Source organism: Balaenoptera borealis (assembly GCF_965194805.1).
Source record: "Balaenoptera borealis genome assembly, chromosome: 12".
In the NCBI taxonomy this organism is placed as follows: Eukaryota; Metazoa; Chordata; class Mammalia; order Artiodactyla; family Balaenopteridae; genus Balaenoptera; species Balaenoptera borealis.
In genome coordinates this window covers 77777294-77847504 of record NC_138869.1, presented here as the reverse complement: position 1 = coordinate 77847504, position 70211 = coordinate 77777294, and the positions used below count along the sequence as shown (strand labels likewise).

General features: G+C 52.8%; 1 protein-coding gene and 1 long non-coding RNA gene across 5 annotated transcripts; one reads left to right on the top strand and one right to left on the bottom strand.

Moving 5' to 3' along the window:
- Positions 1-42756: 42756 nt before the first annotated feature.
- LOC309607426 lies at positions 42757-49110 on the bottom strand. Of its 3 annotated transcripts, none has more exons than XR_014232389.1 (3): positions 48795-49110; positions 47040-47220; positions 42757-45606 (listed from the first exon to the last, which is right to left on the bottom strand). It is a non-coding gene; the product is annotated as an uncharacterized lncRNA (long non-coding RNA). The 3 variants fall into 3 exon arrangements; XR_014232390.1 differs by having other exon boundaries at positions 47051-47220; XR_014232391.1 differs by having other exon boundaries at positions 47105-47220.
- On the top strand, positions 45537-53889 carry LOC309607425 (uncharacterized protein). 2 transcript variants are annotated; one of them, XM_082345902.1, is made up of 4 exons: positions 45537-45597; positions 47000-47136; positions 49166-49300; positions 49646-53889. In XM_082345902.1, the coding sequence occupies exons 1-4, from the start codon at positions 45582-45584 to the stop codon at positions 49658-49660; spliced, it is 303 nt and encodes a 100-aa protein (XP_082202028.1). In that variant the 5' UTR covers positions 45537-45581; the 3' UTR covers positions 49661-53889. The 2 variants fall into 2 exon arrangements, with proteins under 2 accessions (XP_082202028.1, XP_082202027.1); XM_082345901.1 differs by lacking the exon at positions 49166-49300 and adding an exon at positions 47424-47625.
- The last annotated feature ends 16322 nt before the right edge of the window (positions 53890-70211 follow it).

The following is a 70211-nucleotide window of genomic DNA, read 5'->3' as shown; positions in this document are numbered from 1 at the left end:
CTAAAGAAGATGTGGCACATATGTACAATGGAATATTACTCAGCCATAAAAAGAACTGAAATTGAGTTATTTGTAGTGAGGTGGATGGACCTAGAGTCTGTCATACAGAGTGAAGTAAGTCAGAAAGAGAAAAACAAATACCGTATGCTAACACATATATATGGAATCTAAGAAAAAAAAAAAGTCATGAAGAACCTAGGGGCAAGACGGGAATAAAGACTCAGACTTACTATAGAATGGACCTGAGGAAACGGGGAGTGGGAAGGGTAAGCTGGGACAAAGTGAGAGAGTGGCATGGACATATATATACACTACCAAATGTAAAACAGATAGCTAGTGGGAAGTAGCCACATAGCACAGGGAGATCAGCTCAGTGCTTTGTGACCACCTAGAGCGGTGGGAGAAAGGAGATGCAAGAGGGAAGAGATATGGGGATATATGTATATGTATAGCTGATTCACTTTGTCATAAAGCAGAAACTAACACCACTGTAAAGCAATTATACTCCAATAAAGATGTTAAAAAAAAAAAAAAAGAACAGACCCAGGAGTGCAGGGGGTCTTCCCAGGAGAAATGACATTTGAGATGAGCCCAGAAAGGCTCGAAGATGCTGAGAGGAGGCCTGGGTGAGAGACAAGGGTACAAATGAGAAACGCAGAAAGGGATGTGGGTGGAGCAGGGGACGGGACTGGGGATTTCTCAAGGTCCAAGACGCAGCCTCCTCATCCAGACCAGGCTGCTGTTCCTGCGCTGGGCACCTGCATCTGGCCAGTCCTGTAGTTTGCCCCCTGTTCTCCTCAGGCTGTGGCACAGGGTTTACTGTCTCTGCTCACACAGGCTGCCGGGAATGACTCACAGACAAGGAGGAGCTGGGGGAGCCAGGGGCCGCTGCCCAGGATGCAGGCTATGTGGAGGCCTCTCCCCTGGGGCGGTGGCAGCAGAAGAACTAGCCCATGTGGGCAAGGCGGTCCCTATCACCCCACTCTGGGCCTCCAGGCAACAGAGGGAGTCATGGAACCCCCAAGTCCCCTGCCCCCCTCCTCCAGCCCTGCTGTGCTCTGCTTTCTCCCCGAGGCAAGGCTGCCCTCCTTCCCTGCGTCCCACTCCATCCCAATGCCAGCCCTCCCGGCTTGGGTGGCTAAGGATACCCGTGGTGGGGTCATTACAGGACACAGCAGCCCGAGGGTCAGAACGGAGGAGGCCCAGCTGTCAGCTGGAACCCATCAGAGGCCAAACCAAGCCCTGGCAGCAGGCAGGAGTGGGAGGGCGGCTCATGGGAAAGGTGTCCCCGCGAACTTTTCTTAACCCTTCCCAATCCCGTCACCAGGGTGTGTCCTGAGACTTTTCCACCCTAACAGGTGGCTCTAGGTGCCTGGTTCTTCAACCCAGGTTGGTGGGAGTCGGGGAGAGATCCTGCCCCTGCCTCAGGAGCCCCTAGTCTGGAGAGAAAGAAACAACATAGTCCCTGTTTTCAGGGAGATCTTAGTTACATGAGAAAGACGCAACTCAGACCTAGTCTGAGGGGGAGACACAGCCCTGACTCAGGGAGCCCCAGTTTGAGGGGGAAGACACAGCCCTGCCCTCAATTAGCTCAGGGTCAGAGATGAGAGAGGGAAATTTTGTCTTGTTATTAAACTGAGAAATTAATGTAATGGCACCATTTTTGATTTTCTGTGTGATTTTGTGAAGAATTAGCAACTTGAACACACATCCCTGTGCTATAAAAACCCAGGAATGATGTGTCTGCAGATCCAGAGGACTGTCACCAGGGAACAGTTTTGTCTGGTCACCCTCTTGGGGTCAGCTGCCCACATCGGCTGCCCGCTTTTCTGAGACCCCCCCCACCCACCCATCCTGAAAGCCACTCAGCACATGGGTTCTTTTCAAGAGCTTGTTCAACTCCTTCTTTGGTATCCACGGAACTTATATAACTCACAGCTTGCAATTAACAATTAGAGCTGGTGAACAAGAGCACAGAAGGAGACAAGGCTACGTGCAGCTGGCCCCTCTTCAGCTGTGGGGTTTAGATTTCCCTGATTTATTTTCCACAATTAGCGGCTGGCCTTCTCCCAGCGACTCTCCCAGGGTTCTTGTCGGGGCGGCCGCTGGCTGGGCACAGGGACTGGCGAAGCGGACTGCGGGCACCCCTGCCCCTGCTGGGATCACAGGAGAGGTCAGGCCTCTCGGTGACCGGACAGCACGGGGCTAATCATCAAGCTCTTCGGTGGGAGGGAAGCCAGGCCGCACGCAGCTGAGGAGGAAAGGCCCAGAAGGGCCGACGCCTTTGTGAGCCTTTGCTGCACTCCTCAGTTTCAGGCCTCATTCCGGCTCCTGGCACCAGGCGTCAATGTCCTCATCTGTTAAATGCGAGTGAACAGTGAGGTTAGGTGGTCCCTAGGGTTCCTTGTGCTTGGGCTTTGCTGCTCCTGCCTGCTTCCCTCTCCACCCTGATCTGGGCCCTCCCCACACCTTGTCAGGACCACAGTGGGGGGTTCATCACGACCTCGGCAGCCAGAGTGGTCAGCAAACATGCCACTGGGCAACCTTGCGATGCCGGCCAAAGGCCTGGGGCCCACCTCTTCCAGCCCTGGTCGGGCACTGGGACGCCTGAGGACAGTGTGGCTCTACAGGCCAGTGGGGCTGTTTGGCCACCTTCCCTGGGACCCCTCTGAGCTGGCCTCTGGGCCTCGCTCTGGAGGGGCCCCCAGCACAGGGAGCTGAGCGCATCTAGGAGGCTTGACTGTGGCAACCATCACACATTTACCGAGCACCTGCTCTGAGCCAGGTCCTGGGCTGGGCAGGGTGGTGACAAAGATGAATGGGCAGACGTGGCTCCATCCCTTGTGGTGCTCAGAGGCACGTGCATGGGCTCCGACTTCGGTCTGCCGGGTTCAAACCTTGGTCTGACACTCACTTGGGCAAGGCACTTAGCATCTTATGCTTTGGTTTCTCCCTCTGTAAAATGGAGGTACTAATAGTACCACAACCATGGGCCGTGGTGAGGAGTAAATGACCCAGTGAATGTAAAGTGTTTAGCACCCAGGGTGTAGTCATTACAACTTTCATTTCATGAGCACCAACTCTGGTGCCAGGAACTGTTGTGGCATTTGGTGTAAACCAGAGCCCTTCCAGGGAGGGAGAGAGGTCACTTCCGGCTTGGCTGAGGAAAGAAGCTTCATGGGAGAGTTGGTATCACAGTTTGGTCTAGAAGGATGGAGCTAAATATGATAGGGAGCAACAGGGAAGGGCATTCTGGGAGGGGGGGAACAGCATGAGCAAAGGCACGGAGGCAGGAGAGCAAAAAGTGTGTTGAGGGAGCTCTGAAAGGACCAGAGGGACTCACGTATATACTGGAGTTAAAATTGGAAAGTGGGCTTAACCCAGATGAACTCCCAGACCATAGAATGTGGCTTTCCTCCTCTAGGCAATGGGGGGCCACGGATGGTTGTTGAACGAGGGCATCCTGCAGGGAGATAAAGCTGTTGTACTTAAACAAGACAGGAGGGTTAGTTTCCCTAGATGATAACAGTAAGAATGTCAGTGGAGAACCTTTCATTCTGTAGTAGATTGTAAAGTGCACTGAGGGTTTTCATGGGTACACCTCGTCCGATCATCACGGCAACCCCGAGAGGTGAGTTGAGCAGGGATTATCACCTCCACTTTAAAGGCAGAAGGAGGAGGCTCAGCCAAGGTCACCCAGCAGGTGATGGCGGAGCCAGGAGGGGTCTAAGTCCCCATCCTGTGGCTGCCCAGGGCAACTGCACCATCTTCTCAAGCCCCATCCTGAAGTCCTCTCTTGCCAGGTGGCTTCTGCCTTGTCTTTAGGGCTTGGCAAGCCCGTAAGTGTGTGTGTGTTATGGGGGGGGGGGGTGATGAAGGTGTTGGTGCAAGAAGCACCACGCCCCGCCCCCTGTCAGGCCAGCACTGGGTCTGCTGCACTTCTGGCCCACTGCCAGGCGTTGGCCCACCTAGCATGCGGGAGGTGGGTGTCTCATCTCTGCAGACTGGTCCTGAGAACATCGGTGACTTGAGTTGGGGGTGACAGCCACTGCCAGGAGTGTAGGGGGCAGGCGGGGCTCCAGGGACGTGGGGTGAGCTCACACAAAGCTCTGCCCTTACCGTAAGGCTTTCGCCTTCCTAGAAGCCCCCCAGCTGAGCAGCAGCCAAGGAGGAGGGGGAGAAGCCTCCGTTTGCTTTTCCTCTCCTGCCAGGCTCCTCCGTGTCTCCTCTGGGTTCCTGCCTCAGGACTGGGAGTCTGGCTTCTGATGCCCCAATCTTAGCTCATTCCTCTCTTGGGATCCCGCCTGCTTGACTGACACCCCCGTCTCCCTCCCACACTGGGAACTTCCTTCTCTGATGTTTATTTTTGAGGTCCTAGAGCAGGGCTTGGGGGTGAGGAAGGAAAGGCTCGAGCCCCTGGCTTCCTGAGCCCTGCTCCCTGCCCCCAAGATCTGGCCAGGCTCGCCCACATTTCTAGGGGACCCAGCCCAGGGCCTGACTCTTGGTGCAGCCCCCGTGGCATTTGTTGGTACTGTCTGCCAGGGCCTGCCTCTTCAGGGGAATCCAGCAGCCCTAGGGGGACTAACAATGAGCGTCCTGAAAAGGGCGCATCATAAGTGGGAGAGCGGCCCTAGCACAGGGCTTTGCAGGGTTTGAAGCAGGTGAGGTCTTGGAGCAGGAGAGGAGGCAGTCAGGGGACTTCCTGGAGTGGGGCTCCTGACTGGAGCTGAGCCTCAAAGGGTGTGGGGCTTGGATAGGGGAAGGGGCTATGCAGGAGGTCCCTCCCAGAGGGTGGGGGGCTGGCCATACTGAGCTGGACGAAACAATGGGTTGAGTGGGGAGAGCAGAGGGGTAAGGGCCCGGCCAGCCCTGGAAGAGGTGTGCATTCGTGGACCTGAAGGCTGGTTAGGTTTAAAGGCCTTAAAGGTGGTTACGGGCGGTTCATTCGTTCATTCACTCATTCGTTCAATCATTTGCATCTATCCAGTACCTCCTCTGCGCCAAGAGCTGTGCTTGAGGCCGAGGACTTACTGATGGGTAGCGTAGATGTGTCCCTTCCCTCCTGGGGCTCCTGGTTTAGCTGGGAAGGCTGAGGAGCAAACAGAGCATCCCAGCACACTGGTTGGTGCCAGGAGAGGAGGGCTGCAGGGGCCGCGAGAGCAGAGAGGAGGGCTTCAGCTTCAGACCCCGGGGGAGGTGAAGAGATACCTGCAGGGTGATGAGTGAGCTGGAAGGAGAGAAGAGCATCTCAGAACCGGAACCGGGGCTGGGGGTGGGGGTTTGGGGGTGGATGTTCCTTTCAGCGGGTGAAGATCATGGCTTGAGGGGCCCATGGAGGCGAGGTACGCTAGTGGCAGGGGCCAGACCCCACGTGTTGAGCTATGTTAAGGAATTATCTGGAGGGCACTGGGAAACCTTTGAAAGGCTTTAAGCAAGGGCTGGATGGGATCCGATTTGTGTTTTGGAAAAATCCCTTTGGCTCAGGCGGAGATCTGGTTGGAGGACACCTGAAGGATGTCCTGTACCAGAATCAGTTCTAGGACAGGGAGGGGCGCCTCCAGGACACCAGCCCTGTGAAGGCAGATGGCGACCTTCTTGCTGGTACTCCACAGAGCCCAGTGGGGAGTGTTGCCCAAATCCCATTAATGGAGGCCACGTGGGGTCCTGGGCGATGGCCGGTCTTCTTGCCCATGGGGTCCCTTCCCCTGGCTGAGGTGCAGCCACTGTGATGTGGCCCAGCTCTCCAGAACCACTGAGGAGAGATAAGGTGAAGGCTGCTAGGAACAGGTGGGGAAACCTTCTGGAGGGGGCAGGGAAGAGCCAGTTCTCAGAGAAGGCGACCACTCCGATTAACCCATTAATACCTGCATCCCCTTCCTGCCAGGTGATTCATTTGGTCTTTAAGAGTAAAACACACGTGGTTCCCTTTGCTTGGGGAGGGGATTGTTGGGTGGGAGAGAGCTGCCCCAGACTAAGCCCAGCCTGTGAGGGGGGCAGATGGGACCCCAGAGATGGGGGTGGAAATGAAGTTCATGGTCAAGGGGACAGGTGGGGGTGGGCTGGACTTCCAAGTCTGCTGCCCTGGGAAGGATGGGGACCTTGTAGAGTCTGGACTTTTGGGGTCATACCCTGCACCTGAGCTCATCTGCAGGCCGCCTGTGTGGGCTGGGGGATGGGATGCCAGTGATTCAGGAAGCTTCCTTCTCTCCCACTTCCCCACACAACCCTCCCTCTCAAGGGAGAAGGGAATGGGAGGGCAGAGGAGGGCTATTTGGCCAGGCCCCCAGTTCAGCTGGGCCTGGGAACCCTGCCCGAGGTGCCCAAGACAATGCTGGGAATGGAGGCCGGCCTGGCCAGAGGCGGGCCCAGGAGGGGCAGGAGCAGGGCCCACTTCACTCACAGTCCTTGCCCTGGAGCTGCACGGTGGCCCAGAGTACCACCCCCAATCTTGGGCTCCCCACTTGGTCCCGGGCTTCTGCCCACCCACCCCTTGGCAGCTACCAGCCATACCATCCTCCCAGAAGGCCTCTTTCCTACCCAGCCCAGTCCTAACCCCCTGAAGCATGAGAGTGCGTGAATGTGTGTGTGTGTGTGTGTGTGTGTGTGTGTGTGTGTATGCCCAGATGAGTGTGCCTCAGTGCCTGAGTGTATATACATGTGGGTGTGTATATATGAGCGTGTGAGTGTATGTGTGTATGAGTGTGGGAGTGTGTACATAAGTATCTGACTGTGTCTTTGTGGATGAGTGTATATATGTGTGTGAGTATATATCAGTGTGTGTGTATGAGTGTGTGAATGTGTGTTTGAGTGCTGGGGAAGCGGTGAGGAGACAGAAGCTGTGCCTACTCTCCCCGACCTGCCCCTCGCCTAGCCGTTCTGCAGTGGGTGCCCTACCTCTCGTCCGGGGATGTATGCCTGGCATTTCTTAGGACAGCCCTCATTCAAACGATCTACCCCACTGCCCCACTAGTGCCATTTATATTGCCAACCCATACAGACTCATATTCAGCGTGGAAGATGCAGCCCCCATTTCTGGAAGTCTCCTTCTTCTCTAGGGCTGGGGAAGGACCCCGTGTTGTCTCTACCTGGCCTCTCTACCTGGACAGGGAGGGGTCGCTGCAGGTGCCAGGGCAGGTGGACCCCACTTCTGGGCCTCTAGGCTGGGGGGTGTTGAGGAGACAGGCTTTCCCTTTCCCAGCCCCAGGCCTGGGCTGGATTTCCCTGGAGGAGACAGCAGGAGGGAGCTCTGGCCCACGGGAGAACTGGGATTTGATTGTTGAACCGAGTTGCAAGTTCAGTCCACTTTCCGGCCAACTTTTCTTCCCGCCGCCCTTTCTCCTCAAGATAATAGAAATACCCCGGGAGGGGTTCCTTTTCTCCTGGGCCAGCTGGGGGAGGCTGGTGCCCTGCCATTGGCCTGGGCTGCAGTCACGGCAGGCACACCCCCTGGGCCTAGGCCAGCTCCCCCCCCCAACAAGGGGGAGCAGTTACATCAGCTGCTCTCTCCTGGCTCCAGCCCTCTGTGGGAGAGGCCTCTGTCTAGTCCCTGAAAGGACCCGCTCTTCCTGGAGGAGGAATGTCATCCTTGGCTAGGCCTCTTGCCTTTTGAGTCTCCCTGACCCGGCCAGGTCTTGAAACTGTGGCGGCAGCAGGGATCAGTTGGGGTGGCATGATGCCTGGATTTGAATCCTGGTTCAGCCACTTTCCAGCTGTGTGATGTTGGGTAAGTCATTTACCCTCGCTGAGCCTCAGTTTCCCCATCTGTAACTGGGATGATCATCGTGCTATATTTATAGGTTTGTTCTGGGGATTCTATGAGTTAATATTTGTAAGAGACATGTGCTTTCTCTTGCACTATGTAAGTGGTTAACTAAATACATCGCTTTCCTAAATGATGGCCAGCTAGGGACTAGGTGGATGGGTGGGTCACTGACCTGCTAGCCTCTAGCTTTGTGCCTCAGCACTTACTCCTGTCCTGGCAGTTAGCTCCTACCCCACGTGGACCCAAGAAGTCTCTGACCTCTGCCCCCTTCCTCTGTGTTGAAGTCTCATCTGCACCATTTCACCCTGACCTCATCACTCCTGGGGCAGGGATGTCACAGCAGAACATGGAGCCCAAAGGGGGCTCAGGAGAAAGTCTCTCTCACCCTGACCTGTCTCCCACTGCTCTTCGAGAGGTGCCCCTGCAACAGGTCTCTCCCCGGCACCTTCTGGGTCTTGGATGTTCTGGAGGAAAGAGGTGGCAGCTTTGCCTGCTGGGCTAGAGATGTAGGTTTCGGTTTGAGGATGGAAAAGATTCACTCATGGAAACTCACCCGCCTTCCCGGGAAAATGATCCTAATCCATTTCCAGATGCTTGTGCTGGGCTGAGGGCAGTAGTAGGGGGGGACTACACGCTGCTTTGCAGGGCTGGTGGAGGGATGCTCTGTCCTCCCAGGCCCCCTCCCCAGCCTCTCCCTCCTTCCCAGGCTAAGATCCCACCAGAGGGGCAGACCTCTGTCTTCCCTGGTCTCCCCTGCACCCCTCCTCCTTGAGGGCCACATGGAATCTTGGGAAGCTGTGAGCCGCAGGCCGGAGCCTCACATTGCCGGCCGCCCCTACCTGGTCCCACTGCAGCCCCTACCCCAGCCCCTTTTATTTATTTATTTATTTGTTTGTTTGTTTGTTTGTTTGTTTATTTATGGCTGTGTTGGGTCTTCGTTACTGCACGCAGGCTTTCTCTAGTTGCGGCGAGTGGGGGCTACTCTTTGTTGCGGTGCACGGGCTTCTCATCGCGGTGGCTTCTCTTGTTGCAGAGCACGGGCTCTAGGCGCGCGGGCTTCAGTAGTTGTTGCGCACGGGCTTAGTTGCTCTGTGGCATGTGGGATCTTCCTAGACCAGGGATCAAACTTGTGTCCCCTGCGTTGGCAGGTGGATTCTTGACCACTGCGCCACCAGGGAAGCCCCTCAGTCCCTTTTTGATGTGCTCGCTCTGGAGCTGGAGACCGAGGCAGGTGCTGAGGCAGCTTTGTCCCTGGGCCTGGGGCCTGCCTGAAGCCTGACTTCTTGGTGATCAGAGTCATCCAGCTCAAGTCAGAGTTCTAACTTGGTAGCAGGGACCCACTCTGTGCCCTTTTGTGCCTGGCACTGGGGGCCAGCGCTGAAAAAAGGCCCAGGTGGTCCTGGTCACCAGGGAGCTCTAACACCAGAGAATAGCCTTCAAAGAGAAGCCAAGGGCCATGAGATTCCTCCCTCCCTCCTACAAATGTTTACTGAGTCCTCCATTGGAGCAGGCCTTGCTAGGCCCTGGCCATCAATGAAGGCTTACCCTGCTCTGAGGTTCAGAGGGAACCTCACTGCAGGACCCACACAGTGCTTTCTTTCCTTTGAGTTCTGCAGCTCTGCTCACTGGGGGTCCCCTCAGTCCTGAGTCTCCACCATCAGACTGTGGGCTCCCTGAGGGTGGTGCCTGAGGTGTCTCCCTCTCACAGGGTCTTCTGCATTCATTCATTCATTCAGTCCCTCAGGGCAGCCCTGCTAGGTGCCGGGCTCTTGTGAATTGGCCAGCCATGCAGATGCTGTCTAAACTGATTCCCAGTGGATGAGAAGAAGCTGGTTCTGGGACGTGGGTTCCAGGCAGACGGAGCAGCACAGGCAAAGCCAGGGCTGAGGTAGGCAGGGAGGAAGCAGAGACTGCCCTGGAGCCAAGGAGAAAGGAAGCCTAGAGAGGGTTGGAGATTTCACCGCCGTGACAGGAGAGAAAACCCAAGAGAGTGTCAAGTATCATTGCCCAAAAGAAGGCAAGAATTCAAAATTTTGCGGAATCCCTGACTCATCTCACTGGGGGTGGAGGGAGATGGGAGAAGGTTGGGCTTCTAGGATGACTGTTAGCCCCTTCCTCACAGACTCCTCCCCCTGCCTGTCCTTGGGGAATGTGCCCTGGGGCCCTAGCTGTCATCAAGCGCTCCCTGTTGTCTAATCACAGCCTCTCCTGCTGCATCCTTGAGTGTCCTTGGTGGACATGCACCACAGTTGGGGCTGGCAGTCTCTCCTCCCCGTCCCCGCAGGCCCTGGTAGAGGCCCTCTCCATCCCTTTCGCACCCCAGGTACTGTCCTGGGCCACCGGGGCTGGGTCCAGGGCCTGGGGTTAGTGCCTGGGAAGCAGCTTCATCCTCTGCCCCGGACCAAGCTTCCACCTTGATCTCTAGGATCGATTGAGGTCTTAGATCTCACCGAGAGGGCTGGAGGGGCCAGGGAAGCTCATGCTCTGTTCCTGTCTCTTTCTTACCTTGGTTCCTTTTTCTTTTTTTTTTAAATTGGAGTAAAATTGCTTTACAATGTTGTGTTAGTCTCTGCTGTACAATGAAGTGAATCAGCTATATTCATACCTATATCCCCTCCCTCTTAGACCTCCCTCCCCGCTTCCCCCTCATCTAGGTCATCACAGAGCACTGAGCTGAGCTCCCTGTGCTATATGGCAGGTTCCCACTAACTATCTATTTTACACATGGTAGTGTATTTATGTCAAAGCTAATCTCCCAATTCGTCCCACCCTCCCCTTCCCCCACTGTGTCCACCTTACCTTGGTTTTTTATTTATTTATTTATTTATTTATTTATTTATTTATTTATGGCTGTGTTGGGTCTTCGTTTCTGTGCGAGGGCTTTCTCTAGTTGCGGCAAGCGGGGGCCACTCTTCATCGCAGTGCGCGGGCCTCTCACTATCGCGGCCTCTCTTGTTGCGGAGCACAGGCTCCAGACGCGCAGGCTCAGTAATTGTGGCTCACGGGCCCAGTTGCTCCGCGGCATGTGGGATCTTCCCAGACCAGGGCTCGAACCCGTGTCCCCTGCATTGGCAGGCGGATTCTCAACCACTGCGCCACCAGGGAAGCCCCCTTACCTTGGTTTTTTTATCTTTATCTTTTTTCCTATCTCTGTCTCTTTCTCCCCCACCCCCGACCTGTCTTTCCTTGGTCCTGTCTCTGCCTTCCGCCTTCCTGGTCTCCTTTTGTCTCTGCCCCCTCCCTCCCTCAAGGCCGCAGTCTCTGTCCCCTTGGTCCCTCTTTCTGACGGTCCCCTGGCCGCGCTGGTGGACACGCTGGAGGAGAAGCTGGAACTATGGGACTGCGGACACACCTGTGCCCAGCAGTGTGCAGGACACCTGACAAGGGGCACCATGCACGGCCACCCTCTTCCTTGCCAAGGTCAGAGGCGATTCAGAGGACAGGGTCTCAGATCAGCAGGTTCCCATACCAGGCCCACTGGAGGAGTTCATAATAAAGGGCCGGGCACTGAAGCCCTGAGTGCTTTGACTTTCTAGAAGAAAAGCAATATGGTTGCTTCTTTAAGAGGGAAACCCTGCCTACCCAGTTCAGGGAAGGAAGAAGGTATAGTAGTTGGACTTTAAGCCTCTCCAACAAAGGTTTCACCTCCAAACTGCTGGTGGGATTGGGGACACTGTTTTGTCATGGAGAGGGGATGGGTTAGGGGCAGGAAACAAAAGAGGAAGGTGACCAGCCTCTTCTCTGCCAGTCAGCAGCTCCCCGGGGCCTCGGAGCTGGGCTGGGTGTGCCCAGGGCCTCTTTCTGGGCATCTGAAGGAGACATGAGATGGAGAGCTCTGCGTTTGTAGAGGAAATTAAGCTCTTGGAGAAGAGACAAACCAAGACGATGGGAACAGATTTCTAGAGGGTTCTGAGTGTTGTGGAGGGCTGGGAGAGCACTGCGGGGATGGGGGCAGTTTTCTCCAGATGTAAGGTGACGCATTTTAGGGGAAGCACGGAGCAATGTTGGCACGATGCTTGGTGCCCTGGGAGGGCTGATGGGCCTGGGCCCTCACAGAAGGTCTGCGCAGACTGAGGGTGGACAAACGTTGTGGACCCTGCAGTCTGCATCTTGAAGGAGAGGAGGTAGAACTTTCCTGGTGACAGGCCAGTGTGGTGACTGAGGGGCCGCGGGAGAGAAAATGAGACCCCCATGCCGCATGGCTGAAGGGGGGAGACAGCCCAACCTCCACTGGAGCCCCACAGGGCCATGTCCTGATCCCTTTCCAAGGTCCTTCCTCTCACGCCTCTGTCTCTGTTGTTCTCTCTCCCACCCCTGCCCCGTTTCTGTCTCTGACCCTTTCTTCTTCCTCTTGTCCTCCTGTCTCTCTCAGGCCCTGCCTCTCCTGTCAGGCCCTCCTGCCTCTCTCTGTGTCTGTTTCTCTCTGGGCCTCTGTGCTGCCTGGTACCAGGAGAACCCCCTTTTTCCATTTCCATTTCCTCCCCGTGGGCACTGGTTGACCCCTGCCTGTGTGTGTGTGTGTGTGTGTGTGTGCGTGCGTGTGTGTGTGAAGGGGCTGCTGGCTGAGTCAGGTGGGGCAGGCTGTAGAGCGTGGGGCGTGAGGGCTGGCACGGGGGCTGCTGTCCCTCTGGGTGGTGGGCAGAGGCAGGCTTTCTAGGCTGAGGCAGCCCCCGCTGCCCCTCCACAGGCCCACACTCATTCTCGGAAAGTCACAAGAGCCCGCCACACCATGGCCAGTGTACACAGAGCACGTTGTGCCACTCCCTAGGTCTCTGCCCCGCCCCTGCCGGCTTCAAAGCCAGGTCCCAGTGGCAAGCTGGCAGCCTCACTCTCTGAGGCTGGGACTGCTCACCTGGCTGGGTGGCGGCTCCTTCCGCTGCTTATCTGATGTCTCCCCTCAGGAGGCAGGGGCAAGAGCCACTCTGGGGCAGGGACAGGCATGCTGAGCCTTAGGCATGGCACTCACGCCCCTCCCTGCCAGCTGCCCACCCGGCATACCTTGCCCCGTTCTAGGAGCTGGCCATCCTGGTCTGCCCTCCTTTCCCACCCCAGCCTGGTTTTTCCCACAGGTCTTTGAAGAAGCCAGGTATACTGAGTGGGAAGCTCACCCTCTCTTTACTCCATTTCTCAGGCTTCGATTCCTGCCTGCAATTCACCTCCTCTGGGAAGCCTTCTTGGATTGCCCACTTTCCATCTCAGATAGCCCATTCCTCCTGGGTGCTGCCAGATGGTTGGGCCCACAGCAGACACACTATGTGATTGATATCCAAGTCTCCTGGCTGAGTGCTGTTCCGAGGAAGAGCCTGGGGCAAGGAGAAGGTGCCAGCACTGACTACCACCCCCCAGCTGCCAGCAATTTCCATGCGTTATTGACTTCATTCCCACAGCAGCCGTTTCAGGTAGCGATTATTATTGCCATTTGACAGATGAGAAAACCAAGACTCTTAGAGATTACCAACTTGCCTGAGGTCACACAGCAACACCCCTAAACTAAGACACTCTCAAAATGATGTGGGAATGACAGAGGCTTCCAGGGTCGGGGGTGGGCAGCCCCTGCCCCCACAAGGACTTGAAGTGCCTTAGCTCCTGGGTCTGTTGGGATGGAAAGTCCAGGTATTGCTACCAGCGTTTGGGATGGAGGCAGGAGGATGGATGAAATGACCCTCTGAATGCTTGCCTGGGTTCAGTCCACTCCCTCTGCCCTCCCTGTGAAGACCTTCCAGCACCACCCTCAGAGGGCTCAGCCCCTGGCTCTCCCATGAGGGCAAAAACTCAGCAGCTCCTGATCCCTGCCCAGTGCCCCCCCCAGGACCCCACCTCTGGCTCCCTTCCTCGGGGCTGGCCTGGGGAGGCGTGGTTCAGAGCAGCCTGCTAGTTCTCTGCTCCAGTCGGCCCCCCACCCGTCTCCCTTGCTCCCCTCCCCAGACCACCTTGGCTGGGATTCGCCCAGGATCTCCATCCAAGGTGTTTCTCCGGCTTTGGGAAGCATCTGGATTCAAGACTTCCCATCCCCGTGACCGGATACGGAGCTCATCCCTCCTCTTCCCACCCTGTCTCTGCGCTTCTTTCTCTCTTCCTCCAGGGTGTGTACTATGTGCAAAGCACTGGACTTGAATGCAGAGTAAGTGGGTCCATCAATAGCCAACTAAACAAAAACATGAACTAATGTAGCAGGAGTCCACACGAGGCACTGTGGGAGCTCAGGGAGGAGCACAGAGGCAGGCGGGTGCCCTCCTGGATGAGCCTTGAAGGACAGGCAGAGAAGGGGGCTCTGTGTGCGGATCTGGTGGAGGGAAGAGCCTCCAGGCCACTCCCCAGAGGAATCTTCCATCTTCCATCCAGCAGACTGTGAGCTGCTGGGCAGGGCCTGTATCCTCTGAAGCAGTGCTTCTCAGACCGCCTGGGGGAAGGATCAGTTGTTTTTCTTTAAATTCCAATTTGTCATAGACCATTAAATTATAAAATATAATACAAAGGAACTGCTAGAAAAATAAAACAAGACACACAAAGTACAAGCCCCAACATTTTATTGTTGGATACAACAGACATAAAATCACTTCGTCAAATAGCTATCAAGAGTCTAAGTGCCTGTACTTGGTCTGCACTGCCCGGTCCCTGGCAGCCGTGGTTGAGCCTGGCGGGTGGATCGCTCCTGGAGTGTCACTGCCTTGGAGCAGAGTGTTCATGCTGCAGGTCATGACCTGCTAGTGGGGTGGGAAATTAATTCAATAGGTTGTGACCGCATTTTCAAAACATGAAATAGAACAGAATAGGAAATACAGCGCCTTACCTGTAGTAGCGGAGGTGTGGTTTTATGAAGTGTTTATTTCAGGCAACTGCACACACGCACTTGCACACACACACACACGTGCTTGTCCTGGATTGCGAGGTGAGACGTCTGCCTGGGCCTGTGGCCGGGTGCCCCTCCCCACAGTGCTGTATGGACAGAAATCTGCTCTCTGACGTCACCGTCCTCGCCCAAGCCCCTTGTTTCCCTCCCTTTAGAGTCTATTTCTTTCATCTCCTCCTCTGGCCACCTCTGGGCTCTGGAGTCTTTGGTCCTTCCACTTGCCTGTTTCTTTTTTGTGGACTCCTCCCTCACCTTCCCCAGGTGCTCCTTTCCTCCTGGGCTCCCTGGAATTAGGCCCCAAATGCTGCACTGGGTCCAGGGCAACCACCAGACACAGAACAGGGGTCCCTGCTCTCAGGAAGGGAGTAGCTGTCCTAGGGAGTCAGAGCTGGTCTGGGGGGTCAGGGAATGGATTGCATAATATAAAGGAATGTGTGATAGCAACTGAACCCCGAACCCAAGCCCAGCCACGACCTGGTTCTCCCTGGAGGCCCTCGATGGGGAGAAACACATGACCCTACCCAGGGTCCCTGCTGAGCTGCCACCTCCTCTTTTAGGGCTCTGTTGATATGCCTCTCCCATTCTAGGCATAACTTACTCAACCAATTCTCTAGAAATGAACCTCTGGGTTGTTTCCAGTTTTGTTTTGTTTTGTTTTGTTTTTTAAGTATCTGAAGCAATTAGAAATGGTGCTGTAATGAACGTCTTTGTGCCTCTCCCTCACCACATCTGAGCTGCTGACTCCCCGAGGTCCCCTCACTTCACCTCCTGTTTCTCTCGTCTCTAACCACACATGGTCCACATTCTTCCTCAGACCCCAGCTCATGTCCTGGGGCTGAACATGAGCCACAGGTTTGGAAAATGTGATCTTCTTCCCCTACAGGCCACACATCCTCCTTCCTCACAACGACTCATTTGCTGTCTTCAGCCAGGCTTTCTAAACACCCAGCTGTATCATAAGAACCTTTGACTGGAAGTAACAGAAAACCTGACTCAAAATGGTTTCGACTATACAGGAAGTTTTCATTTCATAAGAAAAAATGTCCTGAGGTAAGGTGGCTCCAGGGAGGTTAAGTGAGTGGCTCTACCACTTCATCAAGCATCCTGGTTCTTTCTGGTTTTCTGCTCTGCTCTCCTCAGATTTGGCTTGCTCCTTAAGTGCTATAGTTCTCCTCATGGTTGCAAGATGGCTGCTGAAGATCCAGACATCACATCCAGACATGATATGTCTGGAGGTTGAAGAGGGACAATCTCTTTCTGTGTGTCTATTTTTTAGATCAAGAAAATGTTTCTCTGAAATACCCTTAGCAAAACTTATCCTCGGCTCTCATAGGCCAAGATTAGGGCACATGCGCATTCCTTTAACTCCCTAACTTTGTAGGGAGAATGAGGTTGGTGAGTCCTGGGGCTGTGTGAGCCCCAGGTTGGGTTTTAAAGGAGAAAAGTGGTCTGGGGACAGAAACTGAATAGACAAGCCTGTGGCTCCTGCTCTGCAGACTTAGCTTGAAACTGATTCAATTAGAAAACATTTTTTGAAGGAATGAGATATGGTTTTGCCCTTGAGGGATTTTGTTGCAATGTGGGAGAGGAGAGAGCAGGCCCAGGGTACAGGGCCCGGGAAAGAAGGCTGAATTTGTTGAAACTGGAGACGGGAAGTGCTCTAGCCCTTCTCTCTGAGGGAAGGAGTTGATGAGGATCTCAGTTCCTGCTGGATTGGATGCAGGGGACTGACTGAGATGACCTGGAGCTGGGCTTCCCCTAGAGCTGAGGCCAACTCTCTGTCAGGGATGGGGAGACCAAGGTATAGGAGGTACAGAGGTAAGGGGGGCACTTATCCCAAGCCAGGGTCCCCTTTTTCCTGGCCCTCAGGTGGGTCCTTGTCCTTGCCCCTGAGTCACAGAGGGACAGGAAGGAAAGAAGGAGGGTTGTGAGTCAGGAGTCTACCTGGGGAAACAGAAAAACACAGGAAGTGACTCAAGACTAAAGGGCAGACAGGTGGTCTGTGGTGCCCATGGGACAGACCCTGGGGGTGTTGGCTGAGGGCGAGGGTCCCCTCCCCAGAGGCTGCCGGTGCACACCATCCTGGCTATTTCTGCCAACCATGTTTCCCACAAACCTTCCCCTTCTCACCACAGCAGGCCGCCTGCCCACTCACCCACAAACCCAGCCACCAGCTGTCGCAATTCCTGGCACTGGTCCACCCCCTGCATCCGGGAGGGCTCATCACCTCTGACCCCAGAAGTGGGGTCAACCCCTTTCCCTGCTTCCCCTGAGTCCATCTTCTCTGCCCTCATACCCAGAAGGGAGAGATGCTGGGGCCACTAGAGGGTGCGGGCTCTTTTGAGCAAAGCAGATGCGTCTGTGCACACGTGTATGATGGGGCCATCCTCAGGGTCAGGGACATCAGGGTCACATCTAGGTGGAGTGATGGGTACAAAGGCAGTGGGAGCACAGGCCTTGTGAGCTGCTGGGTCCTCTGCTGTGAGAGAGTCAGAGGGGCCTTTGTCCCACTGATTGGATTTCGGGTTTGAGGTCGGGGTCCCAGCTAGTAATAACATGATATTTTGCTTCCTTTTACCTCTGTTCTTATGCATTAAGCTTCCTTAGGGATCTCTGAAGGAGGAGGTGTGGCGGGACCAAGGCATGATTAAAGCATATTATATTAGGCTTTATTTTACAAATGTTAGGTTATATTATAGGTAAATTTAGCAACTTGTTTTTTCACTTATTATCTTAGACATCTTTCCACAATAGTATATATAGAAAGCTTCCTTATTATTTTTATTTTTTATTATTTTTAAATTTAATCTTTATTTTTATTTTTTTTGGCTGTGCTACGCAGCATGTGAGATCTTAGTTCCCCGACCAGGGATCGAACCCATGACCCCTGCACTGGAAGCATGGAGTCTTAACCACTGGACCGCCCGGGAAGTCCCCCTTATTCTTTTTAATAGCTGCATAGACTTTCACTCTATGGATGTACTATAATTTATTTAACCAATTCTCTATAAATGAACCTCTGGGTTGTTCCCCGAACTGCCCCTTTAAAAAAAATTATAAACAATGCTGCAGTGAACATCTTTGTCCATTTACCCTTGGGCACATGCATAAATGTTTTTACAGGATAAAATCCAAGAAGTTAAACTGCTAGGTCAAATAGTATGAACGTTTAAAATTTAATAGATAATGCCTAATTGCTCTCTAGAATGTACTCATTTTCCTTCCATCAGCATTGTATGAGATGGCCTTGTAATCACATCTTCCACAACCTTGTGTGGTATGAATCTTCTTAATCTTTGCAAATCTGACAAGTGAGAAATTATATCTTGTTTTCATCTGCATTTAAAATTGTTAGTGAGATGGAACATTTTGTATATTTTATTAGCCAGTTGTGTTTTTTGTGAATGACCTATTTATATTCTTTGCCTGTATTCTCCCATTGGATTGTTGTCTTTTCCTTATTGTTTTCCAAAAGACGTCTTTTTTTTTAATTTGGAAAAGGAGCGTCTTGTTATACATCTTGCAGGTATTATTCTCTTATTTCGTCCTCTGATTTTATTTATGGAGTTTTCTCTTTTTATTTCCACGTAGACACATTTATGAATCTTCTCTGTTATGACTTCTGTTTTGTTCTGTGACTAGAAAAGCCTTTGCTACCCCAGGATCATAAAAACATTTACACACGTTTTCTTCTGGCATTTTTATGGCTTTATTTTTCAAATGTTTTATTTTGAAAAATTTTTTTTCTTTAAATCTTTGATCCTGTTAAAATTTATTTCAGTGTTAGGAGTGAGGTAGGGAATACAGATTTATTTATTTTTGTCCTAGTGTCTCAGTTTATTGAATTGAATTCTTATGTTTATTTGAGTCAATATCAAATTTCTGCATTCTTTACTACTGATCTGTCTGCCTGTAGCAGTCCCATACTATTTTAATTGTTATAGTTGTATAATATTTTAAAAAGTATTTTATAGGGCTACCCCCTCCCTTATTAGTTTACTTTTTCCTGTCCAGGGATTTTCTGGCTATTCTTTTCTATTTATTTTTCCAGATGAATTTATTTTTTATTTTTAAAAAATTTATTTATTTATTTATTTATTTATTGGCTGCATTGGGTCTTCGTTGCTGTGTGCGGGCTTTCTCTAGTTGCAGTGAGCGGGGGCTACTCTTTGTTGCGGTGCGCGGGCTTCTCATTGCAGTGGCTTCTCTTGTTGTGGAGCACAGGCTCTACGCGTGTGGGCTTCAGTAGTTGTGGCTTGCGGGCTCTAGAGCGCAGCCTCAGTAGTTGTGGCGCACGGGCTTAGTTGCTCCGCGGCATGTGGGATCTTCCCGGACCAGGGCTCAAACCCGTGTCCCCTGCATTGGCAGGCGGATTCTTAATCACTGCACCACCAGGGAAGTCCCCCAGATGAATTTATAATCACTTTGTCACATTATCTCAAAAAAAATTCTACTGAATTAATGGATTCATTATGGGGACACTGACACGCTTTCAATGTTACGGACTTTTTATCCAAAAGCAAAGTCTCTCTCTCTCTCTCCATTTATTCAAGTTTATGATTTGGGTTTTATAGCTCTTTCCATGTATCCCTGCACATCCTTTTCTATATTTCACGTTATGAGTTTATTGCCTTCATGCATGGGACCTTGATTCTTGTGTTTAGGAAATCTTGTTTTTAAACTAGCCACCTTGCTAAATCCTCTGATTATTATCAGAAGTCCTTTAGCTGATTCTCTTGGAATATCCATGTATAGAATAATATCATCCAATGATAATAATTATGCTTTCTCCTTACAATATTTATAACTCTTATTTTATTCTTTTATCTAATTGCACTGTCAAGTAATTCCAAAACGATGTTAAATACTCTTGGTGGTAGTTGACAGTGACGGCTGACATCTGTCTTTAATATGGGGCTACTTCTAGACTCTCCCCATGAAATATGTTGTTTACATATTAAGATAGTGAGTTATGCTGAGTTTCCCAGTATTTGGCCTTCTTGCTCTTCTGAAAGGAACCACACTTAGTCTTCATGTATTCTGCTTTTTATTAACACAATCCTAAGCAATACATCCTTCCTTAGCTCAGAACTTCCTCTTAGCTGATCATTCCTCCCCTGGAAGCAGAGGCATGAAGATGGGTGGACGTGTGAGATAGGCGAAGAGCTGTGTGGTCCATAATGGGTGCAGGGCATCGAGGTGGCTGAGGGCACCTATGTACATGATGGGCTGAAGCCAGGTAGCCAGAAAGAGATGAAAGTGCCTTTCAGGTGTCTTCTCTGAGCTGGCCTCCCTCTCTTTACATGATCAGCAGCTCCAGGAGCACAGAAGGAGTAAGCCCTTGACCCAGAATCGCTGCGTCTTCCAGACCCACGAACTCCCCTCTGGCCCTTAATTAACCCAGTCATTTAAGAGGAAGGGAGGTGAATTTGTGGCTGTGTTCATATTAACCGAGTGGGTATAGACACAATCCATTCTTTTCTCATGAGAGATCAAGAGCATACAGACGTGTGTGGAGGTAAACTGAGTTTCAGGGAAAGTGAGGAAGAGCATGGTCAGACACTCACTGGAGGCAGGCCTGAGTGAATGGTGGGCACCCTGCCCGGAGGCAGGGGATTGAATGCAATGACCTCTGGATGCCGATGATACTGCGAGCATTCATGAATTCTTGTCTCTTCCTGCTACTTCTGGCGCATCCCAGTAGGGGCAACCGGGGCTAACCCCATTTCCCCGCCATGGGAGGCTGGGAAAAGAGTGGGGGTGTGGTCAGCAGGAAGAGGCTCCTGCCAACAGACTGGGCCTCAGGTTGGAAATCCAGCTTCTGGCAAGACGGCAAGAGCAAGGCCGGCTGTAGCCCTGGGGGCGTCAGGACGCTGGGTGAGCATTCAAGGCAGGGCCTTGGATAGAAAGAGGCAAGATGGGCCCTTGAGTGTGGACCTGAAGTTCCGGAACAAGGAGGGCTGTGTGCAGAATGAGAAACCCTAGGGACATTTGAGTTGGTCCCTACCAGCCACAACCCAAAGGGCTTTCCTTAGAATCGTCTTGCAAAATCATGGTGGGTTCTTGAATGATGCGGCTTTCTGTGGAAAAGTAGGTGCCACGGGGTCTTGTTAAGTGACTTGGCATGAGTCTTACTCATTTCCAGTTCTTCTCATTTTCTGTACCAGGTCCAGGCCCCCCCCCCCCGCCCCCACGGCAGTGGGTGAGCTGCTAGTAAACACATCCCAGATGTGCTGTGTGAGACGAGCCAAGATGGCGGGCGAGATGGATGCTTTTTGGAATAACAAGCAATTTCCTCAGAAAAGCCTTCTCCTTTGGGCAGACACCACCTGACGTCAGCAGCTCAGAGAGACCAGAAGAGCTCTTCCTCCCCTCTCCAGAGCCAGGGACCCTCGGGGTTGGAGGGACCCTTTCCCCGCAAACGGTGCCCCAGGGCGCCTTGGGAGCTGTGTGGAGCTTCCTGAGGGGGTGGACGGCTGAAGAGGAAGGGCTCAGCATCATCCCAACCCTTCCACCCTGAGCTGCAGCCAAAGAGGAGCCTCAGCCTCGATTTGTCGTACTTATCGTGTTCAGAGTAATGTCCTTTATACCGTGAGTTCTGAATCTTAGAATACATCTGAAAGACCCCGGAATAGCCCAGGGGCCCTGCCCTGTGGGCTCTGTGCCTTGGCCATGGATGCCGTGCTCTATCCTGGTTTACAGGCAGGGATCTGCAGCCAGCTGCCCAGAGTCATACTCCTGGGGCTGCCTTTTACCAGCTCTGGGAGCTCAGGCAGGCTACTTAACTCCATCCGGGCCTCAGTTTCCCGAGTTGTAAACTAGGCTGTCGTGACAATTAAGAAAGCACTTAGCACAATACCTGGCATGTAGTATTAGCTGTTACTAATGTCCTTAGCCTACCTGCAAACCCCGAGGAATGGCACTAGCTCACTGTCTCTCCAGGACGCCCGGTCTGTGTTCTGACCATTCTCCCTGGTTAGGCAAGGGCCACTCTGCCCACTCTGTCTCATCAGCTGGAAGGGGATTGTTTTTTCCTGAGTATAAAGGTAATACATGTTTTTTATAGTAAAGAGGGAAAATTCAGAAAATCAAAGACAAGGAATAAAAGAAAGAAAAAATCAAAAAGGAAAGAAAGAAAAAATAAAAATAGAAATGACCACTGTCCAATTACCCAGAGAAAACCAGATGCAGCATCTTGAGGCTGGCATTCGTTTCTCTGCAGCCATAACAAATGACCACAAACTTGGTGGCTTAAAACAATACCCATTTATCATCTCAGTTTCTGTTGATCAGAAGTTCCAGCGTGCTTGACTGGGCTCTTGGCTTAGGGTCTCATGAGACTGACATCAAGGTGTCAGCAGGAATGTTTTCCTTTCTGGAGGTTCTGGGGGATGAATCCACTTCCAGCTCATTCAGGTTACTGGCAGCATCTAGTTCCTTGCAGTGTAGGACTGTTTCCTTGCTGGCTGTCCCCTGGGAGTCCCTAGCCTGTAGAGGCCTCTCTCTGGCCATTGCATGTGGCCCCTACATCTCAGAAGCAGCAATGGCACGAAGTATTCTTTACTCACTTGGACTTTCTCTGACTTCCCTCCCATCATATCTCTCCTGTCTTCCTCTTTTGCCCCATCTTTCTTCTACTTTCAGCCAGAGAATGTTCTCTGCTTTTAAGGGTTTATGTGATTAGATTGAGTCCACCCGGATGATCTAGGAAAACCTCCTTATTTTAGGGTCTGCAGCCTTAATCAAAGAGTCCCTTTTGCCAGGGAACATAATACACTCACAAATTCCAGGCATTAGGGCAGAGACATCTTCTGGGGGGGCATTACTTGGCCCACCATAGTGTTTATGCTTTTAGTCTTTTCTCCGGGCATATTATCTTTGTGAAGAAATATTTGTAAAAGCGTGCAGTAGTCTGCTGGCAACTCAATATCATTTCCTTCCCCCGGTCTATGCTTTCCTCTGCCCAACAGGGGCTGGAAGCCAGGGAGCTACAGTTCTCAGAATCCCCGCCAGCCGCCAGCCGACTAGAGGCACTTGCGTTGAGATCTGGCAGGGAGGGAGAGAAGCATAAATCATAGCATTGTTCTCCCGGCAGCTGCAGGCAGGTGCGTGCACTTCCAGATAGGAGATTTTGAAGCAGCCTTCAGGCATTTCCTCCATGTTTCCACCTGAGGAGGCTCAGGTGTCCTGAGGTTTCAGCAACTTCCTAGCGCCCTAAAAGCTCGTCATGAACCTGACAGCCAGCCCTTCCACAGCTTTGTAAACACCTCATTCTCTGTACTACATCCCTTTCTGCTTGAAATGCCTAGAGCGGTTTCCAGGTTCCTAGCTGACTGATACAGGGATCTTGTTGACCATAGCAATTTATAACCTGCTAGTTTTCACTAAATAACAGATCATGAAGATAAACCTGTCCACAGGTCATTCAGTATTCTGAAAACATTTTTAAAAATCTGGGTTTCCATGGCTGTATGCTAACCTATCATATGGATGTACCATAATTTATGTAACCAACCCTCTTTTCTTAAACAAGTTGTTTCCTGTCTTTCACTTTTGTAATCCACACTGAGAACATCGTTGGCCATGAATCTTTGTGCAAGGCCAAGAGTATTTACTTAGAATATATTCTTGAGGTGCAATATTTAATTAAAGGGTATTAGCTTTTTGAAAGCCTTTATGCATATTTCCAGATAAGTCATCTGTATTTTCTTTCCTTTCTCCTCCCACCTCTCCAGCTGTGCCTTCTCTGTCTCCTTGGTTGCTTCCTTCTCATCTCTCTGACCTCTTGCCAATGGAGAGCTAAGGGACTTAGTCCTTTTTCCTCTTCTCTTTTTTATCTATACTTATTCCCTTGGTAAATTAATTTACTTTCGTTGCTTTAAATACTATTTGTATGCTGATGACCCCTTCGTTTCTATCTTAAGCCCAAGCCTTTCCCTGGAACTCTAAGCCTGTGTATTCAAATTGCCTTCTCAGAATCTCTGTCTGGATGACCGATGGGAACATCAAAATCAGCACTTCTGAAACTAAACTCTGCCCCTGCCTCGCAAACCTGCTTTCCCCACAGTCTCCCCATCCCAGCTAATGACAACTCCTTCCTTCAAGTTTCTCAGACCGAAAAATCTGTAGTTCTCCTTGACGCCTCTCTTTTTCTCATACCCTTTGTCCAATCTGTGAGCAAATCCCGTTGGCTCTAACTTCAAAATGCATCCATAATCTGACCAGTTCTCACCAGCTCCACCATTACCACCTGGTCCAAGCCGCCATCCTCTCTTAGCTGGGTCATCGCAATAGCCCCTCCTACCTGGACTCTCTGCCTCCCCCTGGCTTGGTCTATTCTCAACAGCAGCCAGCGTGATCCTGTTAACACATAAATCAGATCACATTGCTCCATTGCTTAGAACCTTCCAGTGGCTCCCGGTCCCCTCAACATCCTTATAGTGGCCTGCAAAACCTTGACCAATGCCTCCCCATTGCCTCTCGGACCTCCTCTCCCCACCACTCTGCTTCTTTAATCTATTTGAGCCACTTGAGCTTTCTTGTTTCTCAAACATTCCAGGAAACAGCCCACCCCGAGTCATTGCACCAGCCTTCCCCTCTGCCTGGAACACCTTCCCCAGGCATCACGTGACAGGCTTCCTCGCCTCCTCAGGTCTTAGGTCAAATGTCTCCTCGTGATGCCTTGTCTGACCCCACTCTGACAACCCCCGCTTCTACCTTACTTTTCTCCAGAGCTCTTATCACCATCTATCAAATATATATAAATATAAAACTCATTTTATTATCTGTCTCCTCCCATTAAAATGTGTGCTCTCTGAGAATGGGAAACTTCGTCTGTTTGGTTCACTGATGCATCCCCTAAAAGAATCCTGAGAACAGCAGGCACTGGATAAATATTTGTGGAATGAGTAAATGGATTTGGTAGTTTTCTTTTAGTGGACTCTTTGAGAAGCTCATTACGGTTTACAATGTAGGTCTCACTTTACCTCGAAGACTCTGACAAGTAGGGATGGTACAGGGGTAAAGAGCATCGCCTCACTGTGAACCCTTTGGTGCTGTAGTTTCTCATCTGCAGTAATAACCATCTCACAGGCTTGTTGTCAAAACTAAATAAGATAATTCAAGCAAATAATTTGCACCTATTAATCACGAAATAATTACAAGTTTGTTTATTGCCATTTTATAGTAGACAAATCTGAGGCTCAGAACATTTAGGAATTTGCTAAAGGTCACATGGTAAGGGGAAGAGTGAGGTTTGAATCTAGGACTTTTGATTCATGATACTTTCTGCATCAAACCAAACTTATGTAAAACTTAAGGGCATAGGACTCTCCCCCAAAGCCCTAAGGCTAGAGAGATCTGGGGAGTCTCTTGATTTCTTTCTGTTGTTTGAATCCTCTCCAGGGTGTTGTGGCCAAGTCATCACTTCTGTTTGAGTCTCTCTGGGCCTGGGAGACTCACTGCCTCCAGGCTGCATGTTCGAGGGCAAAGCATTCAGGCATCTGTACAGTTTGTCATGTTAGGTGGGCAAGATGGCAGGCAGTGTTAGGTACCCACCAAATAGCTGTCCTCCCCATTCTCCTTACTCATACAAGTCCAATTCTCTCCAGGGCAGCAATGTGCCCAGCAAAAGCTATACTCTCTCTATTTCTTCACAACAAGGGTGGGCCTTGTGACGTAGTTGTGGCCAATGAGATGTGACTGGAGATGACTGGATGGTTTTCCTGATTAAAAGGGGGTAGGGATTTTCAGCAGGCAGCATGCCCTGCCCTTCCCTCTTCCCCCTTTTCCTGCCTGGAATATGGATGTGATGGCTAGAGGTCCAGCAGCCATCTTTTGAGCATGAGGAGGAAAGCCATATGCTCAGACTGGAGGGAAGGAAAGCTAGAGAAGCCTGGGTCATGGAGGGTAGTGTCAATATAGAACATCAGTCTCAAGCTGCTGTTACTGCTGTGCTTCTCATTGTGTGAGGAAAATAAGCCCTCTTTGGTTAAGCCTCTGAGATCATGTTTCTGATACTTGCAGCCTAATGCAGTCCTAACCAACACACTGACCCAAACGTTCTATAGTGGATGCTCTTCCTCAGGCTTGAGCATCTTGGCCTTTAGTCCCATTTTACATGAGGCTCAAAAGGCTCCAAGGCTGTAAGAATTTGTAGCATCCCTGGGAAGCAACAGGGGTTGATACTCCTGTGATGGATAAACACAGGCTGCAAGAAATCCCAGCTAGACATTCCCGAGAGGATCCTGCTGAGGTGGGTCCCTCCTGCACTGGGCTCATCACTAGGGTGTCCTACTAGAATAGGAGGTCCTGCCTATGGAGCAAGATTTGAAAAAATGTGTCTCCCTTTGGGCCTAGCAATTCTGCTTCTGGAACTTTGTTTTTAAATAACAGTCAAAGAAATGAACAGCTATTTGTGTAGGAGAACATTCATTCACCATAGTCCTATGTATAACAGTGGAAACTAGAAAAAAAATTAAAAACCCAACAGCAGAGGAATAGCTAAATAAATTACGACACATCACATTATACAATAGGGTGTAGCTTAGTGCAATCATGTTGTGGATGGCTGTTTATTAAGGTGGGAAGCTATCGCTAAAAAATATAAATTTTGAGTATGCACAGTAGAGTTCCAGTTTTGTCAAAACTACATCTCTACGACTCCCTTCTGCTTGACTCCAGCCCTCTCAGGATGCACCCCAGAGGTGGCTGCTCTTATCATGATTGACTGCCACTGCTTCTCCTACTAGAACTTGTGGCCTGGAGGACAGGGACCCCGTGTTTCCTCCCTGGAGGCCCAGGGGCTTGCCCCAGCCCCAGCACAGAGCAGGCAGACCGTAAACTTTTATGGACCAAATGAATGGGGAATTGGCAGCCAGAGATTTGCTGCCACCCATTGCTCCCTGTGAGGGTCCCTGTGTTTCCAGGTCCTGCTGACCTCTCCCTCTGCTTCTCTGCCTGGCCCTGCAACCACATTCAGGTGGTCTCCCAAGCCAGAGAGGGTGGTCCCCACTGCTGGCTGTCTGTCAGCCTCACCGGGGCCTCACCCCACACCAGGGAGATGAGAAGCTCTGGGGTGGGCTGGCTGTGCACGCGGGGAACATGCTGCCAGCAGCCCCAGTGTGCTGTCCCCGAGGCCCCGTGGGGAGTAGGGCTCAGTTCTGATGCTGAGAGGGGATTTCAGCTGCTGCCAGCCACTGCCAGCTGTAAAGCTATCATCCCCACACCATTTTGCTGCAGATAGGCAGGGTTTGGGTGGCCCCTGAAGGCAGCCCCTCAGGAGCAGCCATCCCACTCCATGTGACACGGTAACCGTAAGAGTTAACGTTATGGGAACAGTCCCAGAAGTCAGGCCCTGCTCTAAGGCTTTCCCTGGATCAATTCACTTAGTCCTCACAGCCAGCTGAATTGGGTATTACTACTATCATCCGCATCTCACAGAGAGGCTGACTCAGACACAGAGAAGTCAAATAGGCCTTTCCGGTCACATCCCTGCCCAGGGATGGAGTGGGGTCGCCATCCCAGGCAGCCTGGGGCCACAGCCTGTGGCTGAGCCCCTCTGCCCCGTTGAGTGGGAGTTATATGTCTAAGCACCTTCTATGTGCTCAGAACCCTCCCACATGCCACCATTCCAGAAACTTGAAAGGAAGACCACATGGATAAAAATACAAGAGGAACAAGAATATTGAAGACAATAGGCTCTTTTCCACACTGCCTTCCCCAATCAGTCTTAGGGTGGGTGCTGTTCCCGTACTTGTCCCCTCTGCTCTTGTCCCCTCCTCCTCATCCTTCTGGAAACCTTCCTCTTGCCCCAAAGAACCCAAGCTCTCTTTAATGGAATTGCATTATGTCCTGAGACTTGTTTGCTTGGGCTGCCGGATGCGGGGTGGGCACCTTGAGGGCAAGGCTGGGGCGATGGAGACAGATGGCGACCGGAGGGAGATTGGATTACCTACTTCTTCCCAAAGCCAATCCTCCTGGTAACTGTGTTAGGGCCCATTATTGATAGGCTTCCTCTCGGCTGCTGCTTGAGATTTGGTTTGTCTGTGACTTCTTATATCCGTTGATGCTCAGAGATGGATGAGTCGGGGCCCAGCTTGGAGGCTGAGGGAGGAAGGAGGAGGGAGGTGGCAGAAGATGAGTGCCGTGGGGACAGGCTGGGGAGCAGGAGGTCAGCCAGGGCCAAGTCAGCTCACGGCAAGCGGCGTCTGGTGAGACAGGGGAGAGAAGATGGGGCCAGAAGGTGGGGCATAGGGGCCTCGAATGCCAGGCTGAGAAGGCTGGTTTACATGTGGTCCGTAATAGGGAGCATGGTAGGCATTGAAGCAAGGGAGGTGACAGGTGGATATGGCTTTGGAGAAAAGGAGCAAGGGAGTATGGCAAAAATCAGGCAAGACAAGGACGGTTGGGACCCCTTGACTGTCCCTTGGTGGAGGGCAGAGGATGGAACCAGGGGTCCTCACCCCTAGTGAGTTGCGGGAGGGAATGGGACTCATCGAGTTCTGACAGAGACAAAATAGAAGTGGGGCAGACACAACAGACACTGCTCTAGACCCACGCCCGTGTTAGATCTCACTCAGTCCCTGAAGCAGGGCTGTAAGGCATAGCATGTATCAACACAGAAGTGGAGGCCTGGGAAGGGTGAGTCATTGCCGGGCTCACAGTGGAGAGGAGGTCCAGCCCAGACTATCTGATGCCAATGCCATGTTCCTATCTGATGTCAATGCCATGTTCCTATCTGACGTCAATGCCATGTTCCTATCTGATGCCAATACCATGTTCCTATCTGGTGCCAATGCCATGTTCCTATCTGATGCCAATGCCATGTTCCTATCTGATGCCAATGTCATGTTCCTATCTGGTGCCAATGCCATGTTCCTATCTGATGTCAATGCCATGTTCCTATCTGATGTCCATGCCATGTTCTTATCTGATGCCAATGCCATGTTCTCCTCACTGAACCGCTCGGCCTTCCGGGGCTCAAGACATGCCCGTTCTTCCCAGCTCTTCTCTGCACTTAGAGCTCATAACAACAGTAACAGTCAACTAGCCACCGCTTACTGAACACTGTCTCACACACGTCCTCTCCAGTTGTGGTCGGACTTGATGATTCTCATTTGACAAGTGAGTAAGTGGAGCTCAGAGAGGTCAATGCCTGCCCAGACCACACAGCGGGTGCAAGCCTGCCTGGTACCCCTCACCACGCTGAGCCCCATTCCCAGTCTCCGGCCCCTGTATTCCCGAATTCCACTTACTCTAATCCTGGGATTAGTAAGGAGGGGGAATTGACAGAGCAGCTCAGAGCAAGCTACCCCTCATGGAAACTTCTCTGAGCATCCTCAGGCCTTACACCTCCCAACCCCATATCCCTTTACAGCCCAGACCTCCATCTCTCCAGGCCTGAGGCCTGGGCGCCCGGGGGACAGGGTTGAGGGGGGGCCAGGCTGCAGCCCCGGGCTTCCCCTCCCTGGTTGTACCAGGGAGGGGTGTGGGGAGTTGGGGGAGGGAAGGGGGCCCTGTTGAGTGGGAGCATGGCCCTGCAGGAAGCCAAGAGTCTCAGAGGAGGACCAAGAATGACTTGGCCTCAGCCCAGCCCTAATCTCTCTGCACACACTCCCTTCCCTAAGGATTTTCCCTCGGAAAAATCTGTTTAATTTTCCCAGCTTAGAGACAATGAATGGAGGATTTGGGGTGGAGTGAGGACGGGTGATGGGGAGGCCCGTGGAGCTTGCTGTGAGAAAAAATGAGTTTGGAAATGGAAAAGCCAGTTTCTGACATGCCCCCTCCTCCAAGAAGAAGCCAGGAATGCCGGCCATCTGACTATGGACCAGCAGAAGCCCTGACCGGCCATATGATCAAAAGGCTTTGGCTGACTGTCTCTGCTAGTTTGTTTTGTCGTTTGCATGTTCTCAGAATAGGAGACCCCAAAGACAGAAACTGCATGTGTCCGGCACAGGAAATCTCGTATTGGTGAACGTAATTATCGTGGTGGGGTGGACAGTGGCATTGGTGGTCACAGTGGTGGAGGCCATGGTGGGCGTGATGACGGTGGCAGTGTGGCGGTGACGGGGGTGGTCATGGTCATGGAAACCCTGAAATCACGAAGGGGGTGGGTGGGCTGGGGGTTGAGGGGTGGGCTTTGTAACCTGACACACCTGGGTCCCATCCCAGTCCCAATTCCCTCTAGGAGTCACTTGGGAAAGTCAGCCTCTCTGAATCTCACTTTCCTCATCTGAAAAATGGGAATCATCAGAGCTATTGGTGGAGTTCAGGGCTCCCTGGGGTGGGCGCTGACTTCCTCCATTCTGCTCTGTTTCCGGGGGTTCTTCGGTCCCTCCCATCTGCCCTAGCTCCTTCCCTTCTGCCCACAAACTTCCTCCAGTAGTTCTCACTGGCTCTTCCCTTAATCACCATCTCAATTCCTTCCTTCAGAGCCCCACACATTCTAAAAAAGAAGTGTATACACATTGCCTCTGCTTCCTGGCCTCCCACTCACTCCCTAACCCCTTCTTGATAGCCTCCGGGTTCCCGACACTCGACGGAAACTGCTCTCCCAGTCGGCAGAGGCCTCCCCCACATCTCAACCTCAAGCTCTTGGAGGAAATTGGCCCTACGACCCGCAGGGCTTCGAGAGAGCCTCTTCCCAGGGCCGTCAGGGCCCACGTGTTCCGTCTCCCTGCCACCTGGCACCTGTTCTGCCTCCCTCTGCCCGCAAAGACCAGTGCTCTGATGGCATCTCCTGTCTCTGTACACGCTCCTCCGGGGTCACTTGATTCCCCTGGTCTGAGTCCAGTCTGTGCACGAGCAGCTCCCAAGTCCATGTCTCTGTTCTATCAGATCACCCAGCTAGAACTCCACTTCCGGCCCCTGACCGGCCTTCCCTGCTAGACTCCCTCCAACCCAGTAAAGGAAGGCGTCCAGTGCTGAACTCACTGTGTTCTCCCCAGATCTACCTGCTCTCCACTCCCTGTCACCCCAGATCCAACCCTCCACTCCTCATCCCTTCTTATAAATTTCCACCCACCCACCAGTCCTGTCAATTTCCCCAGGTCATGGTGCTTTTAAAATGAACATGGAATCTAATTTTATTTTCAAAAAACATAAACTCGTCATTTAACTTTGCCCTTTTAAAGTTTATAATCCTGATTAACCAACCCTCTTCGGTATTAAAGTCAATAAATTATATAAATCTCAGATCTTGTTTTAACTCAGAAACATAAACTCTGTTGTGACAAACCATAACATGTTAATCTGTGTTGTGTAAACTGTTAGCTTCAAAAAACACACATGCCTTTTTAACACTGTTGCAAATGTCTCAGAAACTTCTTACACATCATGGTGCTTTCAGAAACAGTAGACTAGGTAATGTGGATTAACCTTCCTGCTGAAGGTAATTAGAGAAGATATAAATATATCAAAATATGTGTATATATACATATATATGAAAACACAGTATGTGTGTACACACACACACACACACACACACACACACATACATGAAAAGAACAAACTGAAACATCTGAGTGCTAATAAGATCAATAAGGCAGTAGAGAATTATTGGGCTGGGATGTGGAGACAAGGGAGGTGCGCCTGGCTTCAGAAACGCTTTTCATTTGGGAAAGGAGGAAGCAACTGAGGTGCTGCAAGGTCGACCAGGGCTTTTGAGGGTCTCCTGGGGATAAAAGACAAGGCTTATCAAGAGAAGTGTTTGGTGACCCCCTTGCTTTGAATGGGGACCCCAAAGGGCTGCACCTGAGGAGGAAGGATGATCTGGATGTGGACAGGTTCTCACAGAGGCTGCAGCTCAGCTTTGACTCATCCCAATTCCTGAAATTGGATTAAGGTGATCCAATGTTGCTAGTGCCTTCAGGCTCTTGTAAATCCTCTCTGGAAGAAGATATCATCCTGGTATTAGATAATTTCTACAAATGATTTTGCAAAGACAATGTCCAGGGCATGCACACACAAAAACATAACCTCACAAAAACCAAAAAAACAAGACTCCCCCCAAAATCTAAAAAACAAAACACCAGATACATGATGAGACAACATAAACAAATATATAAGAAAAACATATATAACATCCTCTCTAGATGTTGGAGTTATGCATGTAGGTTTTAAATTTTTAAATATAATTCTTAGCATTTCGGCGGATTGGCGAGGATGTGGAAAAAAGGGAACACTTTTGCACTGTTGGTGGGAATGTAAATTGTTGCAGCCACTGTGGAAAACAGTATGGAGACTCCTCAAAAAATTAAAAATAGAACTACTATATTATCCAGCAGTTCCACTCCTGGGTATTTATCTGAAGAAAACAAAAACACTAATTAGAAAGATATATGTACCCTTATGTTCACTGCAGCATTATTTACAATAGCCAAGATATGGAAACAACCCAAATGCTCATTAACAGACGAATGGGTAAAGAAAATGTGAGATATCTATATATATAGATATATAGATAGAGAGAGAGATATATATATGATAGAATATTACTTAGCCATAAAAAAGAATGAAATCTGGCCATTTGTGACAACATGGATGGACCTAGAGGGTATTATGCTAAGTGAAATAAGTCAGGCAAAGAAAAGTACTGAATGATTGCCCTATATGTGGAATCTAAAAAACAAAGCAAATGAACAAATACAACAAAACAGAAACAGAGCTATAGATACAGAGAACAAAGAGGCAAGAGGTGAGGAGATGGGGAAGGAAATAAATGGGTGAGAGGGATCAAGAGGTACAAATTTCCAGTTGCAAAATAAATGAATAACGAGTATGAAATGCCCATGTGGAGCAATATAGTCAATAACTATGTAATATCTTTGTAGGGGTGATATATCATAACTAGACTTATCATGGTGATCATTTTGAAATGTATAGAAATACCAAATCACTATGTTGTATAACAGGAACTAACATAGTGTGGTAGGTCAATTATATTGATACATCAATCAAACTCATAGAAAAAGATCAAATTTGTGGTTAGCAGGGGAAGGGAGTCAGGGTAGGAGGATTTGGATGTAGGCAGTCAAAAGGTACAAACTTTTAGTTATAAGATCAATAAGTATTAGGGGTATAAAACATGATAAATATAATTAACACTGCTGTATGTTATATATGAAAGTTGTTAAAAGAGTAAATGCTAAGAGTTCTCATCACAAGAAAAAATTCTTTTTCTATTTTTTTAATTTTGTATTTATATGAGATGATGGATGTCCAATAAACTTATTGAGATTATCATTTCATGATTTATGTAAGTCAAATCATTATACTGTACACCTTAAATGTATACAGTGCTGTATGTCAATTATATCTCAATAAAACTGGAAGGAAAAATGAATTTTGGCAGAGAATTGAAACTATTTTTTTCAAAATGGAAATTCTAGAACTGAAAATTATAATACCTGACACTAAGAATTCAAAGGATAGGTTTAACAGCATACTAGACAAAGCTGATAGAGAATTAGTTAATTGAAGCTGGATGAGAAAAAATTTCCATAATGAAGCATGGAAAGGGAAAAGGATGGAAAACATAGAAGAGAGTCTAATAGACCAAAGGAAAGAGTAAGAAGGCTCAAGAGAATGGGGTAGAAGCAAGATATGAAGGGATAATGGCTGAGATCTTTCAAAACCTGATAAAAGACACCAATCCATTTGTTCAGTAAGCTCTAAGAACCTAAATCAGGATAAGTAGAAGGAATATATACCTAGGCCTATCAGAGTAAAATGAAAAAGTACATTTTTTACTACTAGATAAAACTAAAAGCTGAAAATCAAAGATAAGGAGAAGATTTTAAAAACAGGGAAAAACACAGATTACCTTCAAAGGGACAACAAATTGGATATACAGCTGATTTCTTAATGGAAAACAATGGAAGCCAGAAGACAATGGGATTCTTTAGAGGGCTGAAAGAAAATAACCACCAACTTATTTTTCAATACCCAGAAAAAAATATTCAGGTGAAGATGAAATAAATACTAAGGCTAATAAAAATCATGAGAATTAATCACCAGCAGGCCCACATTAATAGAATATTTTTCAGGCAGAAGAAAATAATCCCAAATGGGGTGTCAGAGATGCAGAAAGGAAGGAAGACCAATGAAAATGGTAAATACGTGGGTAAATATCAAATAATACTGGCTGTATAGAAAAATAATATGATAGTGTTTGGGGGGAGTTAAGGCCCTAAGGTCCTAGCCTACATTTTGAGAGAAGAGAGTAAAAGAGTTAATTAATATTAGGATTTGTTAAGAGTGCATGCTGTAATCTCTGGGTAACTACTAAGAAACTGTAAAAGAGTGAATAACTTCACAAAATAATTGAGGAAGATAATTGAATAAAATAATTCAGGCACAAAGAAAGGAGAGAAGAAGGAACATAGAGTAGGAAGAACATATAGAAAGCAAGATAAAAAAATAGATTCTAAACCCAAATATAAAAATAATTTTATTATATGTAAAATTTTCCCATTAAAAGGCAAAGACTTTCAGATTTTCAAAGTTATTTTGGATAAGAACCAAAATTCGACTACACACTGCTTACATAGAGGTACCTGACATATAGAGACAAAGAAAGATAAAGGATGGGGAAAGATATAACATACAGCACTAACAAAATCAAAAAGCTAGTGGAGCTATGTCAAAATAAGGCTAGATTTTAAAGCATTATTAGGTGTAAAGAGAGATACTTCCTAGTGATATAAAGCTTAATTCACTAGGAAGATATAACTCTACATTTGTATGCACTTGATAACTTGGTATCAAAATATAAAAAGCAAAAATTGATAAAACAAATTATTGTACTTCAGATTCCTTCTCTGCCTTCCTGGGGTCACAGAAGCTAGGCATTTCAGCTGTCAAGGCCCTCTCTCAGAAATATCCTACCTAGTTCACTTATGGAGTCACTTTTAGATGGGGAGCCATCCTGGCTAATGCACTCAACTTGTATGTAAAGAATGTGTGTTGCAGATACGATCAGTGCCTTGCTCCATCTTACAGGTACTCACCGTTTTCCTACACAGCTACCTGGTAGCTTCCAATTGCAAGCACCAGAGACTATACCTGAGGACTTTTTCTGGCTGCAGAGCCTGCTCCTGCATATGGAGCATTCCAAGAGTACCAGAGAGTTAATGCTCCTAGGAGCAATCCTGAAACAATGCCTGGTGTGACTCAGTCGATAGATACTCCCAACTCCCTTGCCCATTAAGGATTAACTCAGAAGTGTGTGTTCCCAGAGATTTCCAGCAAGATTGATCTCCAGTTGCCCACAGGGGTAACTGGCTTGACGTAATACACACATTTTTTTTTTTTTGCTATCTTCCCTTTCCTGCCTGAGTTCCTCACTCCCCTACTGTTATTCTTTGAGATGATCTTCCAAATAAACTATATTCAAATCTTTTTTTTTTTTTCTGGCCGTGCCATGCGGCGTGCGGGATCTTAGTTCCCTGAGCAGGGATAGAACCGGTGACCCCTGCAGTGGAAGCTCGGAGTCCTAACCACTGGACCGCCAGGGAATTCCCTCAAATCTTTTCTTAGGGTTTACTTCCAGGGGAACTCAAACTCAGATAATATCCCTTGTTTTAATGATAAGGACATCACCAATCCTTGCAATGTTGCTTGGCTCTGAGGTGGTTTTCATTCCCCTGCCCCATCCCTTTGACCCTGTTCTCATCTATGACTTCATGTGTGTCTTTCATGAGGACTGTTCAGACAGTGGTTTCCAGCACCTATAATTTCTCTCCCATTGTTTCTCTCCCATTGTAACCTTCCTATTAAGCAGAGAGCTCATCATTGCCCACCTTCTACTCTGATGTCTTCAGTGGCATCATATTGCATGTAGCAGAAAATCCCAACCCTCAGTTGACATGCAGAGTCCTCTGTGATCTAGCCTCAATTCACCTTTCAGCCACTCCCCATTCTCCACTGCTTTCTCCCCCAAATCTGTGCTCACTTCTCAGCCACCTTCACCCCTGGGCACCAGTCCTCGTGTCTCACTATTGCCCGCTAAGCTCTCCCCAATTTGAGAAGTCACAGGTCCATGAACCAACCTCCAAGGCTCAGCTCAAACGACACTTCTGTGAAGCCTTCACATTAGTCTCACATTAGTCTTTGACTCTCCCATAGTGCCTCAAACTTGCTGACTGCTGGTGGATTTTGAACAGATGACACTGAAATTCTTAAGAAGGAGAACTCCCGGGTTCCCCTCATTGGATTGCCTATAAGATAAATGTGCTGTGTAATCTTGGGTCAGTCCCTTATCTTCCATGGCTCTTAGTTACGACAACTACACAGTAAGTACTTTTGACTAGAATCAGTGTTTCTCCAATGAAGGAAGAGGTGCAATTTTTCACCGTGCAGATTGCCTTGTGCACTGTGGGACATTTAGCATCTCTGGCCCACAGCACCCAATTCTGGAGCACCCCTAATCACTGTTACAGTGAAAAAGACTAACACATTCTCGAACACTCTAGGTGCATCTCCATCAGACTGGACGATTCCTTAGGATCTTCTAAGCTCAGATACTCTTGGAATCCTCTGGTTGTTGTGTAGGGACCTCAGTAGCCAGGAACCATGCAGAGGTCTGGGCACTGGGTCAATGATGGGGAAAAAGCTGGAACCAAACTGGAGACAATGCTCCTGTTTGGACAGAGCTAGGGTCCAGCATCCCAGCCTTCAAAGGGCCACAAACTCCTTGCTGGCTCTGGCTGGCCTCCCAATCTGAGGGGTTTCACTCTGCCCTGATGGACTGGAGTCCAGACAGCAGGTGATGCTCCCGATGAAGAGTTGGGCCACCAGCAGGATTCTACAGGTTGGGGCCAGCTGGGGCTGGCAGGGCAAGGGCTGGGGCTTGGCCGGCATCATGGGCTATCAGTGGACCTGGAACAGCAAGTAAAAACCTCAGTGTTCTTATGCAGGCCATCATAGGAGGTTGGGTGGGGTGAATGGTGGACAGCTGTGGCTTGGGGAGCAGGAGAGTGCTAGAGACTGACCACCCGGCAGGTGGGCAGTGGCTACAGCTGTGACAGCAGCACTCCTGCTGGGGGAGGCTGCAAACACACCTGGTCGTCTAGACTGCATGGTGGGGGGGGTGGATGGAGGCAGAGAAAGGTTGCCATGTTAGTGAGAGATGAGAGATGGCAAGGGTGGACGAAACAGCTGCAGGGAAGCCTTTCCTCAGATCTAGCGTGTGGCTGGGGCTCTGGGGAGAGTTGCTCAATGTTGGGAGCTCAGGATGAGTTTTCAGGAGGTTCTGGGAACTGCTGCATTCATTGATTCACCAAGTTATCCATTCAACAATCATCTCTGGGGATGGAATGAGACCACCCAATCTTGTACGTGTTCTGGGATCATACTTCATCCGGTGTGAGGTGTCAGGGCTTTGGTGACTGATAAAGGAGGAACGTGGAAGGAGAAGAATTCGTCAATATTTATCCAAGTGGGTCCAGGGGAGGCAGCTCTGAATGGAGACAACTGGCCTCAAGATGGCGAGGGAGGAAGACTGGAAAGGTACCACGGCCGCTGATCTTGTGCACACAACCATCCTGTGAGTTAGAGGCTATGATTTCTCCTATTTTGCAGATGAACAGAGACCCATTCTTGAGTTCAAAAGGGCATCCTTCAGGCTCACCCAGCTTGAACAGCCTTGAAAATCTCCAGCTGCCCTTGCTGTGAGGTCTGCAATCTTTAGATCTCAGGGGGTGGCTGCCAGAGCAGGAGGCAGCCACTGTGGCCAACGTGGTCCTTCTGACAGCCACCTCTGTCCCCACGGTAACACCATCCATCGGTTTGTTGCAAGCCTGGTTATATGACCAGCCTCCTGTGATCTGCTCACCCTTGGGCAAACTGATAAAACCAAAATTTTGAACTTTCCACACTAAGGACCAAGTCTTGGTGACTCCACCAACCTTCCAAGAAGGTTAGCTAACATGTTCTCAGTGCTCGTTCTGTGCCTGGCACTGCACTCAGCAATTCAAAATATATTTTGAAGACTCATTCAGTCTTCACACTAACCTGGGAAGTAGGGATCACTGTTAGCCCCATTTTACAGATGGGGAAACAGAGTTATGGAGAGGCTGAGTAACTTGCCTATAGTCTCCCAGGTGATAACTGGCAAATTGGGTTCAAATCCAGGCATGCTGGCTCCAGAGGCTCCAGAAGTCTGGCGAGAGGCTGCCTGAAGCAGATTGCACCCCACGCCATCTGCCCAAAGTTAAGGACAGCTGGATTTGGGCCCCCAAAGCCTGCAGTCAATTTCTGGCCACACCACCAATTAGCTGTGTGACCTGAAACACGTCACTTACTCTCTCTGAATCTCCATTTTCTCCCTGGTTGAACTGCATGATCCTGAGCTTGGTTCCAGCTCTAACATTTCAAGAGGCTTCATCAGGCTGAAATAAGCAGTAAGAGGCATGCTGCGGTTGGGAAAGGGCAGCCTGGGACGTGCGTGCGTGGAGACCGGGAGACTGTCCGTGGTGAGGGGGTGTAGAGGCCTAATTGTAAGTGCATGAGCTCAGCTGGGGGCCACTTTCTCCGTTCCATGCCCACAGCTGGCTGTGAGTCACTGACAGTCATTGACCGTGACAGGGCTGCTGGTGACAGGGCGGGCTCCGAGCATGGATGGGAGACAAGTCCAACCTGGTCCCAGCCTCGGGGGTCCCAGGGGGCCTCAGGCTCTTCCCAGTTCCTGTCTAGATGCTACTGCATCCCCGGCCCCTGCGCTGGGTGCCTCCTCTGTGGTGGGGTGGCATAGAGACAGGTAAGACACAAACTCTACTCTCAGGAAGCTCACGGGGGTGGGGAGGTGCATCTAGGCATGGGCTGCGCACTTGTCTCAGGCTTCTGAACTTGCCAGGATAGGGGACTCAGAGCCAGGGTGCTGCCCCCTGCCCACCCCAGGCTCTGCAGGCCAGGCCTTTGCCAAGTGAGGCCAGGTGTCATGTTCCTCCTTCCCAACCCCACCTCCCACCCTGAGAAGGAAGCTGCCAGAGGGGCACAGACCTCAGGACAGACTCCTGTTGAGGGGTCATCCTCTGGGAAAGTGGCCCAAAGGGGGCTCCGGACTGTGGCCTCCTTGGGAAAGCTGGGAGATGTGGGAGGGGATTCAGGGGTGAGCTGCTGCCAAGACGCCTCTTTCCTGGCCCCGCTGCGCGTGTCGTTCAGCACCACACGTCTGGCACTGCTGGATGGATTAGAAGTGTGCTTTCCTGTATGTGCGTGTGCTGTGTGCGTCTCTCACTAGGCTGAGCGCCTTGAGGACTGGCCCACGGCTCTTCGTCCAGGTGGGGCCGGACCCACAGACTCACTTCTGGGACAAAGATCGGACTCCAGCCTTCTGCCCAGTGCGTGAAATGCTCTGTCGTTGCCATTTTTCATCCATCCATCCATTCATTCATTCATCTTCATTGGTTCCATCATTCATTCAAGTAATAGTACCTCTGAGAAGTATTCCTCTTGGTTCTGCTTAAACTCATCCTGCTCAGTCTTCTGGGGCAGCCCAATCCACAGTGTGACCATCTGACTTTTCAAACCTTACTGTTGGTAATTTGAAATCTGACTTCCTAGGTTGATCTTCTGCTGGTGGTCCTTCTGTCCTCCTTTATATGGCAGCCCTTGGAGGGTTCAAAATTCATTCATCTCCCCCTCCCTTCTTCCCTCCCCCTCTCTCCTCCTTTCCTTCCTCCCTCCCTCCTTCCCTTCCTTCCTTCCCTCCCTCCCTCCTTCCCCCACCTCCTTCTTTCCCTCCTCCCCTTCCCTCCCTCCCTCCCCCTTCCCTTTTTCCTTCTCTCCCTCCCTCCTGCCCTCTCCTCCTTCCCTCCCTCTGCAGACATTTATCTGCTTCTACATGCCAGGCACCAAGAAGACAATAGTGAGCAAGAACACATACAGCCCTGACCTCAGGGTGCTCGCCGTCTAGTTAGGGAGGCACCGCGAACAGAACAGTTCCATAGATAACTGTGAAGCTGCCTCTGGTAAGAGCCACCCTGAGACCAGGGCAGGGTGGCAGGCAGAGCATATAAAAGTGGGACATAATCCACAGGGAGGTCAGAAAAGGCTTCCCCGAGGAAGTGGTGCTTTAGCTGATATGAAGACTAGCTAGGGAGGAACAGGAAGGTTGCCAGTGGGGCACACGGTACACGCATCGGCCCCGGCTGGAGCGTGGGACTCCCTTGTGCCTGGGCCTTATGTTGCTGGGGCTAAACATCCCTGTGGCAGTTTCTCATATGATGGGGTTTCTGGACGCCTCCCCACCCTGTCACTCTCTGCCATTGTCCCCTGGAGAGGGAGACACCCAGGTCTGGACCCACTGCTCCAGGAGAGCCTGGTCAGCTCAAGGTCAGGGGCACCCCTCTCTCCCTGGCTGCTAGGGGACAAGTCCCCTCCCAGGAATGCTCATCTGAACTGACCTTACATGTGGTCTCCCCTAGCCTGCTTCTGAGCTGCTGTGTATCTGGCCTCCCATTCGAGTCCTTACATTGACCCTACGAATGCTCATCTCTCCGATATGGTCTGCTCATTCCAGACGGCAGGCTCTGTTCTGAGTCTGGATTCCACTGCTGGCCGCGATGCCCAGGGCCGCATCCCTGGTGAGTGACCAGCACTGAGTCTGCATAACCTGGACAAGGTGTCAAGAGGTGAGGTCTCAGAGCCTATGGGGAGGAGGGGGAGGGCAAGGGGCCTGAGATCCTGGGAGGGGGCTGTGGAGGGGCATCTGCTCTGGCGCCCCAGAAACAGGTGCTTAGGGCCTGAGGCCTGAGCTACGCTGGGGTCTTGCTGTTCTGTGCCTCCCCCCAGCCCCTCATCAATGCAGACCAGCTACGCGTGCGCTCGTGCGTGTGTGGTGGGCGCTTGTCTGTCTGCGTGTATGTGTGTGTGGAGTGTGTGAGCCTGTGTGAGTTGTCCTGGCTGTTGACTGGCACCACCCTTTGCCATTAGTAACCCCATCACTCACGGGGGCCAGGTCACCAGAGACTTGGAAGAGGCCCCACTCGACTTACCTTGCCTAACAGCCACACCAGGTGGCCCCCTTTGCCCTCCTGCCACTCTACCTGCCTGCAGGGTCCTCATTCACCACCCACCCCCTCAAGTTGCTGACCAGGCAGCTGGGCAGGATCCCCTCCTCAGTCTTTTATTTCTGCCCACAGCATCCCTGCCACTGGTGCCACCCCCTGGTTCCCTCCTCACCTCATCACTTCCCCTGTCACCCCCTCTTCATCCGTTCAGACTCAGTGTAGACATGGACTCTTCCTCTAGGAAGCCCTCCCTGATCCTCCTCTGTGCTCTCAGACTGTAGGACCTAAGAGGGCACGGCCTACATGGGATTTATTATAGTGTTTTCAGAGGCTAAAACCTAATAGATCTTTTTAAATGAATGAGACCATAACTTCTGTGGGCTTCATATTTCTTAACTGTAAAATGAAAATAATACTATTTGACACAAGGGTTCTGAATAGGGAAGTAGATGATGAATATGAATTTCCTGTCACTGTGCTGGACAAATCACAGATGCTCCAGAAACAGCTCTCATGTCCCTGCCCTTTAATGTTTATGGATACACGTTCTTTTCTGTTTAAATCCTTTCTGTTAAAAATATTGTACATTTTTGGAGTCCTTTGGCCCCAGAGCACAACTGGCTTCTTGTAGCTCAGGTCTCTATTGGAAGGTCACCTCCTCACGGGGACATTCTTTGATGACCCCATCTAAACTGCCCCACCCATCCAACACTCTCCACTCCAGTGGTTGTCTCATCATGACCTGAACTTGATTCGTTTGTAACTTGTTGATCTGTCACTCCCTCCCTAGAATGTGAGAACCACAGGGGCAGAGACCTAGGCTGACTTTTCCATTCCTGGAGCCCCCAGTGCCCAGAGCCATGCCTGGCACACAGCGGCGATCCCGGAGTTTCCGAGGCTGAGGCTGTGAAGTCTCTAGGGGACAAATGCCAGCGTGTGTGTGTCGTGTGTGTGTTTGGGATAGAGGATGGTGGGGTAGCTCTCCGCCCCTCATCATACGTCCCAGGGAGGCGGGCTGGGGGAGACTCCTGTGCTCCCCGCACACGCTCCTGGAGGGAAATCGGGAGCCATGGTCCCTCCAGGGCTGCCTGGGGGTGTACGGGAGGGGGCGGCACCTTCTTTGCCTGGTGACTCCTGAGTCCATCTGCCAGCAAGGAGGGACTGGGCTGCTTCTGCTGTTCCCCCACTTTGGAGGGACCCTCCCTGCTGCCCTAAGCTGGGACCCCAGGCCCAGGCCTGCCTCTTACTGGTACCATTTTCTTTCCTGTGTGGCATTTGCTCCTCTCCTCTCCTCACTCTTGCCTTCCTGTCACCAGAGCCTGACAGGCCCCCTCCCACCTGCATTCTCCGTCATCACCAAATCCTCAAACGTCCAGCTTTAGGGGTGCTGTGAGGTTCCCTGCGTCTCTGCAGTGGGGAATGCTACCCCATTGGGGCTTCCTGGTGCTCAGCCCCCACCCTGCCACTCTGGCCCTTGCCCTGGGCATGGTGGGAGGGATTCCAGAGAAAGGCTGCCAGAGGCTCCCGCCTGTACCTGCTGCCCTTCCTGCTGGGGAAGGGCACTCAGTCCCCACTTGTCCCCCTCTCCCCCCAGCTGAGGGGGCCCAGCACCAGACAAGCCTACTTGGCTTCTGGCTCAGGTTGGCATGGAGGGTTTGCACGGACCCAGCTTTGGACCCAGGCCCTTGGCCAGCCTCAGTGGCATTACCTGGTGTTGCAAGGACGCCCCCTACCAGCTCTGGCCCCCCACCCCATGACCCCTCAGCCCTGCTCCCTACACCGGGGTGGCCCACAGTCACTGCCTCTTCTGCAGAGCTGTCAGCACCCCCGGTTCTAGAGCTCCCAGCCCTGGAAGGGCCCCAGAATGTTTGCACAGGGGATTTCAGGGTTCAGAGGCTTGTGAAGTGGGCTCTGTGGAGTGCCCTGGAGTCAATCGGCATGCACGTGTGTGTGTGTGTGCACGCGTGCGCACGCACGTGTATGATGGACTAAATACTGGGGCTCTGGGTCTCCACTCCTATTGTGACCGTAGAACCCCAAACATTTTCTGTTACTAGTGGAGACTCCACATAAGTTACTATTTAAGTAAAAGGATCCATTATTTTTAAAAAAGAAAGGTTTGAAAATCATGAAACCTAGACAAAACTCATTTTATGTGTGGGGAAACTGAGGCCCAGGGAGCAAATGGCTTCTCAAGGTCGCAGTGGGATAAGTGGCGGAGCTGGTACCATACCAGGCTGCCTGGCTCACAGGCTGACCAGGCCGAAACGTCCCTCTCAAGAGGTGGCAGGTGAGGGCGGAATGCCAGGAAGGCCTCATCCAGAGACGCGGGTTAAGGTCACAGCCTCCCCACCCCACGGGCCCCCTGTGAAGTGCCTGGGAGAACAGTTGCATTGGAAAGTTCCCTCAGTTCTTAACTGGAGGCTTGAGGTTTGGGAGTGGAAAGGGGCGGGATGAGGGAGGAAGAGTGGAGTGGGGGTGGGGGACGGGGGTTCATCCTCTGGGTCACTCATACCCCATCCCCCAATTAAAACACCAAATGCCCTCCTGTCATTTTGAGACCGCTTCTCCATTCCCCCGTGGTCAGTCTGACAGTTCTCCGCAGGAGGAAGATGAAGGCTGCTCCACAGGCACCCCCTGCCACAGCGCCTGTCCCATTGGAAGCAGACCCCCACCCCAAGCACCTGACTTCCAGGCAGAGGGACTTGGTGGCAGGCATACAGAGGGCTGGGTGGCACTGAGGTGATGACTTCTGGGGTGAGAAGGCTGTGAAGAAGGGGGGTGGGATTTCTATCCCGGGAGTCCTGTAGCCATCCCCCTACTGGCAACAGCAGGAATGGCACAGTAGGGGGCTCTGTGGCACCCCCTGTGTCTCCTGCCAGTGTCCAGATGGGCACCTGGGAAAATGCTACTGAATGAATAGTTGTGTCCATCCTCCACCAGCCTCTCCTCAATCACTAGTCTCCGCCCGCCCCCTCCAACACCCCTGTCCTTTAGAGACTACAAGGACTGAGTTATTCTTAGTAGGTTTCATTCATTGAAGCGCGACAAACGGTGTCCTGGGAGGAATGCCTGGGCGCAGCCGAGAGCCAGAGGGGTGGGATGGGGTGCAAAGGCCCCATCTGAGGGGACAATCCAATGCCTTCAAGGAGCTCCAGACTGAGGGGAGACAGAGCCCCACCCTCAGGGAGCTCCCTATGATGGAAGATACTACCTCCACCCCCCATTCCCCTAGCCCTCAGTGAGATCCCAGTCTAAGGGAGAGATCCAATATCCTACTTTCAAGGAACCTCTAGTCTCATGGCAGAAAATACCATGTCACCCCCACTGGAAAAGATTTGGTGCCTACCCAAGGCAGAGATTGATATTCAAGATGAAAAAAGTGGCTGCCAGAGGGGTTTCCAGAAGCACATGCAACCACCACTGCCACCACATGTAGGGAGCATAAAGAGGGGCTCGGAGGGGCACTCATCTTGGCATGCTTACTGAGAAACATGCAAAAACTACAAAGGTGCAATAGTGCAGACTGAGATCCTAGAAAATGAGGAAAAGGGTAAAGGCACAGGCCAGGTGGGCTGGTCTAAATCAAGGTCTCAAACTCAAATGCCTTTGGGGACCTAGTCTGGCCACACTGGCCTTTGCCAATGGGGAGGGCAGCCCACATTGTCCGTAGAATATAAAAACCACATACTCACTGAAGGTCAAAAAAACCTCACTAAAGATTAAACTTGGCCCAAGGCCATCAGTTTGCAACCCCCTGGGCATCAGGAAAAAATTCCTGATAGTGGAGAGGTTCGAGCCTGGTTTGGATAAAGAAGCTGACAGCCAAGTTGCTCCCCTCAAGTGCTGGCCACCAGGCTTGGCTTCTGTGTCTTCAGGGCCTCCTCCCACCCTTCCTGGGATGGAAGACTTGAGCCACACTTCACCAGCTCCCTTGTGGCCAACAGGCCACAGCTGGTCGGCTGCCAGCACTCCCGTCTGCGGCGGGGGTATCACCTTTCTTCGAAGGAATGTAATTCCCCAGTCAGGGGAAGGAGCCTGTCCGGCTCCTTAAATGAGCTGATCTGGAAGTTCTGGCTGGGTGGTCTTCCCTGAGAGCCTTTACTTTTCTGAGGCTTCAGTGCAAAATGGGATACTATTTCCCGGGTGCCCTACCCACCCCCGCCCGGGACAGTTAACTTTCCAATCGGCCTCAGTGACCATGTCTACGAGAGGGTCCTGCCCCCTCCCCACTCTCCCAGTCCCTTCCTGCGGAGATCTCAAAGACTCTAGGCTTACAGGAGGGGAGGGGCCGGCTTCCCCACTTCAGGCCTAGGGACAGGTCTCCAAGTCCTCCCCTCCCCCCACCCCAGGTGGGGGGGTCTCACAGCTCTGTCTTGGGACCAACGGGGCAGTCCCGGAGGGCGGCAGGAAGCAGCGGGAGGAACCGACGCGCGCGCTACTGGGGACAGGGGACGGGGGACGGGTTCCGGGACCCGGGAGGGGCGGCCTAATTACGGCGCGTGGTCCCCGTGCTGCCGAGCGCCGCGCAGGAGAGCGGCGGTGGGTAATTAGAGCGCACTAGCCGTGCCCCTGCAATCCTGTAATCTCTCCGCGCGCTCCGGGTGTGTTGTAGGAGGTGAAGCGATGCGGGCTCGGCTCTGAGTCAGACTTTCGGAAGCCCGGGTAGGGACGCAGGGGACGAAAGAGGCCGCGGAGAAGCGACTCCTGCCGCGGGAGGCGCCGGCGCCTTCTCCTGGCAAGGAGTCACCCGTCCCGTGGCTACTCGCAGTACTTCCCCACTTCCGCGGACAGAGCGGGGCGGGGCCTGGGGCGGGGCAGCGAGGGGGCTTGGCCCGGGCCTCCTCCCGCCTCCAGGGGGCGCTCTTCAGTCCTGCGGCTCTTCCCCAGGCTTCGAGTCCGGTGCCCTGCACCCAGCCATGTGGCTGGCTCCCCGCGCGCAGGTGGACCGAAAGAGATGCAGATGCAACGCGGTAACAGACCTAGGGCAGTGAGAGAAAAAAACACTCAGAGACATCAGAAGGAAGTGGGGGCGCTTGTTCTAGCTGAGTCCTGAAATCAATTCTGGGGGAGCAGGGAGGAGCGAGCGGGGGGCCGAGGCTGGGAGGGGAGTTTATTTATTAGCCAGATTAGCCAGCATTAATGGGGGAGCGGTGGTGGCCGGCGGCGGCGGGGACATAGCTGGCATAGCTGGCATAGCGGCGGGGCCTCCCGCGGCGCGGGGCTCAGGCGGCTTCAAAGGGGCTTAAAGAGGCCCGTGGTGGCACTGCCACGGCCCCGCGGGGGAGGGCGTGGGCGCGGGCGGCGGGGGAGAAGGCGGCCATTGTGCACCGAGGGATTAGGGATCTGGCCTGGAAGGAATTTTAAACTGCTGCGAGCCGGCGCCCCAGGACTCCCCTCCTGCCCCTCCACTGCTCCAGGAGCAGGAGCAAGCTCAGATGTTTACCTGCATTTCCGTGTCTGGGGGGGTCCTCCCGCCCTCGGATTGGAGGCATCTAGGGTTGTCAGATTTGGCAAGTAACGATGCAGGACGTCCAGTTAAATTTGAATTTCAAATAAACAATGAATACTTTTTTTTTTTTTAGTATAAGTATACTCCATGTGTTGTATGGGATATACTTATACTAAAATATTATTCGTTGTTTATCTGAAATTCAGATTTAACTGGACGGCTTGTATTTGCTTTTCCAGCAGCCCTAGAGTCACCGAAATGTCTAATCTGTGTCTGCAACAGATTGGGGGCTCCCTAAAAATTCAGTGGGGCTGTGTGTCTCCACCCTCAGACTGTAGGTTTCCTGAAGCCCAATGCTGTGTTTCACCTTCAGAATGGAGCTCTGATGGTAGAGTACACGTCTCCATCAGAATAGGAGCTTCCTGAGAACGGAGCTCAATTTCAGATTGGAGCTTTGAGGTCAATGTCTGTGTCTTCATCACACTGGAGGTTCCTGAGTGCCGGGGGTGGGGGGTGGGGGTGTCTGTGTGCTTCCTTGAGGGCAAGTCTGTCTCCTTTCCTCCTCCAAGCAGGTGGCGGCCCCTCCCCCTATTGGTGTAGTTTCCTGTCTACAGGGGGCGCTAGGGGCCCAGAGGACTGACCTACAGATGGATGGGTCCTGTTTCTTGGCACTCAGGGCTGCAGGTTCTCTAGGGTTGATGGACCTGGGGACTTGGGAGGTGGGGTCCCCATCCTGTGTGGCTCTTGACCTAGGCCTGGCCCCTGTCCGGGAGTTGAGGCCAGGCCTGCTTTGGCAGAAGCCGTGGCCAGCATGTGGGAGAATCTCCGAGTCTGGTTACCGACAGTTTTTGGCAGGAAGGGATAGTGTGGCCCTCGGTGCAGAATGGCCCTGCCCACCTCCTCTCTCCCCATAACCATTGCAGCCAAGCCTCCGTCCTCTATCAACCTCACAAACCCCATTACCCAGCCTTTGCCTGTGCTGTTCTCTGTGCCTCTCTTCCTGTCCTTGAGGACAGCTGAAGTCTCACCACATCTCCTGGATGTTCTGGCCTTCAGCAGGGTAGGTATGGCCAAATAGGCTGCTTGTGCCTGGGGGTCTTGTGATGAAAAGAGACATCCATGCACTCCTTCCTTCCTCACCAACCTGGGCCACAGGGGCCAGAGAGGGGACAAAGGTGGGGGTGGGGAGAGATGGGAAGGTGGGGGGAGTGTAGGTGGAGGGAAAGCGAGGGGAAGCAAGAGGAAGTCTTGGCCACCATCTCCCCCCCCCCACTGTAGCCCCTTCCCAAATCCCCTGTTCCACCCCCCCGCCCTCCCCCGCCCCAGCCTCTGAACTCTTTTCCCTAGAAGCTGAGGGAAGCCGGGGAGAAGCCCTTTCCCACGATCACAGCCTCAGCAACCCCACCCCCTGCTCCTTCGGCCACAGCCACCTCAGCCTCTGCAGAGCACAGGCCTGGCCTGCTCCATCCCTACAGGGCCCCCTCCTTGAGCCAGGACGCCTGCTTCCTCGAGTGGCATCACCCCACTCCTCAGGCCGCCCAGTCATCAGGTCAGCAATTAGCTACTGCATGAGGCCACCGAACGTCACAGCCCCTCCCCCCAGGCCAGCCTGCGGCCGGAGCGCTGGGGGGTGCCCCCCACACTTTGTAGTCAGTGCCAAGTCCTGGCAGGGCCTCCCCCCCAGCCTACTGAGCGCTGGGGTATTGAGCTCTTCATCTGGGGACCCTGTGCTCCTGAGGGCAGGAGAAGCCTCGCTGCTCCCTCCTCCCTCCATGTCACCCCATCCCATTGGGTGAGGACACTCCCACTGCCTGGGTGGGGCAATGCCAGCTCAAGGGCACCTCAGCCCAGAGCGGAGCAGAGCGAGCGGGTCTGGGCCTGAGATTCAGGTGTCTCTGTCCCCAGTCATAGGCAGTTTTCACCAGGCTCTCACCTGGGGCCTGGGACTCTGTGCACTGAGGATGGTGGCAGTGACCTGGTAAGGGGGGAGCAATGGGGTGGCCCTCTGCAGAGACCCAAACGTGCAGGGGGCAGCCTCTTCCTGAATGCCCACGGGGGGCTCGCACACCTGCACCTGGGCACACTCACAGATCCAACCTGGGCAGTGTGTGTCCCGCTGCAGCCATGCGCTCAGGTGTCCCTGGCAGGCAAACCCACCTGGAGGTATACCACGTGCCCAGACGACCCCTCCTGCGGCGTGCACACAAACCCACCGACATGCTCACAGGCAACAAGCTTACCACCACACCAAAACCAAAACCAGGACACGACAGAGGAGCCCAGCCCAGGAGGGTGGGATGAGAGACCACGCCCCCCTCCCCCATCCCACCCCATGGGCTCGGTGTCTTCCTGGGGAAGGGTGGGAAGGGTGTGTGGTGGGCAGGTGGGCAAGTGGGAGCAGCTGTGGTCTGACTCTGGAGGTGGGGCAGGGTTTGGATGTCCAGAGAGAATAAAAAAGTTCCAACAAATTTAAAGAAAGGTGTGGAATCTTAGGCAGATCATCACTCCTTAGGGCCTCAGGGATTGCATCTGTAAAACGGGGATATTAAGGACACCATTTAAACTTGGTTGGGAAGTTTAACGGAGGTAACTGGCTCAGAGCAGGTGCCCAGCCCACATAACTATTGAGGAGACCCTTCCTATGTCCCGTCTCTGGGTGGTGGATTTGCCCACAAGAGCTGCCCTGAGGAGAGAAGCAGCTCTCATCCGGGGCCTTACCTGAGCATGTGCTCACCGCTGGTTTTCTCCACTTCCTGGCGTCCAGCCCTGGCCAGGCGTTGGGGCTAACAGGGTGTTGCTCCGGATTGGCCTGGGGGCAGGGCCTGGGAGGGGCTGTCTGGCTGCCCCGCCCCTACCTGACTGGCCCAACAGGTAGCTGAGTGCTGGCTTCCAGCCCTGGGAGGAGATGAGTCAGTCAGCACCGCCCCATCCAGGCAAATGGGGCGCAGGGGACGGGAGCTTGGGTGGAGGGGCCTTCTAGGAACGTTCCTGGAAGAGGACCTGGGAACCACGCTGCTGCCTGGAGCCACCGCCTCAGCCTACTAGTCTGTACCCAGCTCTGCAAACACCCTTGTCCTTGCTTCTCACAGCGAGCCCTCCGCCCTCTGGATTCATGGGGCCGCCCCAGCTGGGAGCAGGGAGCCAGGCCTGAGGCCCTCATGCTGCCTTGCCACCCTTCTCAGCCCTTCAGGAAGGCTGTCCAAGCCACGGACACAGGGCCACAGGTACACACGTGCTCTTGTACACATGTCCGCAGCCACATAAGCACAACCAGAGACGTGTTCCCACAAGCACACGGACACACATACTCTCACTGCTCCCTCACACTTATACACACCCACATAAACACCCAATTTCACGCACACACTCAGGTACATGACACACAAACTTGCAGAGTCATAATCGCTGTTGTTGGTTGACTTGTGTCCGTCAAAAGATATGTTGATATCTTTGTCCCCAGTACCCATGAATGTGACTTTAGTTGGAAACAGGGTCTTTGTGGATGTAATCAAGATGAGATCTAGCTGGATTAGGGTGGGCCCCTAATCTAATGACTGGTGCCCTTTCAGGAGAGAGATTTGTAGACAAAGAGATACGGAGACACACAGGGAAGAAGGTCACGTGATGACAGAGGCAGAGCTTGGAGTGATGCAGCCACAAGCCAAGGAGCGCCAAGGATTGCCTGCAACCACCAGCAGCTGGGAGAGAGGCGTGGAACAGACTCTTCCCAGAGCCTCCAGAAGGAACCAGCCCTGCCGACACCTTGATTTGGCACCTCTGGCCTCCAGAACTGTGAGAGAATAAGCTTCTGTTGTTTTAAGCCACCAGGTCTATGGTATAGTTTGTTATGGCTGCCCTAGGAAATGAATACAGTCATGCGCGCACACACACACACACACCCACACACACACTCACACACTCACAGTGGCTCTAGGCGCAGGAATGAGGTTGGTGGAGTCCCTTTTAGGGGTTGCTCTGTCTCTGTCCTCCTTCCCCTGTGACTAGTTCAGTGGACACAAAAAGGCTCACGGCACCAGGCAGGAGCTCAATAATTTTTCATCTCTCCTTCCCTCCCTGGAGCTCTTAACAAGGCATCCCCCTCAAAATCTGTTCTCAAGAATGGGTAGCCATGGTTATGTGCACCAAAAGACGTGTCTAAGAAGGCTGCGGTTGCTTTAATGCTATTAATTAAAAATTGGAAACAACCAAATGTCCATCAACAGCAGAACAGATAAATCAATTGTGGCATAACCATTCAATGGAAGGCTACTCAGCTACGAAAAAGGAAGAACTAGTGTTGCAGAAACAATGCGGATAACCCTCACAGACCTCATGTCCAATAAACAGGGTCAGACACAAAGAGTGCATGCTCTAGGAGTCTGTTTGCATGAGGTTCAAGAACAGGCCAAGCCAATCTGTGGTGAAACAAGTCAGAATAGTGGTCACTTCTCTCCTGGGGGGGATGGTATTGACTGGCATGGGCTTGAGGGAGCCTCCTGGGGGGCTGAAATACTCTGTGCTGGATCTGGGTGGGGGTGACATGGGCATACAAACATGAACAAATTCACCAAGCTGTACCCCTAAGATTTGTGCAATTTGATGCACAAATCTTACACCTCAATAAAAAAAAAGTCAATTAAAAGAACTGGGTCCCCGGGAAGTCAATGACCAGAAGCCACTGGATAGTATCTTCTGGGGTGGGTGGCTGCAGAGCCTGCCTTGTCCCCATGCTGCACTGGTGTCCTTGGACCTGGAACCCCTTTTGTGGCTGACGTTCCAGGATATTTGTCGACTGTAAACTTTGAGCCGGGGGCTGCCTGGGGAGGCCCTGGTGTGTCTCAGCAGCTCTGGGTGAGAATGGGTGTGCAGAGGATCCCACTGCAACCTGTTTTCCAATTTAAGACCAAATGTTATAATTTCTTTCACAAAAAGCCCACACTGAAGCAGAGCTACCTTTTTATGCAGCTTTTGCTATCTGCCAGGCACATACTAAGTATCTTTGAGGGAGGTGGCAGTGTTGCCATTTCACAGGCAAGAAAACTGAGGCTACGAGATGTTGAGCAAATTCCCAAAGTCACACAGGAAGCTCAACGGAGGGGATTTGGCATGATAGATCCATCATACTGAGGCTCCCTGTGGGCAAGGCTGTGTCTCCTGGTCAGTGTGGGCTCTGGCGTTTCTACGCAGGAGGGGTTTAGGGGAGGATCTTGTCTTGAACCTGACTCATAGCACAGGCGCTGCTTTCCTGGCCACTGCTGCCCCTCACCGTGGCTCTGACTGCTCTGCCTAGCTCAGGGCTCTGCCATAGGTGTGCCATAGTTTGGGACCATGGATCTGGGGGGTGAGGGAAGAAGCGGGGGAGGGCGTGGATCAGAAGGACCTGTTCCTTTAGCGATTGTGCTGGAATCAGCTCTAGAGGTTCCCACCCCTTCCACTGCTTCCTGGCCTGGCCCACTGGGTGGGAGTCAGGACCACCCATCTAAGCCATGCCAGAGCCATGCTGAATGGAGAGCTGGACCCTGCCTCTTGCCAGGAGAACCAGCTGGGAGAGGGGCTTCCTTTAAGGATGTATAGAAGGGCAGTGTGCAGGGTGGCCCTCAGCACGGCCCAGGACCAGGTGCTTCTCACCCACCCAGGCCTTGCCAGCAGGAGCTGGGTCATATGATGGTAACGAGGAGGCAGGTGTAATAGGAGCTGACATCCTCCTCGGCCTGCCCTGTGACTATATTAAGTTCTGTGCCTGGTCTCCCCTCCACCCTATCCCCAGGACTTTCCCTCCTCCCCCAGGGGATCCTGCAGTGCAGACCAAGGAGTCCTTCCTCCCCTCCATCCCATCGTCCTAGGAAAGGGGCAGGAGCTTAATGAGGTCATAGCCAGTGGGTGGGTAAGTGGAGGCGGTAAATTTAGGCCTTGGTGCTAATGAGCTGTAGTGGGGAGCAGCTTGGGGGGAGGCTGCCTGTTCCTAAGGCCTTAGCACCCCTCACACTCAGTCGTCCCCCCACTGCCCCCCTCCCCCACCACATCACCCAGGACTCACAAGGGCACACACAGAACACGCTCAGCAGCCTCTGAGACACGGTTTTCACTCTTCCAGGCCAACCACGCGTAGGTACCCTTGCACGTTTGTACCCCTGGGAGCCCATTACCACCCTTATAATCCTGTTCAGGTGCTCACGTTTGCATGCCCAACCATGCATGCTTGCAGCCCCATGACCTCACATGCACACCACCCACCCCCGTTCGCCATTTCTCCGAAGCCCCCAGAAGCAGAGGAGCCCTGGGGCTGCAGGGGGGTCGGGGAATGCAGTCTGGAGGATGCAGGGCATTTGCACCCCCTGCCTAGACCTAAAGGCTCAGTCTCTTTCTCCCCCCACCCACAGTGGGACTCACCACCCCTGGGGTGAGAGGCCAGAAGCCCCAGGAAGCCCTGCCTTCTACCCAGGGTGAGGGCAGAGGGCAGGGCAGGGTTTATTAATAAACTCGCTCCTGACTGGGAAGGCCTGTACAGAAGGCCCAACCTCAAGCCAATCACAGCAGAACTTTCCAGGAATGTCACCCCCAAGCAAGCCTTCCTCTGACTCCAGGATTATTTCCCACCCCTGACTTCATCCTCTTGGTGTGTGGGGCTCCCGCCAGGCTGCCCTGGCTCTGCCCCACAGGCCCGCTGTCACCTGGCAGCTGACATCTGCCTTGGCTGCCGCCCAGAGGTCACAGCATGTGGGTGATGGGACTGGGATTAGAACCGCTTCCTCTGTAACCCAGTCCTGCTATTCCCTGCTCCCCCAAACTGAGGACCCCTGAGCCCTCTGTGTTGGGAGCGCAGGAGGGCCTCTGCCTCGCTACCCACTCACAGCATCACGATGCTGCCCTGGCCCCCCACTCCAAGTGGGGAGGGGCCCTGAAGGCAGAGACCCTGGCCTAGCTTCCTGGCCTTGTGACCTTGGGCAGGCAGAATGTGACTTGTCTGTGGCTCATTGTCATCATTTATAAAAGGAAGATAAAAATGCCCTCCCAAAATTAGCTGTGAGGATGAGGAATGTGTGATGACTGGTGTAAAACTATAAAGGGCTGTACAAGAGTGTAAAGGAAATGGATTTTATGTCTTTGCCTCTATCACTAATTCTATTCCCATCTCCATCACCACCACCACCATCACCAACACCTCCATCTCCTTCCCACTGTCACTTCCTCTATCACAAAATCACTGCCATCATCCTGAGCATCACCACACTGCTCTCCTGGCCGATCCTTCCATCACAGCCACCGCGTTATCACCACTCCATCGCTCCAAGAACACGTATTCAGTACCTACTGTGTTCAAAACCTTTTGGAAATCAGTTCTGCCCAGGGTCCCACACGTTGGGAATGGTCTATGTCTCTCACTTCCTTTAAGCCCTGACACACAACCCATCTCTGCCAGGAACCTTTCCTTAATCTACCCTGCATTACTCAGATTACTTCTGTACACTGTGGCTCAGCTTCACCCGTCCCCTCCCTGGTTGCTGTGTGTGTGTGTGTGTCTGTGTACTCACACCCACACTGTTTAAACTGCTTTCTAAAGGCCGCCTCCACCCAGATATCCTACACAGAGCATGGTGGCTCTGGGTCCCACTCCTGGCTCTGACACTTTCTAGCTGTGGGACCTGGGACAAGCCAGGTCTCTTTGTCTTCCCAACTGTAAATTGGATTTAATAATACCATGTCTCATAGAGTTGTGGTGAGGGGTCCCTGAGTTGTTGTATATACAGCACTTAGAGCAGAAGCAGGCACACAGCAAGTGTTCAATAAACACTAGCTATTGCTGTTGCTGTTATTATTAGTCCTTCCTCCTGCCAATGCTTGACACAGGCTTTGTGCTGTCAATGAAAATGAATATATTACTGGATACACTCTGACTTTGCAATATGAATATCTTGGGAGAAAGGAAGAGCTGAACCTTTCTGAGAACTGTCTCCCTACCTGCTTCCAGAAGGTGCCTGAGATCTCTGGGTAAGGGGTGTGTGGTGGGTTGGGAAGGACCATAAGGGGAAGTTGGAACCAGGCAGAGTTGAGTTTGCATCCTGACTTCATCAGCGAAGCAACTATGGGCAAGTTGTCACTTATCCACCTCAAGCCTTAGTTTTCTCATCTGTAAAGTGGATCACCGTGCTGGTCACTGTGAGACTATCATCTCTGTCTGTCTTGAGCACAGGCGCCACAGACAGTTCTGGATGGGACTCAGGGCCAGTATACCCTTGGGGCTCAACCTTCCCATGCAGACAATGGACAATCCTAGCAGAGCCTGCTTCCCTGAGTAGGTCGGTGAACATGCTGAGTGATAATGGGAAGTGTTCAGAAAAGTTAAACACCCTGGGAAAGTTCCAGGGACAGTCTTAATAATGATTGGCTCGAGTGAGGTCTAGCTTGGCCTGACCTGAAAAAACACATTGTGGTCTGATCTGGGTTCCTGGAGCAGGGTGGGGGCCAAAGGGGAGGAGGGCCAAGGGGTCCCTCACCGCAAGCTTGGGAAGGCCACTCTGTGCTCAGACTCCCACGCGCACCGTGGTGTGGTCCATGGGGGACGGTAGGGGAAGGGCAGCTGGGACATGGCGGGAGGGGGTGGGCCTGGGAGGCCTGCAGCCGTTTCTGGGGTCCCTGGTATATTGATATCCACACAGCTGCAGCCACCTGAGGATTGCCCCCGCCCTGGCCATGAACCCCCAGGGAATAAACAGGGACAGCAGCCGGCTGATTGGTGTGTACTCCTGGTCCCTACAATGTAAACTCCCAGGACATATTTATGTTCTGTGGGCCTGGCCCCAGTCCCCTGCCCAGCTCAGAGGGGTCACGCCACGCCAGACATCACACGTACGGGATAGCTGGATGTCTCCACAAGGTGGGAGAGGGGCTGGGAAAACCAGGGGGCGTAGTGGGAGACAGGGACCAAAGACAGCTGGAGCTGGGTGGCCAGAGGGAGAGTTGCAGAGGGGGAAGGGCGAGCAAGCGCTATCACGGAGTCAGGCGGAGTCCTGTTCCTAGAACTGCAGGTCAGAATCCTAGCATAGCCCTGGCCTGGCTGGTGACCTAGGTCACTCTGTGGTCTTCCAGGGCCAGTCTTGGCCCCGGACTCCAGGGTCATGGAGCCTAGGGCTCTGCCCAGCCCACAAGTGGCCTGAGAATGGGACCGCTACGCCTTTCTTTGGTTCACCTTTTCCCTACCCTCTGCCGGGCACTGTGCCAAATCTCTTGTGCGTTATCTCACTTAAGCCTTACCACCTGCCGGGGGGGGCAGGAGCTACTGCTGCCCTCACGACCCTGTGGAGGGTCATAGGGGTGAGTAAGTGACCTGAGGTGATGAAGCCTGGAAGTGTCCAGTCTGGGGTTGGAACTGGATCTGTGACCAGAGTATCTCTGCTCTTAAGAGCCATGTGTGGTAGGCTACTGCCCTTGAGGGCAAAGTGATGCCAGAGTCACATAGAATCCAGGGCTCTCGAGTCCTGGGTCAACTTTCTTCCCACTGGACCAGAAACAGGGTGGTGAGGAGACACAGCCCTTCCCTCAGGGGGCCCCCGTCTGAGTGGAGACCCGGCCCCGTCCTCGGGGGGCCCCTATCTGAGGGGAGACGCAGCCCCGTCCTCGGGGGGCCCCGGTCTGAGGGGAGACACGGCCCTGTCCTCAGGGAGCCCCAGTTGGAAGGGAAGCCCCTGACCTCGGGAAATTACTGACTGGCCACAGCATTGGGGAGGCAGGTGGAGCCAGAGGGCTTCATAAAGCTGGAGTCAGCGTGGGAAAGCTTCCTGAGGGAGGGGGCTGGCAGCCCCTTTAGGAAGGAGGAGTTGGGCAAGTGATGGGCAGTTTTTGGTGGCCCTGGAGACCAGAGCTGCATTCCCACACTGCCCTGATTAGGCAACAAGGCTCATCTCTGCTCCCTGCACTTCCCCGCTTCCCTGGGTAGCACTACCATCCAGGCCCTGCCCTGCCCGCCTGGGAGGGGCAGGAGGAAAACAGCCATGTGACAAGCGTTCAGCTGGGAACTGTGCCTGTCTCAGGAATGACACCCAGGGAAGGCTATTTTAATCTGGGAAGTTGCCTGTTCCTCCTGCCCACCCAAAATAACCAGGCTCCCAAAGGAACCTGCAACATCGTGGGCTGCCACCAGCCTAATGGAGCACTCCAGCCCCTGCACCTCCGCTGTGGCCAGCCTCTCTCCTCAGTTGGAGCCCTCACCTGCTGGGGCTGTATCTCCTCCCTCAGACTGGGGGCTTCCTCAGGGCAGAAGCTCTGTCATCAGACTAGGCGCTCCTGGAGTGCAAATGTTGTAGCTCCCCACTCAGACTGCAAGCGCCTCAGAACATCCAGGCCCTGGAGCCTGCTTCCCTGGGGAATTTGGGGGTCGGTGGGTTCTAGGAAGGCTTTTTCTCCTGAGCTGTGTTAGGGAGAACGCCCCTGTGATGGAGAAACCAGATTTCCCTCCCCCACTGGCCACAAGTACTCCTGGCCGGTGGGCTCACTTGGGGCCTAGGCCATGCGTGGCAGATCCAGGCTTCCCTGCTGCTGGCCACATGGCGTCCTGACAGGAGCGCTCACATGTCTCAGCACCAGCCAGCCACCTGCTGCCTCCTGCCTCCCAGAATAGGAGAGCGCTGGCCTTCTCCCGTTACGCGCTGCGTGCCCCACTGCCCTTGTCCTCGCAATGGGGCTCTCACTTCTCCCTGTGCTCTTCCATGGTGGATGTTGAGGGTTTGATCCCGCAGCCCTGACTGTTCTCAAAGCTGAGTGACTGGATATGGCCAAAGCAGGGGTTGCTCTGTTTCTGAGCTGGGTACCAAATGGGGAGGGTGTCCACTAACTTCAGGGCTCCTTGTAAGGAACCGGTGTCCATTGGTCCTATTAAGAGTACCCCCCAGGGGCCTCCCTGGTGGCACAGTGGTTAGGAATCTGCCTGCCGATGTGGGGGACACGGGTTCGAGCCCTGGTCTGGGAGGATCCCACGTGCCACGGAGCAACTAAGCCCGTGCGCCACAACTACCGAGCCTGTGCTCTAGAGCCCGTGAGCCACAACTACTGAGCCCGCGTGCCACAACTACTGAAGCCCGTGCCCCTAGAGCCCATGCTCCGCAACAAGAGAAGCCACCGCAATGAGAAGCCCACGCGCCCCAAGAAAGAGTAGCCCCCACTCGCCGCAGCTAGAGGAAGCCCGTGCGCAGCAACGAAGACCGAATGTGACCAAAAACAAATAATAAAACAAAATAAATAAATTTATTTAAAAAAAAAGAGTACCCCCCCAGCCTTCTCTCTTCCCCAGCATCCAACACGACCCCTGGCATGGATTATGGGCTGGGCACGATGCTGTTGACCTAAGTAATATCATTAACTACTGCTTACTGAGGGCTGAGAAACTGAGGTTCAGAGTTTGAGAAGACAGCTCCTCTCGATAGCCTCCCCTCCATTCATTTCACAAATAACCATTTTTAACTGAGCACTTACTATGTCCCAGGCATTGTTCCCCATTAGTTACTATGTTTTAATCCTCACAACATCCTACTGAGAGGAGTATAGTTGTACCATTTACGTGTAGAGGGAATGAGCCTCAGAGAGGTTGAGTGAATTGCCTAAGGTCACACAGCAAGAAAGTGGTAGCATTGGTATTCGAATTCAGGTTGGTACTATGTTTCCTTTTTTCATTTTTTGGGGGGATATTTTATTGTGGAAAACTTTAAACATTCAGACAAGTAGAGAGAATAGTACAATGACCCTGCAAGCACCCATTACCAAGATAGAACAATGAACATTTTGCCAGATTTGCTTCTTGTTTTTGGGAGCTGAAATATTTGAAAGTAAATTATTGACATTATGACATGTCACTTCTAATCACTTCGGAATGCATCTCTCAAAAATTAACCCAATTTTCTATATAAACTAGCAAGCCATTCTCACGCTGAACAAAACAAACAATTTCCTATAATTATCTAATACACAGATCATGTTCAACTCCCCCAAGCTGAACGTGATCTTCCCTGGATCTTATCACTCGACCGCACTGCCACTGAGCAGTGGGTGGACGGGGTTTGGAGAGATCTTTGCCAGCCTCTGTCCATTAGTTTCACTTGGGGACACAAATCCTTCCTTCTCTTTTCCCTGTTGCTGGGGGCAAGGTTTCTAGGTAGGAGAATAACAGGAGCCCATGGCAACTTGGTGGGTGGTGGAAGCTTTGGGGAGGTTCAGGGGACCTCTGCGTCTCCTGGGGCGGGGACCACGGAGTGAAGTGGGTATCCTGAGGAGTTGAGAGAAGCCGTGAACTGGCAGTAGGGAACCTCAGCAGGGGCTCTGGTGCACTCGCCCTCCTGCCAGGGGATGGGCTGTCCCAACCCACTGGGGCCTTGGGCCTGGGAGCCCCTCCCACACAGGGTCCCCTGTCCATCCTGGGCCCTCAGATCAAACAGCCCACCAGCCCTCCAGCCAAAACAGGAGCTGGAGGAAGGTCAACTTATCGGCCTCCCCTGCTCCCTCATCCTGCGGGCCTGTCTGTGAGCACTATCAGTGTCTGTGGTGAGGGAAGGGGTTGATGGGACAGGGCAAGGCCACCCCCGAGGTCCATTCCTGCATGGAGAGGATGCTTTTTAGCAGGATTCTGCGAGAGCCTGGGCCTCACAGGTGGCAATGAGGGGGCCTGCCAGCCAGTGACCACTTGGGACACAGGTCTCTAAGTTCCCTTCCTGCTCCGTGCCTGTCCTATCCTTAGTCCTTTTTGGGGTGGGGATGGGAAGGACTCTTACCTACGGCAGGAGATGGTGACCTCTGGGTCTTTACTCCCTGGATGAGGATGGAGGTATTCAAGGCTGAGTCAGACCACCCTGAAGGGACAGGGGCTGCGTTTCTCTGCTCAGTCTGGGGGCTGCCAGAGGACAGGGGCTCTATTTCCCCCACTGGAGTAGAATATTCTAGAGGGCAGGGCTATGTCTCCCCCATCAGACTGGGATCCCTGAGGCTGAGTCAACACTGACCTTCCCTCATCATCGTTACCTCTAGGGGCCCCAGAGTGAAGCCATCTCTGAGGAGCCCCAGCTCCTCATTGCTCAGGAACCCGGGCAGGGCTGAGAAATAAGCTGGCTTCAACTTGCTAGCAGTGAGCAAAAGTGGAATGGTCTGGGTTATAGACCATTCCTGGTGGGTTATAGAATCTGCTTCCTTTGATGGTTTTGGGTGTGACTGCCCCTTGTCGGGGCAGGGGATGGAAGAGAGGTCTCCTCTGGGGCTCCTCCTTCCATCTCTAGAGCATCCCAGCTACCTGTCTTGTGAGACATTTCCAGGCTATGGGGGATTCAGGGTGGAGGGTGGGAGACTCAAGAGCCAGGAGTTGGATCCCAAGGGGCCCTCGGCAGGATCTTGAGGGAGCTCCTTCCCCTGCTTCCCCTGGCCCAGCCAGGACTTGCTGGGCAGGAGCAGGAGGAGAGAGAGGGCTCAGCCTTGGGTGGGCCCCAGGCGATGGGGGAGGACCAGCTCCTGGGAAAACATGGACCAAGGCTGCCAGATAAGTTGAGGGCTGTGGGGAGAGGGGTGGGTGGGATGGGGAGGGGCCTTCAGGGGTTCCCCAAGAGCCAAAGCTCTGAGGCCACAGGTCCACCTTCTTCAACCTGGACCCAAGAATTGGTCCCAGGAGGGTCTCCTTTAAGGAGGCTGCTCGATTGCAGCTCCCACTTCTCCCTTCTCTCCCAGACCCCTGTGTCTGTGCGGCCACCCCAGTGCTCAACTCCCGGCAGTGCCCAGGCCTGTCTCCCCAGCAGCCCAGACGTTGCATATAGATCCTCTTGGTCTCTCCCAAAACACCTGCCAGTGGGCCTTGCATACAGCAGGCACTTCATAAAGCCAGCTGGCTGATGGCTCCAAACTGAATTCTCTGATTACAGCTCTAGTTTGTCCTGAGCCAAGTGGTCAGAGAAGTGACATTTTATCAGCACTTCCTTCCTCAGGAGGGCCCCACCCCGCCCTGCGCCTCTGTCTGTCAGGTCCAAACACCTTGTTCCTTTGAGTGGTCACTCAGTGGTGCACGAATACTGTTGGAGAGGTTGATGCTTAGATCGCCATCCTGGGGTTTGAGAGGGGAAAGGAACCCCAGTCTGAGGGGGGACACAGCCCTGCCTCAGGGAGCTGTAGTCTAAGGGGGGAGGCATAGCCCCTACCTTAGGGGAGACCTGTCCCTTCAGTTCCTACTCACTGTCAAAGCATTGAGGGTGGGGGAGAAGGAGGGCTAGTGGCCGAGGGCTCCTGCATTGACTCTCTCCAAGTTCCTGACAGATTTCTGCTCTCAGCCAGGGCCTGGGTGAGGTGAACTCCCTCCATAGACCCTTGTGGGCTTATTTTCACCACTCAGAGCTAATGACAGGAATGCCCAGGGCCTCTTTAACCCTTGGAGATGTTCTGTGGAAGAAGGAAGCCCCACGTCCAGCATACACAGGCGCTTTTCATTCACGAATTTTTCCTACCCATTATATCAGGTGAATCTCACACTGCCACATGTCTTAATGCAGCCCCATTTTATAGATGAGGAAACTGAGTCTCAGAAACTTGAGAGGATGCCCAAAGCCCCATAGCTAGGAAGCGACAGAGGCCCAGGTCAGCTTGGCTTCAAATTGTATGTTCTTTTCAGGACTTCAGCTTAGAAGGGGGTGGCCCCTCTGTTCTCCTCCAACCCCCCACACCTCAGCGTATATGGTCTCACTGGGGAGTGTGGATTGGCTGTGAGATTTCTGGAGGTCTGAGTCTTGGGGCCTTTGGGGAAATGCCCTGTGGATCCTTGGGGAGACCGCAGCAAGGGGTGTGAAGCAGGGCAGGAGAGGGAGGAAGAGGTAACTTTATGAGCCACCATTGTGCAATGGGTATAAGGGCTGCCTGGAGGAACAAAGGAAACAATATCAGTAAATAGCAACAGCCTCCGTGACCAAGCAGGCTCTGCAAACACGGACAGGCTCTGCAAACCACAGCAGGTTCTGCAAATGCTGACAGGCTCTGCAAACACTGACAGGCTCTGTGTTAAGGGGCCCCACAATGGCAATGGGAATGAGGAACATTATGGAGGAGAAGACGCTGGGGTCCAGAGATGCTAAGGGAAGTTTCCACTTACCTTAGATGTGAAGGCAGGTGCTTGGTTTCCCAGCAGTGGCTCAGCCTCTGTGAGGGAGCCCCGGAGGGGGACACCCAACCCTTCTCCCCTCCTCCACAGCCCTCTCCAGTGCCTCTGCCCAGTGCCCACCCACTTAGCAGGCGGCAGAGGTACCAGGGCAGAGCACTATGACTGGGGGAGTCCATGGAGGACACGGGGGGAGGGTCCCCCAGGTGGAAGTCGGGCCAGTGGGGGGGATGGGGTAGTCTGGTCCCAGGCTGCCATGGGGCAGGCTGGAAGCCCCGTGTGCCCTTGCCCATGGCCCCTCTGAGCTCCTGAGTGTCTCAGCCTCGGGAGCAGGGGAGGGAGTGGTGGGAGCAGCAAATTTTTCCAAATGGAAAATGATGAAATCTTTCTGGAAAGCTGACTTTTCCAGGCTCTGGTGGGTACAGCTGACAAGAGGAAACCTGAGCCCTGTGGGCAGGCAGGGGGGTCCGGCAGCAGGGGATCAGAGGCGCCTCTCTATGACAGAGTCCTGGGAAGCCACTCCAGAGCTAAGGAGGGCCTGCTGCCCGGGGGCTGCCTTGGTGGGGGCGGGAAGTGGGCAGCTGAGTTATGCTTCAGTCCTTGGCCCTCTACAGTCTATGCCCAGCCCAGCAACTAGAGTGATGCTGTGACAACAAAGTCAGTTCCTGTCTCTCCTCAGAGTCAAGGCCAAAGTCTTTCCTGTGACCTACATGGCCCCATGTGATCCTACTCTGCTACCACTCTGCCCCCCCCCCCCCACTCACTCTGCTCTAGCTCCCTATTCCTCAGATTGCTGGACACACTCCTGCCTCAGGGCCTTTGCACTGCCCGTTCCCTCTGCCTGGATGCTTCTCCCCTCAGACATGCACATGGCTCACCCCCTCACTTCCTTAGGTCTTTGAATATCACCTTCTCAGTGAGGTTTTCCTGACCACCTATTTAATACTGCAGTCTGCCCTTCCCACTCCAGCACCTACACCCTCCCTTCTATATTACTATGCTTTATTTTTCTCCAAATAACCTCAAATTATTTCTTCTAATATATTTGTAGTGGGTGGAAGAGTGGTCCTGCAAAAGGTAGGTCCACGTCCAAACCCCTGGAACCTGTGAATATGACTATAGTGGGTTGAATAGTGCCCCCCACCCCCTGCCAAATTGAGGTCCACCTGGAACCTCAGAATGTGACCTGATTTGGAAATAGGGTCTTTGCAGATGTGCTTAAGTTAAGGTTCTTGAGATGAGATCATCCTGGATTTGGGGTGGACCCTAAATCCAATACTAGTGTCCTTAAAAGAAGAAGAAAAGAAAGAGACATGGGGGAGAAAGCCACGTAAAGATGGAGGTGGTCATTGGAGGGATGCTGCCACAAGCTAAGGAACTCCAAAGATTGCCAGGAACCACCAGAAGCTGGAAGAAGCATGATTCTCCCCTCTTGGAGCCTGTGAAGGGAGCGTGGCCCTGCCAACACCTTGATTTCAGACTCTTAGCTTCCAGAACTGTGTGGGAATGAATTTCTGGTGTTTTAAGCCACCAAGTTTGGGGTAATTTGTTATGGCAGCCACAGGAAATGAATGCGGCACTCTGTAATTTACTTATTTATTTTGTTTATTATCTATAAACATTATCCCTCGCCTCAAATCTGGACTCCAGGAAGACAGGGATTTTGTTTATTTTGCTCACTGATAGAGCCCCAGTGACTAGCACAGCACCTGGCACACAGCCGGTGCTCAATAAGTAGCTGTCAGATGGCTGCATGAATAAGTTAGATGAAAGCCAGGAGGGTAGGGGTGGGAGCTGGGGGTCTTCAGGGACCGGCTTGGCTGCCCAATGCCTGGGCCTGCTGAGACCAGCTACTGTGCAAAGGACACCTGGAAGAAGAGAAAAGGGGGACCTGGAGTCCTCCGGGACTAGGCCCCCAGGACATCGAGATAAGCAGAGCCTGCCCTGTCCCCACGATTCAGCCTCCCCGAGCTTGGTCCCTGCCAGAGCCTTCGTGGGGTCGGTTTCTGCAAGGAGTAGGTGCCCTCCCCCCACATCCTGTAACAAAGAGAGACCCACCCCCCAAACCAACTTCAGACACCTCAACAGTTGGTACAGAGGGGCCCAAGCCCTCCCCACCTCCCTGTGCAGCCTCGACCCCAGCCCTTCCTCCTGCAGGCCAGGTCTCCAGGGTCACCATGGACAGAGCACTGGGGAAAGTCATGGTCTGGGGGCTGATGGGAGAGAGTCTTGGGGGCAGGGGTGGGGCCTCATCCATCTCTAAGTGCCCAAGTCTCCATCAGGCCACTTGGGCTCTGACCTGACTTTCCTGACTCTGGTGAAACTCGGCCCCCCTGCGATGGATTAAAGATAGTCAGAGCTTCTTTGCTTCTCCTACCATCAAGAGGTAGAGTCTACTTCCCCTCCCCTTGAATCTGGCTTGGCCTTGTGACTTGCTTTGATGGAAAAAACGCAGCAGAAGCGAAATCGTGCCTGTTCCAAGCTTAGTCCTTGAAGGGCCTAGTGGTTCCCCTCCCTTCTTCTCTCCCTTTCTCTCTCCCTCCTTCCCACTTAGTTCCCGCCATACTGGAAGGAAGTCTAGGCTGTTCTCTGGGAGAGAGAGGCCCTGGAGGATGAGACACTAAGTGGAGGAGAGTGGAGGCCCAGCAGGTGGCGTGGAGGCCTAAGATTTGTGAGCGAGGCCACTTGGACCTTCCAGCTGAATACAGCTGATCGAATGACCTAATCCCAGGTGAGACTGGCAGGACAGCCAGGACAAACCCCAGAAATGTGAGAAATTAAGAAACCATTGCTGTTTTAGTCTACTATGTTGGGGAATGGTTTGTTTGCAGCCATAAAAACCTTAGAGGGCTGGTCTCAGAGGTCCTTCTCGCTCCAGCATGGTAGGATTCTGGACACCCTAGGGGGTGTGGAGAGAAACATATCTCAGACTCCATAGACACAAGGTCTTGAGCTGGAAGGACTTCGCCAATTCTAGAATGCTGAACATCCAGGGAGGCCATGCCCACCCGCTCCTCAGCTCCTCTCCACATCACCTCCCATTGGAAAGCTTCCCTCCAAGCTCACGGGCCTTGGCCCAGCTTCAGCTCCAGCCCAGGACTCTAGGGTGTGGGCAGAGGGTAGGGGGCAAAGCCAGAAAAAACACCTGGAGTAACTGGCAGTGCCCCCCGTCTCTGTGTGCCCCCCACCAAGGTTGCAGGCTGGAATGGCCAGGCATAGGATCTTGTGCATCGACCCGCCTCCAGGATGGGCATGTCCTGGCTGAGAACCTCCTTCTATTCTGCAGAGGGTGACCACGAGGTCACCCCACCCCAGGATCCAAACCCCCAAGCCTTAGCTCAGTGGGGGATTCTCCATGTGACCTTGAGCAATTTATCATCCTGGAATTTCTTCCAGGAAGACTGGAAACTTCCTCAGGGCTGGCTCTCCCATCTCTGCCATCCTAGGGTTCTCTGCAGAAGTGGTGCTGATGCGGACCTCCCTCCCTCTTCCTTCCTCCCCTCCTCTCCCTCCGTCCCCTCCTTCCCTCTCTCCATCCTCCCTTCTTCTTCCCGCCCTGTGGGGAAGCTGTTGAATCTCTCTGAGCCCCAGTGGCCTTATCTATCAAAGGGGAATCATAACACCCACCGTGGGGAGGGTAGTCAGGATTAAATGAGGAGGTGGGAAGGAGGGATGGGATGGAGGAGAGTGTCTCAGGGCCTGAGCAGAGGGAACCCACAGGGGAAAGACCTGCTAGAGCCTCAGTTCCGCAAGTCGTGGGCCACCTGTGGGCCCATCCTGAGTCTGTTCTGAGCCTTTGAGCCTCTTCTGAGCCCGCGTGCCCGTTCCGTGCCCTGCAGGCCTGTTTCCTCTAACTTTGATGTGGGCCTGGGTGAGGTGCCGGCTTGGCCTGCATGTGACACGGAGTGGAGTGGCTGGACGCAGCGTGAGGCAGTGCTCACCACCCTGGGTAAACATCCTTTCTCCGCCACAGCGTGAACACTGATGGTCCTCCCTCGTGTGGTGGACAATGGTCACCTTGTGTCGGTGAGAAGGAAGAGTGGGTACTTGTCATTGCTGATTTGGGCAGGGCCCCAAACAGGCTCGGAAAGGGCCAAGCCACGGGGGGCCTGGGCAGCCCCTGCCAACGTCTGGCGTCAGCGGGTAGGAAGGAGGGAGCTGGGGGTGCGGCCCAGCAAAAGAGCGAGACACTGAGCAGGGAGAAGGTGGAGGAGCCCGAACGAGATGCCGGAGAAATGAAGGGAGGCCGCTGGCTGGGCAGGAAACAAGTGCGTGCGGAGAGGCTGGGCGGGGGCCCGGAGAAGCCAGGCACTTTGGGGAAGGCTCTGGCTGCAGTTCCAGGCAGAACGGACTCTGCTTCCTTCCAGGCCTAGGCCCCCTGGTGAGGGAAGCACTTAAGACGCTAAGCCAGACTGGTCCTTGAGCTGGACAGAGCAGAGCAGAACTCTGAAACCTTGCTGTGTACTTAGAACTTGCCCACTTCCACGCTGGGACGCCAAGCTTTGAGCTTTCTCTGGCTGCAGGAAAATATTTTTCACTTCTCTCAAAAGCTGGCCCTGCAGGCAGCTGCTAATAGTGCTGACAGCTTGATGGAGGCAGCAAGGTGGAGGCCTGCGCTGGACACTGGGGTCCAGGTTCCTCTGCGCCCCACGCTGACTCTGACCCCTCCACACATGTGCCATCAGACACAGCCTCACCTGGGCCCAGAGCCTCCCGTCTCCCACCTGAGGCTTCTCCGAGGTCCTGCATGAGAACCTCAGCCTGTGGATGCCTGAGACCTGCTGAGGTCCCCCGGTGTGCACACCTCAGAAGGGAAGCCCACGGGGACACTTTTGCTCAATGGAGGGACAGAAGCCGACAAACAGATAAATGTTTCCCTATTTGCCCTCCTGGGCAGACAGCTTTGAGATACATTTCCTAAGGCTATTTAATAGGTCCCTGTCGGGTCACCAGTCACCCACAGGGGTAGCTAATGTGCTAAAACCTCCTGGTATTGGCTGACCCTCCTTCCCTGTCTCGCTCTGTCTCCTGCCCTCATCCTTCACTCCTGCTCCCTGGGGTCACTTCCCAAATAAATGATCTACACTCCAGTCCGAAGCCCCCGCAAGCCCCGCTCTTGGAGGAAACCAGGCTAAGATAGAGGCATCCTCTCTGAAAGAGTCTAATTCCTGGGGGCCGGGGTAGGAGGCAAGTGGGAGTATGACCTATGGAAGGTCACCCCCCCTAGCCTTCTCCCAAGTGTAATATTGTAAAGCACAGCTTGGGAATTCCCTGGTGGTCCAGTGATTAAGACTCTGCGCTTCCACTGCCGAGGGCCTGGGTTCGAACGCTGGTCGGGGAACTGAGATCCTGTAAGCTGCACTGTGCAGCCAAAAAAATAAAAAGCACAGCTCTAGGTTGGCTCCTCCCCATGCAGAGCTCACAGTAACGATGACTTGGTGTTTGCCTCGCTACCCCACGGACTCCACGGGGCGTGAGCATCTCCCTGGATCCCGACAGACTGAGGGAGAACCTCCAGACAGATGCTTTGAATAATTAAGTGTACAGTTGACCCTTGAACAATGCAAGTTTGAGCTGCCCGGGTCCACTTACAGGCGAATAATTTTCAATAATAAATACTACAGTACTACATGGTCTGTGGTTGGGCGGATGCAGAGGAACCGTGGATGCGAGTGAACCACAGATGCAGAGGGCTGACTGTGAATTATACGCATATTAACGCCCGCTCCCCACCCCGGGGGGCATTGTTCAAGGGTCAACTGTATTTTGCAGCAGTGTCAGGTGCAAGCGTGTCCCCTCTCCCAAGGCCTTGCTTTGGGGATTTGGTGGTGGTGAGTGGGCCTGGCTCGGCCTCTGGTTCCTAACTCCTGGAGGCGAGGATGGGTCTCCTCCATCCGGCTCCTCCTGCCTGCAGGCCTTTGTTAGCACAGACTCAGACTGTTCTGCTGGAAGCTCATGCCCATGGACCCAATCCCAGACGGGGGCTCTGAGAAAGCCCTGCTTCCCTCTTCTGATGCCTGTGGGACAGCAGTGCTGGTGTCGTGGGAACTGGGCCAGGTTAGCTTGCAGCCAGGGCCTGGGAACCCAGGAGTATTGGGTGGGAAGCTGGCCGGACCCGGGGTCTTGACTCTGACCCCACTTCAGGAATAGCCCATGTCTCCTTCTGACCTTTGGGGCATGAGGAAGCCCTGGTTTCCTCCCCAATCCAGACTTGGGCTGGCAGGGTCACCAGGCCTTCCCCCTCTCCGGAGGCCTTCATTTCCCCCCTGCTCGGCTTCTGGCTGGAGCAGAGGGGATGCTTTCTCCTCAGCCTGGGGATCTCCTGCCTGAGTTCCTCTTACTCTTCTATGTAACTTGCCCTGCGCTCCCCCAACTCCTCCCCCTCCACCCACTGCACTTCTCAAGGTGTGTTGAGTGAATGGGAACAAAGGAAAGGGAGGGTGAAGAGTGAGGGAAACCCAGCTTGGGGGTACGTCCCCCTGGAGGGGGCAGCAAGGCCAGGGGCCAAGGGGTGTGAGTGGCAGGTGTTGTTTTCCCAAAATCTCCCATCCTACAGTTCCTTGCCACACCCTTGTCAAGAGGTGAAGTTTGGTCCCTCTCCCCTTGAATCTGGGTGGGTTTGTGACCTGTTTGTACTCAACAGAAAGTGGCAGAAGAGACACTGCATGACTCTCAAGGCTAAGACAGAAAGGACGTCAAAACTTTCACCTTGCCGGCTGGAAGCTCGTTGCTGGGGCCCAGAGGCTGCCATGCTATGAGGAAGCCCAAACTAGCTCGTGTGGAGAGACCACGTGGCCAGGCCCTGACTGTGTGAAGAGTACAGATGTCCAGACAGCCTCCTGCTGCTCCAGCTCTGGCTACCATCGGACTAAAACCACAGGACAGAACCCAAGCCAGAATGCTTCCCGGGCGCTTCCCAGGCCCCTGACCCACGGGCACGTGAGAGGCTATCAAACGACTTGTTGTTTTAGCCACTCAGTTCTGTGGTGCTCTGTTACACGGCATTAGCTGACCGGGTAGGATGATGGAAGCTTCATCAGTGGCAGGATGTGGCCTGGAGGCACAACATCTCTGCCACCAACTGGCCCTTGTAGGACCCCTCCGCTCTGGACCTCGATTTCTTTTCTGAACACTGAAGGGCTCAGACTAGCTGCGCCCTGAGGCCCAGTTCCCCACATCGCTGGACAGTAACGTCTGGATAAAGTGCTTCCCGCTGCCCACTGCCTCCTCTGTATAAACCCTCACTCCTCCTAAAGGTCCAGTCCCCAAGCACCACCTCCCTCATGAAGTGCCCTGATTTCTCTCTAGCAGAGCACCTAGCACACAGGCAGTGCAGCCGCCCCTCCGCCCCTCTTGGGTGCCTGGGTCTGTGTGAGTGTCATTAGGTGGTGAGATCTTGAACTTCAAGGGCCATCTTTCTCTGCTGTGTTTCCCCCACAGCTTTAGACACAGTGCCTGGTGCATAGTTGATGCCCCCACTGAAACTAGTTAAATAAATGAATGAATGATGTTGACTATCCCTCGGATTGTCACTATTGAGAACTTGCTGTGTGCCAGGCACTCTGTTAACCTCTTTACAAATATCAACTAGTTTTCATTTTCATAACAACCCTGTGAGGTGGGTAGCATTTGCAACCCCATTTTACAGTTGAGGAAACCAAAGCACAAGGTTAAGGAAGGTTAAGTAACTTGTCCAATGTCACACAGCTAGTAAGGGGCAGAGCCAAGGTTGGGGCCCAAGGACTGTGCTCTTAACCACGACATCATGGTGCATTTTATAGGTGAGGAAACTGAGGACTGAAGACCTTAAGCAAGCCGCCTAGTCACATAGTTGGAAAGGGGTGGAGCTGGGATTTTGATTTGGTTCTGTCTGCAGAGGGCTGTGCCCCTAACCACTGGGTGCCCTTGTCCCATAGCAAGGACTCTCATTCCTCATGCCACCCGTGTGGGTGAGGTCAGCTCCTGCTGAGAGGGCAGGCAGGGGACAGGGAGACAGGATCACAGCCTGGAGAGGGCTGTTGTCCCCTCCGACTTGATGGTGACTGTGCAATTAGGGGCCCTGGGTGTGAGCGGCCCTTCTCTTCAGCCTTGGGCAGGGTGCTTTGTGCAGGGAGGACCCTGAGCTACCAGATGTGGCCGTGTTCTCAGGCCTCCCCTCCCTCTCGTACTTTCCCTCCAGCCAGATGTCAAACCTCTTATCTCACTGGGTGTGCATTGCTTCTTGGCTGTGTGAGGACACGCTGGCCCAAGAGGGGTCAGTGACTCAACCGGGGTCTCCATCGAGGCCCAGAGGGGCAGGGGCCCGCCGGGGGCTGCATTTCACTTCCTGCTTGGCCACCTTGTCGCCACACTCGCTGTCATCGCTTGCTCTGTGGTGGTCTAGGCCGGGGGACTTTCTGGGGCCTCGAGTTCTGAGTGTCCAGAGAGATGACTTTGGGGCCAAAGTCCTGCCCACAGCCGTGAGGGAGCTGCCACCATGGTCAGGGAGCTTCCTTGGAGCCAGTTCTGGTTGTGGAAACTCGGGCAGGGGCAGAGCTGCTGTGTGCTCCTGACTCTCCCTGGGTGGGTGGCAGCGGGGCTCAGGACCCCCGATCTGGGTGTCTGGGGTTGAGGGCATTTGGATGCATCTGTTGGGAGCAGCAGTTTGGGGTGAGTGCAGTGGGAGCAGTCAGTCAAGCGTGGGGCCCTAGCAGGAAGTTCTGTTAGGCTCCTGTGTCCCCTGTGTCAAAGAAACAAAATCCTTCCCCTTGCGTTTATTCAGGCAGAACTGGACTCAGAAACAGCTTACTGAACCAGGAGACTTGGATGAGAATGTTCAGAGTAGCACTGTTGACGATAGTAGGACTAGAAGCCACCCAGGTGCCCATCAGCAGCAGAGTGGATGAATGGGATGTGGCTGTGTGGTCACAGGATGAAATATTATACAGCAGTCCAAACGAATGACCTTCTCTAACTTGCAACATTATGCATGAATCTTGGCAACGTAAAATTGAGAGGAAAAAGTCCCAAGAGATTATGTTCCCCATGAT

Coding starts and splice junctions, on each gene's coding strand:
- LOC309607425 (XM_082345901.1), top strand. Junction 47,137..47,423: donor ATGTTCTGGCCTTCAGCAGG/GTAGGTATGGCC, acceptor TCTTTTCCCTAG/AAGCTGAGGGAAGCCGGGGA. Junction 47,626..49,645: donor TCAGGCCGCCCAGTCATCAG/GTCAGCAATTAG, acceptor GTGCCCTTTCAG/GAGAGAGATTTGTAGACAAA.